At 48.1% G+C, this 72,089-nt stretch overlaps 2 protein-coding genes across 2 annotated transcripts; both read left to right on the plus strand.

Annotated features, from left to right (window-relative positions):
- Nucleotides 1–29,284: 29,284 nt before the first annotated feature.
- On the plus strand, nucleotides 29,285–33,684 carry LOC136609894 (E3 ubiquitin/ISG15 ligase TRIM25-like). The gene is made up of 2 exons (XM_066589184.1): nucleotides 29,285–30,256; nucleotides 33,655–33,684. Exons 1-2 carry the CDS (start codon nucleotides 29,285–29,287, stop codon nucleotides 33,682–33,684), a joined length of 1,002 nt encoding a protein of 333 aa, XP_066445281.1.
- A 22,444-nt stretch (nucleotides 33,685–56,128) lies between these two features.
- On the plus strand, nucleotides 56,129–58,685 carry LOC136611049 (E3 ubiquitin/ISG15 ligase TRIM25-like). Its single transcript, XM_066590300.1, has one exon. It carries the CDS (start codon nucleotides 56,135–56,137, stop codon nucleotides 57,839–57,841), a length of 1,707 nt encoding a protein of 568 aa, XP_066446397.1. The 5' UTR covers nucleotides 56,129–56,134; the 3' UTR covers nucleotides 57,842–58,685.
- Nucleotides 58,686–72,089: the final 13,404 nt, after the last annotated feature.

A 72,089-nucleotide genomic window follows, 5' to 3' on the forward strand; every position in this document is an offset into this window, starting at 1 on the left:
CAGCTCTTACCTCAGTACCCACAGCTCTTACCTCCGTACCCACAGCTCTTACCTCAGTACCCACAGCTCTTACCTCCGTACCCACAGCTCTTACCTCAGTACCCACACCGCTCCATTACCTCAGTACCCACAGCTCTTACCTCAGTACCCACACCGCTCCATTACCTCAGTACCCACAGCTCTTACCTCAGTACCCACAGCTCTTACCTCAGTACCCACACCGCTCCATTACCTCGATCCCAAAAATGTAACCACACATCCAGGTAGTGAGGCGCCCCAAGGATGTCTAAGACCACCTAACTAGTTACACTGAGGAAACACCAACCTCCCGGTAACCATTATTACCCATCTCTGTTCCTCCGGTTACCTCACAGCTGACAGCCTGCATACAGTGGTCAGTTATCTCGCAGCTGTCAGATACCAAGCAGTGGTTACCTCAGAGCTGACAGATACCAAGCAGTGGTTACCTCAGAGCTGACAGTGGACAGTTACCTCAGAACAGTCTCCTGCAGCGCTCAGTTACCTCAGAGCTCAGTTACCTCAGCGCAGCGCTCAGCCACCTCAGCGCTCAGTTACCCCAGAGCTCAGTCACCTCAGAGCTCAGCCACCTCAGCGCTCAGTTACCCCAGAGCTCAGTCACCTCAGAGCTCAGCCACCTCAGTGCAGCGCTCAGTCACCTCAGAGCTCAGCCACCTCAGCGCAGCGCTCAGTTACCTCAGAGCTCAGCCACCTCAGCGCAGCGCTCAGTTACCTCAGAGCTCAGTCACCTCAGAGCTCAGTCACCCCAGAGCTCAGTCACCCCAGAGCTCAGTCACCCCAGAGCTCAGTCACCTCAGAGCTCAGTCACCCCAGAGCTCAGTCACCTCAGAGCTCAGTCACCCCAGAGCTCAGTCACCCCAGAGCTCAGTCACCCCAGAGCTCAGTCACCTCAGAGCTCAGTTACCCCAGAGCTCAGTTACCTCAGCGCAGCGCTCAGTTACCTCAGAGCTTAGTTACCTCAGAGCTTAGTTACCTCAGCGCTCAGTCACCTCAGAGCTCAGTCACCCCAGAGCTCAGTTAGCTCAGCTCAGGTAGACACCATTAATAAAACACAATTGTTAAGCAGACATACCTCCCCCTACTCCCCTGACTCGCCCTTTCTTTACAGCCTAGTAAGGGTTAACACTAACACATTTAATACTGACCAATCTACCTTAGGGGGCGCTCACACGACGGCCCCGATGCCCAGCACCCTGTGAGACAAAGCCAGGAGCAGAAAGTACAATGGAAAGATTTGCATGTCTTCCCTATAATGGACCCGCTCCTGGCTCCGGCCCGCCAAAAGACCGAACACAAAAACCGCCGTGCGAAATCACTCCCAACTGCTACACAAGCTAAATCCTTCCATACACAGGTGCCAGTAACCAGGGCTACCACCTGGTTACCGGGGGTCTCACCACTTGTAGAGCTTCACCTGTACCCTGCCATTACAGCAGCACAGGACTTGGCAGAGGGGCCGTCGCCATCTTGTAGAGCTTCACCCGTACCCTGCACGCACAGCAGTACAGGACTTGGTGTTGTCATCTGGTGGCACTGTTCCTGCTGGTGTTGGCATCTGCTGGGCACTGTTCCTGCTGGTGTTGGCATCTGCTGGGCACTGTTCCCGCTGCCAGGTTTCAGCCGCCTCCGAACGGATGAAGGTAAAGGCAGCCTCTGCGTTCGCTTCGCTGGTGGTATTCTACTGACAAGTCCTCCTCAGATACAAGTGTTCACACAATGTCCTCTGCAGCTCCTCCTGGCCGGCACTGCTGACAAGTCCTAAGCTGCAGCACAGGGGATTTCAGACATCACCTCAGCTATTCCTCACTGTCCACTTAATCCTCGCTGACGGTCAGCCGCTGCAGAAGGTCCTCCATCTTCACAGAGGATCTGAAGCTGTGACAGGAATTGTGAGGGGAGCTGACAGGAACAGGGAGCCGACACCTGCATGTTGCTTCGTTTCCAGATGATGATGGCCCACATCTCTGCACCTCCATATCTCACTGCTGCTCCTCTCAGCTTGTTCCTCTGGGCCAATCACCAGCCACTGTCAGGCCACCAGATTCTGCCTGACAACCAGAGGCATTTCCCGCCATTTTTCTACAGCCAATCAGCTGCTGCTGCCAACCAGTCCATCACCGGGCAGAACTCACTCTCTGCCATCTCATCTGACCCAGTAATGACCTTTGTAACATATCATGGTTAACCAGAAAACCTCCTTCATAGAAGGTGACATATCATCCATCCATCATGTACATAAAGCTCCCAGATCCCATGAGGCTCCATAGAGGGTGACATCATCCATCCATCAAGTACATAAAGCTCCCAGATCCCATGAGGCTCCATAGAAGGTGACATATCATCCATCTATCATGTACATAAAGCTCCCAGATCCCATGAGGCTCCATAGAGGGTGACATATCATCCATCCATCATGTACATAAAGCTCCCAGATCCCATGAGGCTCCATACAGGGTGACATATCATCCATCCATCATGTACATAAAGCTCCCAGATCCCATGAGGCTTTCCCTCCTAACTGTCCCTCAAGCCTTACAAGGGTGACACCGTTGTGCAGACTCTCCTCCAGCTCCGTATGGGGCCACAGCTCCTCATTGAGGCAGGACTCCATCCAGCTGCAGGGAAACCAAGAGTCACCATGATTACACAAGAGAACAGAGGAGACTCCAACCATCAGCCGTAGTCGCATCTTCCTCACCGCTTCGTCTCCTCCAGATGACACAGTGTCTGCCATCTTGAGGATCTGTGGCTTTGATATCCCACCGGTGGAGACTTCTTAAGGCTCATCTTTCGACAAAGTGGGGTCTTCTAGGAGGGGACCTCCAAAAGAAGTAAGTGCTTGTATAGAAAATTGAAAATATCTACATATATATATTTTACACCTCATCCCTATAAGGAGCGCGGGGCTACTAGTTTTTTTTTTTTTTTCTGTCCCAGCAGTACTAGTAACCCCCAATAGTTGCCCCAGTGGTAATAGTGACATCAGCCGCCACCCTCCCCTCCCCTTGACACTGCCGCCAGTAGTGATAGTAACACCCCTCCCCCGCACGACAAGTACACTGACAGCAGCCTACTTCACAGCGCAACAAGTACAATGACAGCACCCCCCGTCCCTCCCCACCCCCTGACAATTACGCTAGCACCCCCCACCTAGCCCCTCCCGGATAAGTACACTGACAGCCCCCCACCCTCTGACAAATACACTAACAGCTCCCTCCCTGACAAGTACATTAACAGCTCCCCTACCCTCTGACAAGTACACTAATAGCCCCCCTGACAAGTACATTAACAGCTCCCCTCCCTGACAAGTACACTGACAGCACCCCCCACGGTGCGACAAGTACACTAGCAGCACTCGCATCCACCCCCCACAAGTACAGTAACAGCAGCCCCAATCCACAAGTACTCTGACCAGACAGCACCCCCAACTCACCCGACAAGTTCACTACCAGCACCCCTTCCCTCCCCCCCGTCACGACAGGTACACTTACAGACCCCCCCCCCCCCCCCGACAAGTACATCGACAGAACTTCCCCCCCATGACAAGTACACTGTCAGCACACCTTCCCCCCTCTCTCCAAGTAACAGTTACCATCTGCTGCTTGATAGTCCCCGCGGGAAAGCACAATCATGGCCTGACAGCAGCTACTATGCATTTGCAAACTGTACCGGGCTCCTCCACAGGCTTAGGGACGACGAGAGCATCAACATGGGGGGGGGGGGGGGGGCACTCCTGTAGGTAAGTATATAACCTCTGTATGGCTCATATTCAATGCACAAAGTATATTACAGAGTGCATTGTAAGGCCCATACAGAAGTGCATACACGCACTTGTCACGACGGGAATGGTTGGTAGAGCTCGAATCTTTAGGGACGAGCGGGGAGATACTCGGCTAAGGCACTACTCGCTCGAGTACTGTGCCTTAGCGAGTATACTCGCTCATCTCTATTAATAATCAATGTTAAATTTGTACGTCTCCTAAATGGTTGAAAAACCCTACAATTTTCCCAATGTGCATCCAGAATAAAGTAAACAGATGAAAATATATATCTTATCAAAACTTTGTACACTATGTTTGCACTGTAGAGGTGCACTACAGAGAACGGCCTGTAGGGGGCAACAGACAGGCATTCTGGTGCCTGAGAAAAGGGAAAACGCCCATGGGTGTGGTCAGGAAGTTGGATATAAGGGTACATTCCTGCTACACCCAGAGAGATGTTGGCTGAGAGAGAGCCAGAAAGGACCAGGGCAGCAGAGCTGAGGTGCTGCAGGCTGGTGGCCTAGCAAAGGCCAGAGGTGGATAGGGGTGACCTGACCACCCTAACCTCAACACCAGGTGGGGTGTGTATATGGACTCTGTTTACATTGTTTGTACTGTAAATAAAGGCTGGCAGTATCCAGATAAAGAAATGCACCGCTCCTGAGCTGTCTCTTTGCGTGTGGCTGTCACTCAGGCTAGAAAGGTGGGTGGTCCGCAGGCAAGTGTACCCCAACGTGCCACACATGGTGGAGGATGCGCTGGCACTTGGATGACGTTCACCGTGTGGGGAAAATAATGCATTACTTTGATCGGACTTTTACGGACGCGGCGATACCAAATATGTATTTTTATTTTATGATTTAGATTTTTTAATTATAGATATGGCAAAGGGGGGGGGGGGAATTTAAACTGTTTTATAACGTTTTTTGTAGAATTAATAACTTTATTGCTCTTATTTTCACTTTTCCTGGGGGACGACAACATGCGATGCTCTGATGGCCCCTGCAATATGATGTAATGATAGGCAGTCTGCTTAGGCAGCCCTGCATGGCTCTCCCGATCTCACTGCGTGGAGGGGGGTATGGGGATTTAAATGCCGCTGGCAGAATTGACAGAGCCATTTAAAGGGTTGATAGCCGCAATCTCCTGCGCTGTATGAAGAGAGGTTGCCCTGCGACCTCTCTTCATACATACCTCGACGCTCCAGGACGTACCCTCATGTCCTTGGTCGTTAAGGGGTTAAACATACATAACTCCCTGACATAAGTACAGGGGGCGGCAGACTGCTGCAACACCTCCATTTCTGCGCATCTACACACAGCTGGGTGCTCACCAGGAGGATCTAGATGGTGCAGAAGCAATTATAAGCACTCTCACCCCCGCAGCATACTATCATACATTACAAATAAAGCGGCCTGTTTAGGACTGTAAGGGCTGGAAGAGCAGGGGGGGGATACACGGCCAAGAAACCACTTCTGGCTATACAAAAGGGCCGGATTCAGAGCATACCCAGTTCTATTCAAAGGCAGCAATCTCTCTCACTCATTTCTATTGCATACTGGCTTAACTCTGCTGACCTCAAACAAGTTGACAGCAGCACCACCTAGTGGCTGAAAACGATACACAAAGCAATTGACTGCAATAATTCTTTTTTAGAGCAGTAGTTCTCAATGTGGGCGTTATTTCCGCCTCAGGGGCATTTTTACTTCTCAAGGGTGTGGCAGGGGGGCGTTGGAGCATAAAGGGGGCGGTAGGAGGCCTTCTGTGTTTGCTTTGTTGATTTTTTTTCATCTAGTAACTACATTTTTCTAAAAATTAGTAGTGATACCTCAGTTTTCGGCGATAATCTATACGAAAACAATCAGTGAAATCCGAAACTGATGAAAACCGAGGCAATTATTTCCATATGAATCGCTTATAGTTGTGTGCAGCCTGCGCGCCTCTATCATATAATGTATGACTTCTATAACTCCATTGCAGATCAATCACACTTCATAACACTGGATAACCTACAGCACAACCTAACCCACTGTATTCCATAATGCCGCCGATTGGCTGGAACCGCTTAAAACTTTCACTTGTGTGGGTCTCTGGGAGTTGTAGTGTTAGTAGACGCTGAGTATCTTTTCAGACCACTGATATAAACTACAACTCCCAGAGACCCACACAATTAAAAATTCCAGCCAATCAGCGGCATAATGGAATACAGCAGGTTAGGTAGTTCTTTAGGTTATCCAGTGTGATTGATCTGTAGCGGAGTCATGGAGTTATAAACGTCATCCATCATTATATGATAGAGCGACATAAGCAGTGCATTATTGAAGCATACTTTATAGAAATGGCTGAGAAGAAGAAAAGCCATCAATATGGATATCGCAGATTTATAGCCCATTTTAAATCTGGTATTCCTGGCATAATAACAGTCCGCTGTGTGATCCATCGGCAGCACCTTATTGCTAAACATGTATGTGAGAGATTGCATGATTCTCTGCGCTATGTAGTTAATGCTGTTAACAACATTAGCGCACTCTTTTGAATAAACGTCTTTTCCGCTCTGTCAAGACCACGATGAAGAATCAAATGTCTACTCCTACACACCGAAGTGAGGCGGCTGTCAAGAGGGAAGTGCTTACCACGCTTCTACGAACTGCATTACCTTGTGTGAGGGATTAGCGTTAGGCACTCCCGTTCAACAATGCTGTAATTTTTCTCGGGTGGCGTGAGCTTCCTGCTCAGATAAATTACGGGATGTTCCTCTCCCTCTACTTCTTGGGACAGAACTGCTCCCAGTCCCACGTCGGACGCGTCTGTTTGAACAACGAATTTTCTTTTAAAATTAGGTGTGACCAACACTGGACGTCTACAGAGGGCCCGTTTTAGCTCTTGGAACACTTTTTCTGCGTCAGGGGTCCACTTAACCATGACTGACTTACTGTTCTTGCTCAAGTCTGTTAGGGGCGCTGCTATGCTAGCAAAGTTTTGCACGAACCGCCTATAGTACCCCACAATGCCTAAAAAGGCTCTCACCTGCTTTTTAGTTGTGGGTTGTGGCCAGTCCTGAACGGCTTCAACTTTATTGACCTGGGGTTTTATAATACCCCTGCCTATTATATACCCCAGGTATCGTGCTTCTTCGAGACCCAAGGCGCACTTCTTTGGGTTTGCTGTGAGCCCTGCTTTTCTAAGGGAGTTCAGTACTGCCTGTACCTTGGGTAGATGGCTGTCCCAGTCTTCGCTAAAGATGATGATATCTTCTAAATATGCTGACGCATATTGACGATGGGGTTTGAGTATGATATCCATCAATCTTTGGCATACGCAGTCTTTTCTTTCGCCCTCTCTGTAAGGGGAACTTGCCAGTAGCCTTTAGTAAGGTCGAGAGTGGAAAAGTATCTGGCATGACCCAGTCTCTCAATTAACTCGTCCACTCTCGGCATTGGGTATGCGTCAAATTTTGACGCATCATTTAGCTTCCGGAAGTCATTACAGAAGCGCAGAGAGCCATCAGGTTTTGGTATCAGCGCGATAGGGCTGAACCATTCACTTTTCGACTCCTCAATTACTCCGAGGTCTAGCATTTTCTTGACCTCCTCTGAGATGGCTCGTCTGCGGGCTTCTGGAACCCTGTACGGTTTCAACTGCACCTTTACCCCGGCTCAGTTATGATGTCGTGTTTTATGACACCAGTACGCCCTGGTATATCGGAGAACACATCTGAAGTAAGTCGTATAAATTCCCTAGACTCTTGCTGTTGGGATTTGGACAGGGACCCTGATACACATACCTCTGGGATCCCACCATGGGGGGTTCTCACTGCAGTCAGGGCTTCTCTGTCCTTCCATGGCTTAATTAGGTTTACATGGTACAACTGTCCTGGCTTCCGCCTACCCAGCTGGTACACCTTATAGTTTACCTCTCCGACTTTCTCGATTAGTTCATAGGGCCCTTGCCATTTTGCTAGGAATTTACTTTCTAGGGTGGGCACTAACACTAGTACCCGATCCCCAGGGTTGAAGCGTCTCACCTTGGCGGACCTGTTATATACCCGGCTTTGGGCTTCTTGGGCCTGCTGTAAATGTTCCCTAACAATGGGCATGACTGCCGCAATTCGATCTTGCATGAGGGAGATGTGTTCAATAACACTCCTGTAGGGGGTGGACTCGTGCTCCCAGGTCTCCTTGGCTATATCAAGGAGCCCCCGTGGATGTCTACCATAAACTAATTTAAAGGGAGAGAGCCCAGTGGAGGATTGTGGGACTTCACGGATTGAGAACATTAAATATGGCAGCAGACAGTCCCAATCCTTCCCATCCTTATTGACTACCCTTTTTAGCATGCTTTTTAGGGTCTTATTGAATCTCTCAACAAGACCATCCATCTGTGGGTGGTACACAGACGTCCGTAAGTGCTTAATATTCAGCAGCTTACACAATTCCTTCATGACCTTTGACATAAAGGGGGTTCCTTGGTCCGTCAGGATCTCTTTTGGTATGCCCATGCGGGAGAACATATGAAGTAGTTCCTTTGCAATACCCTTTGATGAAGTATTGTGCAAAGGAATGGCTTCGGGGTAACGGGTGGCGTAGTCTACAACCACTAATATGTGTTGGTGACCCCGGGCAGACTTTACCAAGGGTCCGACTAGGTCCATAGCGATCCGCTCAAACGGCACCTCTATAATGGGCAAGGGCACTAAGGGACTCCGGTAATGGGGCATAGGAGCTGTTATTTGGCACTCTGGGCATGACTCGCAGTAACGTTTTACATCACCATGTACCCCGGGCCAGAAAAACCGCTGAAGAACGCGTTCCCTAGTTTTTTCGCTCCCGAGATGACCTCCTAGCACATGCTTGTGCGCCAGGTCTAAGACCATCCCACGATAAGGCTGAGGTACCACCAGCTGTTCCACAACCTCCCCACGGACCTTGTCAACCTGATACAACAATTCTTGGTTGACTGCCAGGTGTGGGAACACTACATCAGCCCCTGGGAATTGAGGCTCCCCATTTATCACTTTAACATTTTCCCTGGCTTTTACTAAGGTGGGGTCTTGGGGGTTCCGAAATTCACACGTGCGACCTCTAAGTCAGGCATGGCAACCACTTCGTCCTGCACCTCAGTCTCACCTGCCAGTACCGTTAAGGGAAAGTTATCCCCATTCTCTTGGGTCACCCCTACTGCCGGAACCGTACCCTCAGGGTCAAACGGTTCGGGGCACACATCGTACATATTGGCATCATCATGAACCTTATTTGCAGACGACCCTCGGTTTCGCCACAAGTCCCAAAATAGGGGAAAGTCTCTCCCGAGGATCACGGTGTGCATTAAGGACTTTACGACGCCCACCTCATGAGTGGCAAGTCCACACGGAGTCTCAAGTCTCACCGGGGCAATAGGATACTCCTTGGTGTCCCCATGCACACACACACACACAATGCCCATGCGACGGCCGGTGACGGTTGTGGGGTCAACCAAGCTGGAGTGCACCAGCGTAACCAAACTCCCCGAGTCCAGTAGAGCTGTCACCGCAAAGTCGTTCACCTTTATGTGGCATAAGGGCCGATCAGTCTCTGACACCGGTTCAGCAGAGCATACTGGCCGAGCGAACATCAACCTCCGCCGGGCAGAGTCACAGTCCATGGGCTCCACAGTGAGGGGACAGTTGGCAACAAGATGCCCAGGCTCATGACAGCGCCAACACCATATGGGGGCCCGGTCTCCTTGGGGTTCTACCCGGGACCAGACTGACCATTTGGGGCTCCTTCTCTGTCCCAAACGATCCCCCTCTGAGCCGCCTCCCTTTGGGACACTTTTGACACCCCTTACATACGGAACAGTCTTACCAGGGGTTCCGGTCGTCTTGCTGTTCCCGGGGTTGGAGCGTCCAGGAGGCACGCCTTGCAATAAGTCCTCCGTGGCTTTATACCTCTCGACGAGGCTCACAAGTTGTTCCACGTCCTGGGGACCCCCTTGTCCCATCCTGCGCTGGATTGCAGGGGGCAACGAGCGGATAAACTTGTCCAGAACCACTTTCTGTATGATCTCTGCCGGGGATGGCTCCTCCGGCTGCAGCCACTTTCTCACCAGGTGGAACAGGTCGTACATCTGGGAGCGAGCTGGCAGGTCGTCCGCGAAAGTCCAGGCGTGTACACATCGGGCCCGCACATGGGTGTCCACGCCCAAGCGCGCCAAGATCTCACCTTTGAGCTTATTATAGTCCTTGGCATCCTGCTCACTGAGGTCAAAATAGGCCTTTTGTGGTTCTCCCGTCAGGAAAGGCGCTACTACCTCAGCCCATTGAGGCGCCGTTAATTTCTCACTTTCTGCCACTCTTTCAAAGACCGCGAGATAGGCCTCAATGTCATCGGTGGCCGTCATCTTTTGTAGGGCCATCTGTACCGCGGTACGGGTGGTGAGGAGCGAACCAGACGACCTTTGCACACTTTGCACCACCGCCAGGACTTGTTCTTGCAGCTGTTGGTTAACCCGCTGTTGCTCCTGCAAGGCTAAATGATTGGCTTCTGCCAGGAGAGCATTAGTCTCAGCCTGAGCTATCATGGCCTCCTCATGGACCTTTTGCTGGGTCGCCGTCATCAGCGTCAACTGTTTCATCAGGTCCTCCATCTTGGCCGTATCGGGTTGCTGCGCCGTTGCAGCTTTCACCCAGGACATGGGGTTACAGCACTCTCCCGTCAATCCCTTGGGCGGTTGCCCTTAGCAACAGTTCTCCAGCTGCTGTAGCAGTATGTCCATTAATAGGTGTGTGTCTCTTTAAGACCGCTGCCCGCATCCAAACAACATGTGTGAGGAATAAGCGTTAGGATCGGTAGCAACCTGGGCATAAACAGTCAGAGACAGTGACACACGAGATACAGTCTGTAGTCCAGGCTTTGCTTTGGTTTATTTCAGTACAAGCAAAGCAAAAACACAGGCCTTAACATCAGGCCAACATAAAATAACTCCTGCTCGTCTGAGCACTGACTAGACATAGATTAACCCTGTCTACTCACTTGCAAACCAAATGCTTAATGCGTACAACCAGCCAGGCTCTCAGACCTGTAGAGGTCTCAGCTCTCCCCTCTAGGGCATGTAGGCCCAGGCTTTATAAGGCCTGGTACCAGCCTCACCTGGTACGTGGGAGTGGCCATCCCACCCTTCGCTTTGACCACTCCAGGAAAAGCCGGCCCGGATTATGTGGCTTGGAGCCACTTACATACTACAACATGGCAGTAACTTAATGTTACTGACACCTGACTGCCGGCTTCCTCCACCGAGCCCAGGCTGCTCGGGGGCACGTATCTGCCCAAGTGCTCCATAAAGCAGCATAGGAGAGCATCCTAGGCGAAATGTATCGGCCCTCCAGCACTTTGCCAGTCACTGTCTCACACTAGAGAAACATGGCGTGGATATCATTTTATTTCAAGAAACGCATTAAAAACAACACTACACCCCTATTAACAAAAATAAAGTCTTCACTAAATGATTCAACGCTTCTACGCCATTAAAAAGGCATTTCCTTATCTTCCCGTACAATGACCCACCTCATTCATATGCACAGAGGGGCAGTTATAACCCAACAACTAGCACCTCTTTCATACAGAACAGCCCAGATTGTGGTAGCTACTGGACAAGGCGGGAAGCATCACTTTATTGTACCACCACAATGCACCGCGGGAGACAAAGAAGTCACTCATCAATTTTTGTATCTACCAGACTGTCCAAAACCACTGTTGGAACAGGATATGTTGACAAAACTACAGGCCCAAGTATCCTTTCAACCGGACGGACAGATGACTTTACAACTTGGAGAAGATGTTCCAATTCCTGCCCGCATCTTCTCACTCACAGTTCCTGTCATTCATGAGCCAGATTACTCAGGACCCACCCTGGACCAAGTAATGAAAATACCAGGAGTATGAGCGGAAGATAATCCACCAGGACTCGCTCAGAATATACCCCCAGTCGCAGTTCAGCTGAAACCAGGGGCACAATTGGTGTCCATGAAGCAATAGCGTACGCCATCTGCTGCCTGCCATAGCATTGCACTGCATCTGGAGAAGTTTGCAAAGTATGTGCAGCATCCGAGGAGCAGGCCCTCAGCCGAGGAAACAGCGGGGTAGAGTCTTAACCTTGTCAAGGGGCAAGGCTACCATCTCCTCCTTAAAAGTAATTCGGAACCTGAGCTAGTAACCATGGTTGCCTGTAATCTAACTTGTCACTTGTGATGCCAACGTTCCTTCCTTTTCGGTGGAGCCCTATAATGTCAATTCCGGGAAATAAAGTAGTCCACGCACAAGGTACACTTTTCTGAACAGGAACCAGTAACATTCAGTTCTGCTCGTTGTCTTAAGTCTGTTTAGACAAACAGCAATACAACAGACTTAACTAGTAAATAGAGATGAGCAAATATACTCGCTGAGGCACATTACTCGAGCGAGTAGTGCCTTAGCCGAGTATCTCCCCGCTCGTCTCAAAAGATTCGGGGGCCGGCACCGGTGACAGGTGAGTTGCGGCGGGGAGCGGGGGGGGGGAGAGAGGGAGAGAGAGATCTCCCCTCCGTTTCACCCTGCTCTCCCCCCCCTGCTCCCCGCCCCCCGCCGGCCTCCGAATCTTTAGAGACGAGCGGGGAAATACTCGGCTAAGGCACTACTCGCTCGAGTAATGTGCCTTAGCGAGTATACTCACTCATCTCTACTAGTAAACACACTGTGAGAACAGTGCTGGATCAGGGAGGACCCTCGGGCATTACTCAACCACAGTCCCAATGATCTGTCAGTTCTGTCTCTCCCGGCAACTCTCTCTCTGTCTCCTGCCAGTCACTAACATTTCTCTCGCTTGCTAACGGTTCCTCTCTCCCGGACCGCCTCTCGGACTCTTCCATTTTCTAATCATCCGGTTCTCTTACTTAGGCAGACTGAGTCCTACATCGACTCGCTCTCTTTTTCTCTCCGGCCTGGACAACAGCAACAGCTGCAGCAGACCGACAGGCTGACCATGACTGCCGAAACAGAAAGCTAGACAGGGGCAGCCTTACCACGCATCACATGACTATACTTTTATACCACACCAGACAAAATGATACACTTTCCAGACATTAACCCTTTCATGCCTGCAGCCATCCAATACACATAAACCTGATGCATTCTACAAACAAGACAGTGCACGAGACAAACATAGAACATTCTAGAGGGGACCTCATTAACTCTGGGCCACTACATATGTTATCCTGAGGAGATGTCAATCACCCTGAAACACCTGCCTCTTGCCTGTACAGAAGCCTGTAACAACAGAGTGCCATCCAGTTTAAGATCTCAGAGCGGTAAATCAAGCTGTGGTTACTTTGCATCAGACAGTGCCCAAGCCATACACTTTGCTTAAACTGATACAGGGAGCAGCAACTCACTATACTGTGCTGGATTGGAAAGACGCTTTCTTCACCTTCAGGGTAATAGAGGACAGTGAGCTCATCTTTGCCTTCCAATGGAAAGACTCAAGAACTGGAGAAAAGTACCAGCTTACTTGGACCTGTTTGTGCCAAGGGTTCAAGAACTCATCCACGCTCTTCGGAGAAGCACTTGCTACTGACCTAGGGAAACTCTCTATCCCTTCCCAGCCAGGCAATGTATTGCTATAGTATGTGGATGACCTCCTCATAACAGAATCTACCTCTGAGTGATATCTGCAGAACACTGAGACAGTACTTCGTCATCTCTATGAAGCCAGATAAAAAGTGTCAAGGAAGAAGGCACAGATCTGCCAAACTGTCAAGTACCTGGGATTTCACATCTCACAAGGGAAGAGACAACTGGGAGTTGAAAGAAAACAGGCCATCTGCAATATCCCTGTACCAGCCACCTGAAGAGAAGTCAGAGAAATCCTTGGAGTTGCCAGATTCGGCAGAATATGGATACCTGGTTTTGCTGAAATGGCCAAACCCCTTTTTTGACGTGACAAAGGCAGGTAAAGATTCCCCCTTCTGCTGGGAGCAGGAACACACAAGGGCCTATGACAACATCAAGCAAGCTCTACTAAAAGCACCCATACTGGCCTTGCCTAATCTGGAGAAACCATTTATTGTGTATGTTCATGAGAAGAAGGGACTGACAATCAGTGTTCTCACCCAGATGATGCGATCATGGCATCAACTTGTTGCCTATCTCTCCAAACAACTTGACAATGTGGCCAAGGGATGGCCTCCCAACCTTGGTTATGGAGGCTGACAAACTAACCCTGGGTCAAGATCTTACGGTACGGGTACCACATTCTGTCCTAACTCTGATGGATGCCAAAGATCACCACTGGCTGACAAAATCCATTTTGTTACTAATGGTACTATTGGCAGAACTGTCGGATCAGCCAATAGTACCATTAGTAACAAAATGAATTTAAAGAACAAAAAAAACTGTATAAATTGTATGGCTATGAATGCAAGAAGTCTGATCGGTAAAGGGGGTGGGCTTAAAGCGAGAATGACGGATGAAAACTATGATATAGTCGGAATAACGGAAACATGGCTTGATGATAAGTGCAATTGGGCGGTGAATTTATAAGGTTACAACCTCTTCAGAAGAGACTGTGGAAACCAGAAAGGGGGAGGGGTATGTCTGTATGTTAAATCGTACTTAATGCCGAGGCTACAGGAGGATATGAGGGAAGGAGGTGAACACGTGGAATCTCTATGGGTAGAAATACAGGGAGAAAAAAAGAACAAAATCCTGGTAGGGGTTTTCTAAAGGCCACCAAAAGCAACAGAAGAAACTGAAACCTTACTACTAAGACAGATAGAAGAGGTGTCAAACCGTGACAAAGTAATTATCATGGGGGACATTAATTATCCGGATATAATATGGGAAAACGAAACCTGCAAATCTCAGAGAGGTGATAAATTATTGAGAACAATTAAAGATAACTACCTTACCCAACTTGTGCAGGAGCCAACTAGAAGGAAAGAAAAATGTCTGATCATTTCAGCGGGTCAAGAAGTGAAGCATGCCCCTGTTAGTGAAATGAATATGATTCCATGTTCTATGATTAGAACATTCCAAGGACCTAGATTGAATGTCTCAGGTCTTTGCGCCCTGTTCTCCTGTCTCTCTCTAAACAATTATTGTATCTTTGTATTCTGGGAAGTTAATCATGTAGGATTCTACTGCGTCTGCACTGCTTTTCCTTCAGCTGTGTGATGTAATGTTAAGGCCCATTTATGCACACAGATATCTTTCAAAAGATTGAAAGATCAGGTATCGTTTTGCACAAAGTACTAATAGGCACTAATTACTATTTCTACTTTATTAGCTTCATTTGCATGCAAATGAGCTTCTTGGAGCTGTTACAGAACTCGGCAGGAGGTCTGAGCTCTGTAATTAGCTCTATTGTTCAGCCATGGGCTCCCTGTGGCAAATTCAGCACCATGGGCAGCAGACACAGGTTGCGGTCCTACTTATCCGCTTTTCTGCTGGTGGGGCTGACAGCTGTAAAAATGTTATCAACTGTAATCAGCTCTTCCTGGGCAGAGCACAGCAAGTGGTCCTGCATATTAGCTGTTCTGCTGAATGACATTTTTAGGCAGAACTGAAAACCGTTGTTCGGTCAAACAGTGAAAGATGGGCACATTTAAACACAACAAATATCACTCAAAAGACAGCTTTAGAGTGAATTTTGAGCAATAATCGTTATGTCTAAATGGGCCTTTAGTCTCCTGAGCTCAGCTTATCTCTAATAAATGAATTTGGACCCCAACAGCATATTGTATAACAAATATTGGTTTGCATTAACACCCTTCTCATTCTGGAACTGTTAGAAGATGTGTGGGCCTCTACTCAAGTGGCAGTCATTCACTGTAAAGAAAATCAGAAGGGAGACTCATTGCACAGGGAAACAGAAAAGCAGATGCTGCTGGCAAGCGAGCTGTCACTCTTGGTATCTACGGGAAGATTAACGGTGTTCCTGCTACGTTCTACATGGCGCCCCTCTGCAATCCCAGGAGCTTCAAGTTGTATCATCATTTTCCATAAACCATTCTTGTATGACGCGGCATTATCTAACAATGGTCATATCAGACCCCACATATAAGCCAGCCAGTATCTTCAAAACCACACTGTTATGACTGCTGCCGGTTTCTCCAAGTCAATCCATCTTACAGCATCCTTAGATTCTCGCAGAAGGGAGTATTTTGGTTGCAATTTATCTAGTTTTCGGCAATACTTCCAGTATCTACCTTTTCACTTTCTGAGGATGGAACAATTCTGGATTGTTAACGGGCTGCAGCAGCCTGTGACGTCCTGTAAATAGTCTAGTACAGCTTGTAATCATTACATCAGCGAGAGGACTCGGACCGGTCCGCGGGGGAGGGGCATGAGCTGGTTTATTACTTGTAAGCATGAGGAACACAAATATAAAAGAAACCTTTAAGTCAGACAACCCCTTTAATCTGCGTTACAAATTGCCTTTGGAGCCTCCATCAAAGATTCCATCAATTCTACTGTAAACAATGCAGCGTTATTACCACTGGTAACATGAAGAGTAATGGCTACTATGTCCATCATGTGACCCATCGGGCCGCCTGTCATGGTTGGTTTTCTGTTCCTATGATGGCACAGAGGAGGATAAATGTTTAGCTCAGATGTAAACCTGGCCTTGTGCTGTGCTGATAATGTATTCATATATTTAGGTTCCTGGTTTCACCCAAGAACATCAACCCCCCCCCCCCCCACCGGCTGGCAGGATGCCGATTGTCTAACTGGCAGACACAAATGGGATATGCAAAATCTCTGGGCTGTAAATGGGGCCAGAATCGTGCGGCAGCATCTTATTACATGCCGATGTGTCCCGCATCACATGTCCACCAATGTGAAGATAAAATGCTGATGACTTATTTTCACTCTCGTTTCTTTGCCACATTTTCTTCTTAAAGGGGTTGTCCGGCCGCCCAAAGTGATGTTATTTTCATTAATGCCCTGTAGAGTAAATATTTCAGATGGTGACGCCGAGGTAGTTCCCATGATGCACTGCTCCCTCTCCTCCTCAGTGTGTGCACTCCCGATTATGCCCGTCACATGAATGGAAGACCGGCGTCATTATGAGAGACGCACACTGTGATGGGGAGAGCGATATCGGGCTGTGAGGGATGGCCTGATATAGCTGTCTCCCTCCGTGCGAGTCCCCACTGCTTGCAATGGAGCCGGCAGCGCACCAGCCTCATTCAAAGCAATGGGAGAGCATTGCTATCTCCTGCTAGAGCTGTGACAGCTGTAGCAGGAGATTCCTTCACCTCCCCGGTATGTCCCCTCATCAGTGGACACTGTGACAATGATGTGATAACAGTGTCCCAGTGTCCAGTGATGAGGGGACATGCCGGGGAGATGAAGGAATCTCCTGCTACAGCTGTCACAGCTCTAGCAGGAGATAGTGATGCTCTCCCATTAAAAGTTATGATAAAAGATTGCTATCTTCTGCTAGAGCTGTGACAGCTGTAGAAGGAGATTCCTTCATCTCGCCGGCATGTCCCCTGATCACTGGACAGCAGTGTCGCATCATTGTTACACCATTGTTACAGTGTCCAGTAATGGAAGATGAAGGAATCTTCTGCTACAGCTGTCAGAGCAGTAGCAGGAGATTGCAATCCTCTCCCATTGAAAGTAATTAAATGTGAAAGTAACACCACATGCTCTCACACAGTGCCCCCCCACAGTTCCCCCATACAGTGCACCCACAGTGCCACCACATAGTGCGCACACACAGTGCCTCCATATAACATAGTGCCACCCATGGTGCCCCCACATAGGGCCCACACATAACATAGTGCTCCCACACTGTCCTCACATAGTGCTCCCACATAGTGCCCCCAAATAATACACCTACATAGTGCCCACACATAGTGTTCCCACAGTGCCCCCGCATAACATAGTGCCCCTACACAGTGCCCCCCCATGGGGATCTACATAGTGCCCCACATGATAATCCCACAGTGCCCCCCAAGAGACCCCACATAACACAGTGCCCCCACATGGTGCTCCCACAGTCCCCCACATAGTGCTCCTACATAGTGCTCTCACATAGTGCCCCCTCATGGTACTCCCACAATGCCCTCCCCCAGTGACTCTACATGACATTGTGCTCCCACATAACAACTTGCCCCCACATGGTACTCCCACAGTGCCCCCACATAACATAGTGCTCCCACATAACACAGTTCCTCCACATGGTGCTCCCACATTCCCTAACATAGTGCTCCCACATACTGCCCCCTCCAGTGACCCCACATAACATAGTGATCCCACATAACACAACGCCCCCACATAATATAGTGTCCCCACATGGTGCTCCCACAGTGCCGCCATATAACATAGTGCCCAACACAGTGCCCACATAGTGCTCACACACACTGCTGCCACAAAACATGGTGCTCCCACTTGCTGCCCCCACAGTGCGCCCCCACATAACATAGTGCCGCCACAGTGCCTCCTGAGTGCGAGCACATAGTGCCCACACAGACTGCCCCCACATATTGCTCCCACATGGTACTCCCACAGTGACCCCACATAATATAGTACACCCACATAACACAGTGCCCCAACATAACATAATGCCCACACATGGTGCTTCCACAGTGCTCCCATATAACATAGTGCCCCACATAGCACGGTGCTCTGACATAGTGCCCCGACAGTGTGCCCCCAGATAACATAGTGCTCCCACGTAACATAGTGCCTCCACAATAGTAGCCACAGCAGTAATCGTGCCCCCACAATAGTAGCCCCAGCAGCATCAGTGCCCCAACAATTACAGCTGCACCAGCAATAGTGCCCCCACAATAGTAGCCACAACAGCAATAATGCCCCCACAATAGTAGCCCCAGCAGTAATAGTGCCCCCACAATAGTAGCCACAGAAGCATCAGTGCCCCCACAATTATAGCCACAGCATTAATAGTACCTCCACAATAGTAGCCACAGCATTAATAGTACTCCCACAATAGTAGCCTCAGCATCATCAGTGCCCCAACAATTATAACCACAGCAGTAATAGTGCACCCACAATAGTAGCCAGAGCAGTAATAGTACCCTCACAATAGTAGCCCCAGCAACATCAGTGCCCCAACAATTATAGCTACAGCAGTAATAGTGCCCCCACAATAGTAGCCACAGCAGTAATAGTGTCCCCACAACTATAGTCACAGCAAAAATAGTGACCCCCAGTAATTGCCCAAGCAGTGGTAGAAACCCTCAATAATTGTCCCAGCAGTAATAAATATTGGGAGTCACTATTATTGCTGGGGCAATTATTGGGAATCACTTTCACTGTTGGGGCAGTTACCCTCTACAATTGCCGCAGTAGAAATAGTGCCCCCATTAGCTATGATACAGACGAGAAAGATGTTTGGCGAATTCTCTTGAAGAAGATGGACACTGAAGTTCCAGTTTGGTCGGGTTCAGGTCGGACTCTGTGCAGCCGGTTCAATCGTGGAACATCCATATCCTCAAAGCAACATAAAACAACGTTGGATTTGTGACAAGATTTTCCTCAGTGGTCCTCGTACAATCTCTGGAGCAAAGAAATGCCCCAGCTTGGCAAGGGTGACACCATTGTGCAGACTCTCCTCCAGCTCCGTATGGGGCCACAGCTCCTCATTGAGGCAGGACTCCATCCAGCTGCAGGGAAACCAAGAGTCACCATGATTACACAAGAGAACAGAGGAGACTCCAACCATCAGCCGTAGTCGCATCTTTCTCACCACTTCGTCTCCTCCAGATGACACAGTGTCTGCCATCTTGAGGATCTGTGGCTTTGATATCCCACCGGTGGAGACTTCTTAAGGCTCATTTTTCGACAAAGTGGGGTCTCCTAGGAGGGGACCTCCAAAAGAAGTAAGTGCTTGTATAGAAAATTGAAAATATCTACATATATATATTTTACACTTCATCCCTATAAGGAGCGCGGGACTACTAGTTTTTTGGAGGGGTTTTCTGTCCCAGTAGTACTAGTAACCCCCAATAGTTGCCCCAGTGGTAATAGTGACATCAGCCGCCACCCTCCCCTCCCCTTGACACTGCCCCCAGTCGTGATAATGACACCCCTTTCCCTGCACGACAAGTACAATGACAGCACCCCCATCCCTCCTCACCCCCTGACAATTACGGTAGCACCCTCCACCTAGCCCCTCCAGGATAAGTACACTGACAGCACCCCCAACCCCCCCAGCGCCACAAGTGCCATGACAGCCCCCCCCGACAAGTACACTAATAGCCCCCCTGACAAGTACACTAACAGCTCCCCCCCTGACAAGTACACTGACAGCACCCCCCACGGTGCGACAAGTACACTAGCAACACTCCCATCCACCTCCCCACAAGTACAGTAACAGCAGCCCCCATCCACAAGTACTCTGACCTGACAGCACCCCTCACCCCCACAAGTAGACTGACCGCACCCCCAACTCACCCGACAAGTTCACCAACAGCACCCCTTACCTCCCCCCCCTGGCACGACAAGTACACCGACAGCACTCCCCCCCTTCGACAAGTACACTGTCAGCACACCTTCCCCCTCCCTCCCAGTAACAGTTACCATCTGCTGCTTAATAGTCCCCGCTAGACGCTTCTGATCCTCACCGCGGCTGTCCAGGAAAGAAGCACGATCACGGCCTGACAGCAGCTACTGTGCATTTGCAAACTGTACCAGGCTCGTCCACAGGCTTACAATCTCTACTGCACATGCCCGATGAGGGGAGGAGCCGGCTGCAGGAATTTGTTGGATCTAGGGACGGTGAGATCATCAACATGGGGGGGGGGGCGCTGCTGTAGGTAAGTATATAACTTCTGTATGGCTCATATTGAATGTACAAAGTATGATTCAAAGTGCATTGTAAGTGTAAGCCGTGTACCGGGGTGGGCTCCCCAGGATACAGCGAAGTCACAAACAAGAAAAACGTCTCTGACACCAGTTCAGGTGCAAACCGAATTTTAATAAAGCCCTGTGGCCCAAGTGACCACAAACAATAGGTAACCCGACAAAACTCACATACACTCAGCCAGATGGCGGAGGCCCTTGTGCTGTACAGCGCTGTACTCCCCAAAGGGCGCTACTATAATAGACTATGCTTTTACCTAGCGGGCAGGCCTAAATAAACCGGCCCCTTGTTACCTATTAATACCGCTACTAAGGAACAAAGGAAAGGGAGAGCGATCTGAGTACCGGCGGTGCAGCACAACAGCTTACAGACTTACCCACACTGACTCTATCCCCCCAGCCCAATACAATAAGGGACATGTATAAAGAACAGCGGCCATATAGCCTGGTGAAGGTTCTCCAGAAGCTTCTTACTGACGGCTGGATGTGGCCTGCCAGCCACTATGCCGATCCCACTGAAGTGTGGCCTGCCAGCTACTATACCGATCCCGCTGAAGTGGGGCCTGCCAGCTACTATACCGATCCCGCTGAAGTGTGGCCTGACACGGTCCATAACCCTACCTAATCTAACTACAGGCCAAGACACAGTCCCAAGTAACTTGGCGCCAAAATATGGTGTCTTGCGTGCCTGTAGACCGGCCTGCTGTATGATCAGCCAAAAAGTCTAGACGGATGAGGGGCTCCTCCAGAGCAGCGTGCGGTACAGCAGAGAGCCATTACTCACTTCCTCAGCGGCATCCAGTATTGGACACACAATAGCCAGTCTCGCTCCGGTTGTTCAGCAACATCCCCGGCAGCAAGTCTTCTCCCATCCGGCGGGCATCTGGTCAAAATCTGAACCCGCTGCAGCTCCGGTCCCTTCAGGATACGACCTCCTTCCCTCTTCCGTAGCGCCACTCAGATCGCTCTTTCGACCAACTGTCCCCTCACAGTGTACGCACGCTTTTTAATTTTTTCTCTTCCCGTGCGCACGCTGTAACCAGGCAACGGGTGCTCCAATCACAGGCTACCATGGTCCTGTCACCTCACAGCTTGACCAAAATCTTTTCTGCAGAACAGCGACCTCTTGTGGACAAATAATAAACACACAGTAGTGGACTATTTACAGTAACAAGAACAATGTACACATATCGGAGGCTGTCTCACCCTCTCACATAAGGCCCATACGGACAACCCCTTTAATTCATGAACCTCTCAGATGTCTGATTTCTTCATGAATTTGGATCTTGGTGAATCTCTTCTCTTATCTCTGCTGTAAACTCTTTATTTTCAATAAATTTCTATTGAATTTCTTTTTAAAAAAGAGGAATAACAGAGGAATTTACTGCAAGTAACAACCCAACGCTTTATATGTGACCACAATGTAGGCCCTAAATATACAGCAGAAAGGATCTACCTCGTTTTCCCGAAAATAAGGCCTACCCTGAAAATAAGCCCTACCCAGGCCTAGGACATGGAGCAGTAGGACTTGCCTGCACAGAGCTCCCGCTGGACCCCGGCTAAAAAGACACTCACATCGCATCCACGGACGCAGCAAAGATCCCATGGGCCGTATAAAGAAGCAGGGAGACCGGGGGACTCCCGAAAATGAAGACACAGGACCGCTGGACGCATATTTGGCTCACCTGCCGAGACGGCCGGGATGGAGGAATCCAAGATGGCACTGCCGCCCATAGAAGGGGGAGGAGCCACACCACTGCTCGCAGCCGGATCCACACAGACCGCTCCCAGGTACTCACCAGCGGCGCTGAGCAGTCACAAAAGCCCCCCAGACACTAAAGTGCAGAAGACTGCTTCCCCACAGCCCCAGAGGGAGCCCAGACCGGCCAAGAGCCTCCCGCGGCAGGCTCCGCCCACTATGTCCGGCGCCATCCCAAAGAAGGGATCAGCAGCCCGGGCCCATAGAGGTGTTCCCCCAGACCCTCCAGCATGCAGAGACCCCGGAAAGGGGGAGAAAAGAAGCTCTTCTGCAGCACCCCGGTCCCAGGGAATGCAAACACTGACCAGAGATACACAGAGCAGAGTGAGTAGGAGCCCAGGCTCCCAGAGGGGGGAGGGGAGAACCAGCGCACCCCTGACCATATCAGCTCAAGGGGAAAAAGCCCGCAGCCAGACTTCAATAAGAGCAAGCCCTGCAACCCCCCCCCCCCCCCGCCCCCCCAGAACGCGGCGTCCCAGACGAGCAGCCCTATGGAGACCCCGGAAGCTCCCCCCCTTTAGCCTTCGCATCACCAGTAAATGGAACCAGGCATCGGGTACACCCTAAACCCACCCTGCAGACAGACACGGATGACGACGACGCTGCCAGCGACAATGAATGGGACTGGAAAGCCCACCTAAAAAGCATCCCCACAAGAAATGAAGTGGATGCCCTACTGAAAATGGCGACTAGCTCACAAATGCAAGCCATTAAAGCTCTGCAAGCCGACATAAAACATATTGGCCACAGAGTTACCGAATCAGAGGAGGCGCAAATCCAACTGCAGTCACAACTCACCGAACACCACAGAATCTTGCAAGACCTCTCCTCGCAAATCACCAACATCCTAACCCACCTCGACGATATGGAGAACCGCACCATAAGAAATAACATCTGTATTAGAGGCTTAAGAGAGGAGGTAGAACCAGCTCAACTGGAGAACTGGGCATTAAAGAGCATCGGCGACATCCTGAACAGACCCGAAGATAACCCAATGGAGATCGACAGGATTCACAGAGCCTTGGGGCCTAAAAGCACTGACCCAGCAAGACCCCGAGATGTCATCTGCAGAATCCACTTCTACAGAGACAAAGAAGAGCTCCTCAGAAGAATCCGGGAAACAGGTCCCCTAACTTACAAGGACATTAACCTGTTAGTGTTGCCAGACCTATCAAGGAGAACCCTCCAGCTCCGTAGAGCCCTGGAGCCCATCCTGACGGCGTTAAAAGAAAGAAACATCCCTTACCGCTGGGGATTTCCCTTCCAGCTGCACGCCAGAATAGATGGGCGTTCAGCCACATTCAGGGGCCTAGGCGACCTTCCGAGATTCCTGGCCAAACTCGAACTTCCGATGATTGCTATCCCCGAATGGCCTAAAGTTGACGCGCCAGACCCGCTACCTCCGAGAGAAGAGTGGCATCTAGTTAGCTCAAACCGGAAGCGCTAGCTTGAAGAAGCAAGACACCCCCTTTCTTGCCCCCTTACTCCTGCTGCCTGCGCTTGTAGGCTATAGTCGGAGAACATCTTGTTAAAGTCCGTGGATGTCCTGAAACACACCCCCATGTGGGTTCAACGTTGGACGCCGGGGTGTGGGGGGAACCGAAGCTTGGTGTCCGGGCTTAACTTCCCCCACTCTAGGCCAGCAGCACGAGTTGCTGCAACTTAGTTAAAAACTCTTTCCGCAGCCCTACCAGCTGCGTGCAACCATTGCCTGGGGGCGGGGTCTTCCCTGGCCTAAGACCTCGTCTCAATATGTTTACTGTTCAATTTGTTTCCTCCCTCCCTCCTTTTCCCTCCCTTCCCTGGCTTCTCCCCTCTCTTAAACATTCACTCCCAAAGGTCCTGCACCAAACAACCACGAGGCTACCACCTCACCATTACAGGCGATGTCCCCAAGGAGGTAAGCAATGGCAACCGTGACAATAAGCTCATAGAATGCGAGGGGCCTTAACAGCCCCGGAAAAAGGAATCAGATTTTATATAGCCTCCACAAAAAAAAATCATGATTGCCTTCTTCCAAGAAACCCATTACACTACTTCAAGCATACCTGCATGCCAGAATAGATACTACCCGTATTGGTTTCATGCTCCCCACCCAAACCGCAAAGCTGGAGGAGTCTCCATAGCCTTCCACAGATCTCTTAAACCACAGATTTTAGCGGCAGAAAAAGAGGAGGAGGGGAGATATCTATTCCTGAAACTTAAGCTGTTAAATGAAACATATACCCTGGTTAACTTTTATTTCCCTAACCAGGGCCAGGTCCTATTTGGCTCCAGAGCTCTCCGGAAACTATCAGAGTTCGCTGGCAACACGGCCATCATCGTCGTCGGCAACTTCAACATGGTTATGGACCCATACCTGGACGCTTCCTTGGGGCGCTCCTCGATCTCGTTCTCGGCCATACGCAAACTCAAGAAATTACTGGTGAGTCTACACTTGGTCGACCTGTGGAGATCACTCCATCCGGCCGTCAAGGACTATAGCTGCCACTCAAGACCACACAATGCGTACAGCAGAATCGACTATATTTTCATCTCCCACAAGTTGTTAGATGAGGACCCAAAATGTAGTATGGGGAACTTCCTATGGTCCGACCATGCTCCAGTACTAGGAGAGCTCAACCCGATCAAGCAGGACTATAGAGGATTTAACTGGAAATTAAACGACAATTTACTTAAAGACCCCACCTGCATGGCTGAGATAACTAAGACGATAACCACCTTCCTGGAGGCCCACACAGCCGACACAACCCCAGCGCCACTAAAATGGGAGGCATTAAAATGCACCCTGAGAGGAGTGTTCATCTCACATGGCTCCAGACTTAAAAAGGAATGTACACGTAGGCTTAAACAGCTGTTCCAGGATCTGGAGTCACGTGAGACAGCCAACAAGGCTCAGAGATCAGAGGCCCTACTAATGGAAATCACCAACATTAGACACGAGATTCTGGCCATACTTGACCAGAAAACCCTGAATATAAGGGATAGATTCTGAGCGGGGTACTACGAGTACGGCAATAAGAGCGGAAGGTGGCTGGCTAGGGCACTACGCCCCCAAACCTCACAAACGAACATCATGTCCATCTGCGACCAATCTGGGGCTGAGGTTCACGCTCCAAGCGAGATCCTAGAAGCCTTTAGGGCTTACTATTCCAAACTCTATAATATACCCTGCCGGGAGAAGCCAGAAGAACCTATCCAGAGTGAGCTCACAGCCCAGTACCTGCAACAATATATACACAACACCATCTCGGGAGCTGACTCTGAAGCCCTAGAGAGCAATTTATCGCCCTCGGAATTCTCCCAGGTTTTGCGGGACCTGAAACTGGGGAAAAGTCCCGGCCCAGATGGGTTCACACCAAGGTTCTATAAATTGCTCGGTGATCAGTTATCGGAGCCTATGCTGGCCGCCTTTAACGCCGTCACTAAGGGATGCCCATTTCCTCCCCAGGCACTGCAGGCCAACATAGCGGTGATCCTGAAGCCCGGAGGGGACCCTCTCTCATGCAAAAGCTATAGACCTATCTCCCTCATCAATAGCGACCTGAAAATATTCTCAAAAATGCTGGCCAACAGACTAAACCCCCTTATCCCATCTCTTATCCACATCGACCAAGTTGGGTTTGTCCCGGGGAGGGAGGCCAGAGAAAATACGATCAAAACAATATCACTGATCAACAAAGCTCGTAGCACACACACTCCCCTATGCCTTCTCGCAGTCGACGCCGAGAAGGCCTTCGACAGGGTGAGATGGTCTTTCCTAGAGCACGTGATGAGGAAGGTAGGTCTAGGCTCGAGAGCCCTTTCTTGGATCACGGCCCTGTATAGCAACCCCTCTGTGCATATTAGAGTGAATGGCCTCCTATCAGAGCCCTTCCAGATACGGAATGGGACTAAACAGGGCTGCCCGCTCTCCTCGCTATTATATATCCTAGCGATGGAACCGCTGGCAGCAGCCCTGAGGGGAAACCCCGACATCCGGGGTTGCCGGGCAGAGGAGGAGAACAAAAAAATTCTATCTTTGCAGACGACCTACTGCTCTATGTCACGAACCCCAACACGTCCCTCCCGGCAATCTTAGAGGGATTAACTAGCTATGGGAGACTCAACAATTTCAAGATAAACCCCCAAAAATCCGAAATACTCAACGTTTCTATACCAACAACGGAGGCCAACTTGTTAAGCAAGACCCTCCCCTTTATATGGAGAAAGGACTCCTTAAAATATTTAGGTATAAATATCCCAGCAAACCCGGGCGACACCTTCGACCTTAACTTCAAACCCCTACTCTCCATATTCGAATCAGAATTGACAGGATGGTCCAACCTCCAACTTTCATGGTTCGGTCGGATCAACTCCCTTAAAATGAATATCCTGCCCAGAATCCTCTACGTCTTTCAGACTGTACCACTAGATATCCCTAAGAGTTTCTTCACCCTTCTACAGAAGGCGCTGATGAGATTCGTATGGAGAAACTCCTCACCGAGAATTAGCTACAGGACCCTTACCCGACCGAGGTCAGCGGGTGGGGTAGACCTGCCAGACCTTGAACTCTACCACAAGGCAGCAATAGGGAAATGCATCTTAGACCTATACCACTACCCGGACAAGAAAACATGGGTGACATTAGAAACCCACCAGAATAACCTAAACCTGGGGGGCGCATTTTGGGTCCCGGTAAGAGTGGACTGGAGAGGGCAGGTGGCCTTCCCCCTCGCCTTAACCCTTCTGGGAGCTTGGAGCCGAGTAGTCAAGAGTAGAAAGCTAATAAATGTATCGGGCCCATTAACACCTCTCTCCGGAAACCCCCAACTCCCAGCCACTCTAACAGCAACAGAATTATCTATCCTACTAGACATATCAAAGCCACAAGCCCGGGAGGTCTGGGGACCAAGCGGTATGCGCCCACTATGCGAATTAGTAGGAGCCCGCAGAGCAAAACCGGGCGCCTGGATGCAATACTTACAGGTGAGGGACTACCTAAGAGCGTTTGGCGACCCCGGACCACTGAGCTCAGAGCTTACCCCATTCGAGAGGCTCTGCGTCAGTCCTGACTCCCCCCTCATGCAATATCTCTGCTGTACGGATTGCTGGTCAAAGCGAGGTTGGGAACGTCACGTTTGCCATGGGAGACGAGATGGGAGGAAGCGCTGGGCAGGCAGATTCCCGGAGAGCTCTGGAGCAAATCATACCAGCTAACCCACAAATTGTCCATTTCAACAAGAGCCCAGGAACTCAACTACAAAATCGTCACATAGTGGTACAGAACTCCGGACAGACTCCACAGAATCTTTCCGGAAGTCTCAAATGAATGCTGGAGATGCGGCTCTGAGGTAGGAGACATGCTACACATCTGGTGGTCATGCCCGCTAATTGCGCCCCTTTGGGGAGACATCGCCAAGGTCTATGAAAAGACCTGTAGGTCCTCGGTGTCCCTGAACCCCGAAATTGCCCTCCTTTCTATGCTCCCAGGCCCTATTTCTAGGACCAAAAAAAGCCTACTAAGTTATTTTATCATGGCCATGCGCCACATCATCTCCTAACATTGAAGGCGAGGGGGAGGGATTCCGAGGACTACATGGGTGGAAGCAGTTGAAAACATCAAGTATATGGAGGACCTTCGGAATAGCGAGGCCACACCAAACCCTTCAATAGCTGACACACGGGACGTCTGGACGCCCTGGATAGATTTTAAAGGCTCCCCATTCTTTCCCAAATGGCTGGTTGACGGGTCCCTATAGATAACAATGAAAAACTCGCCTGTGTACTGACACGGCCTCTTCCCCAGCTGGCCCCACAATATCCCCCATCCCATTAACAACAGCTGCCTCACGAGATGAGGAGATAGCCAAATCCCCCCACCCCCTTTCCTTGCCCTTCTTCCCCTACTCTCCCCCCCCCCTCCTTCTTCTACCCCTAATGTTCCTTTTGTTGTACCCTGTTTTTCCTACTGTTCTAGATAGAAAATAGGTCTGCAATGCACAGTATTCAGTCTTTCGGGGAGAATGGAAACTCTACAGCTGTGAATTTTGTGGCGCGGGTGTATCCCCCTGGGGAGGGCCTTACCCGCATCTGCCCACAGGATTAGAAAATGCTCCCCCGCATGTTCAAATAACTACACCCTTTTAATTCAATGTTTTGTTGCTGACTTGAAAATTCAATAAACATATTTTGAAAGAAAATAAGCCCTACCCAGATTTTTTGGGATGACTTAAAATATATACTGAAAATAAGCCCCAGCTGCATTACATTAAAAAAAGGGAATACTTACCTAGCAAGATCGATCCAGGTCCTCCTGCTGCCGCCTATAGCTCAGCTGTGCGTTCTACAGTTCTCGTTCACACACAGAAGATCATTTCTTGGTTATGGGATACATAAATCCCACCTCCAGGAAGCGATGGCTCCTATTGGTTCTCGAGCACTGCTCAGCCAATCCATGCAGCGCTTGATGAACTAATGCAATGGCTGTGATTGGTTCATCGACTGCTGTTCAGCCAATAAACGCAGCGCTCGATGAACCAATCATAGCCATCGTGTTGTGGCGGGGGGATTTATGAATTGGCCAATCAATGCCACGGCTCAGCGTGTTGTAGGTCCAGAGAGCAGCGGGAAAGACCTGGACTGAGCCTGGTAGGTAAGTATAATTAGACATCCCCCGAAAATAAGAGCCAGTGCCTGTTTTGTGACAAAAGTTAATATAATACAGGGTCTTATTTTCAGGAAAACATAGTATCATTATGACAACTGTCCATTAACGGGTTAATAGTGACTGATCTTGTGCTGTGCAGCCCCACCCTGTAGTCAACAGAAGAAAACCCGCCCATGGGTCTATGACGGTCAGGAAGTAGTAGTTTCATTTCTCTCTTCCTCCGTCAGCCATGGCGTCTGCTGCTGTGAGAGACGAGCTGCTCTGCTCCATCTGTCTGAGCACTTATACAGATCCTGTAATGCTGAGATGTGGACACACCTTCTGCCGGGTCTGTATTCATCGTGCGCTGGATACACAGGACGAGGCTGGAGTTTATTCCTGTCCTGAATGCAGAGAGGAGTCTCAGGAGCGGCCGGAACTGATAAGATGCTTAGCTCTGTGTAACATCATGGAGAACTTCCTGATTACTCCTCCGACACAGACGGAAGCCGAGATCTTCTGCACTTACTGTGTGGACTCTCCTGTACCGGCTGCTAAATTCTGTCTGATGTGTGAAGCTTCTCTGTGCAAGAAACACCTGAGAGTTCATAGTAAGTCAGCAGAACACGTCTTATGTGAGCCCAGAGCCAGCCTGGGGAGCAGGAAATGTTCTGTCCATAAGAAGATCCTGGAATATTACTGCACTGAGGACGCCGCTTGTATCTGTGTGACCTGCAGTCTGGCCAGAGAACATCTGGAAATACAGAAGGACGAGCTGTCCAGGAAGATGAGACACATGGAGGAGCTGTGTAACATGACTGATCCACTGACTGTCTTACAGGAACCAGACACCGGGGACTTGTATGATCCTGAGGACACGGTGGGACATGATGGAGGTGATGGGGACACGGGGGGACATGATGGAGGTGATGGGGACATGCGGGGACATGATGGAGGTGATGGGGACACGCGGGGACATGGTGAACCGCTTCATGATGTAGATGGTCGGGATGTGGCGGTGATCTCAGACACATTACACACATTATGTGACATAGTAACAGATATAAGGAGGGGGATCTATGTGGAGGGTCCTGCAGACATATTACTGGATGTAAACACTGCTGGTGATAATATCCATATATCAGATGACCTGAAAACGGCAACCTGCACAGTACAGAACCAGAACCATCCAGAAACAGAAGAGAGATTCCAGTATCATCAGGTGATGAGCAGGAGGGGATTCTCCTCAGGACGACATTACTGGGATGTGGAGTGCAGTAGATCAGGGGGGTGGATGGTGGGGATGTGTTACCCCAGTATAGACAGGAGGGGGCAGCAGTCATACATTGGCTATAATAACAAGTCCTGGTGTTTGTGGAGGTCTTATAGTCAGTATTCAGTGATACATGACAGGAAAGAGATCCTGTTACCTCACATTATATCCAGTAATAGATTCAGGATCTGCCTGGATTATGGGGTCGGGCGGCTGTCCTTTTATGCGCTGTGTGACCCCATCAGACACTTACACACCTTCACTGCCTCCTTCACCGAGCCGCTTCATGCTCTATTATGTCTATTTAATGATTCAATAACAATATTGGGAGAAGCAACAACTGGGAGAAACCATAATAGAAACTGACCAGAGACAGGACTGAAAGACAACCTGATTGGTAGATCAGACAGCCAATGGGATGAATGAGGTGGGGCTGCAGGGGATTATAACCAAAGCCAGGCCCACTTGACCATTTTCCCGGAGTAGGGGACTGCGTATCCCTGCGTATTGTCATGTTCTTACACGGTTATGCCTGCACATGTACACGTATTTTACTCACGCTGTCCTGCGCCGGCTGGCTGGTTTCTTCTTTTTTTCACTTTCCTTCTCCTGTCTCCTGGCAACATAAAACCGCCATACATATGTGATGTAATTGTGTAAGCGCTGTGTTGTGAACGCACCCATAGAGAACAATAGGGCTGTTATGTGCAGTATATGCGGTAAAATAGAACATGCTGCGCTCTTTATTACGCACATAACATACGCAATAACATATAGTCAAGCGTGAGCGGAACAGTGAAAGCAATGTCCTTTCATTGACAGCTTTTGCGCGTATTATATGCGTGCGCTGTTAGCGCGATGGAATGCTACAGCTATATTCTTGTGCTCCGAATCCAACGGGGTTCAGTTCGAGCTGCTTGAAGGATCATAGACTCGGTCACACAGCATTCTGTGTAATCAGCTGATTCTCCCTTTATTAGAAAAAAATAGAAATATTTATACGTTTTTTTAGACTCAGACATTGAAAACGAGCCGAACAACAGCCCTTATTTATAGAGAGCGAAGGGCAGGATGGCGCAGGAGAGACCATTGGGACTTCTCTCACAGTACATTGTGGGTGTTATACTCAATGCACATATGTTGGTGCCCGGCCTATCTGACCGCTGTCCTTATGACTAGATCACATGTGGGGGATCCGCTGTGATTGTATTCTGGGTGTGATCCCTGTGTCTCCTTATGGATAATCCTCCGTGTGTCATTGCTGTTTATCCCAATGATGTCTGATCTACTACATCACATGAACCAGCACTCCCATTTTACCAGGATTGTCCCCCAAAAAAGAGCGCTAAGTGGGTGAAGTCCATGAATATCTGCATAAAGGTGGCATCCTGATATGTTTGTGGGGTTCCTGGGTAGATCAGGTCGGGTTCAAGACTGGGTTCACACGGGACTGAAATCTCGCGGAATGACCGCACGGAAATACTGCGAGATTTCTGCGAGAGAAATGCAGCTTCAAAACTCATGGCCTTTCGTTGCGGGTTTAGGAGCGGCTTCACCGCCTGCATTCCGCTGCGGCCATCTCTCCCCATAGAGAGGAGAGAATCCACTGCGGAAGCGGGGAAATAATTGATATGCCACGTCTTTGAGTTCCGTGTGGCTTGTCAATCTCAGTGCGGCTCGGTCGCAGCGTATGGATGAGATTTTTCTAAATCTCCTGCACTTTGCTGGCTCCATAAACTACAGTATTGGGCTCAAAGGTGAGAGAACGGGGAGTCCAGGGAGCGGTGTACAATACTCACCGGGTGCCCCGCTCCAGCGCTGCATCCCCGCGCACACATAGTGTGACTCTACAGCCGACTCTGTGCTCACGCTCTCCCAGACAGAGCGGGCTGAAAACAGTTACGGCTGACACCCACTCGCTTTTTTTCCCTTTTAGCGCTGCATTTTTTTCAATGGGACTTTCTAATGTTAAAATCGCATCACACAAAAATGACAGAAGCAAAAACTTGCGATTTTAACATTAGAAAGTCCCATTGAAAAAAACGCAAAAACCCACTAGTTGTAGAAGCCCTGAGGGCGCGATCACATGACAGATTTTAAGTTCAGTATTTTGTGAGCCAAAACCAGCAGCGGGTCCAAAATCTGGAAGGACGGTACCTCTCCCCATTATACTGGCTCTCCACTCCTGGTTTTGGCTCACAAAAAGCTGAACATAAAAACTGTCATGTGATCGCGCCTTACTGTGTGCGCACCGACTTCACGGAGACACAGCGCCGGAACGAGGCGCCCGTTGAGTGTCAAACACAGCTTCCCGGACTCCCCGTTCTCTCACCTTTGAACCCCGTAATGTAGTTTATAAGGCTGACAGGTGGTGACCGGTTCCCTTTAACCCGACTGCAGTTTGAGGTATGCTGCCACGTGCAGAGTGGCCTCACTAGTAATAGTGTCTCCTATACCAGCCTCAGCAATAATAGTAGCATTCTCTGAGCAGTATAAATAATGTATTAAAGTCATTCTACCGGCCGGTACGATTATGCCAATACCAAATTGAAATAGTTCTTTTCTTTTTCGCAACTTTACACAGTTTAAAAAAAAAAAAAAAAAAAAAAGAAAAGTAATAAAGCTTTAAATCGCCTCCTTTTGCCATATCTATAATAAAAAAATGTAAATCATAAAAGAAAAATACATATTTGGTATCGCCGTGTCTGTAAAAGTCCGATCTATCAAAGTAGTGCATTATTTACCCCGCTAGGTGAACGTAGTCTGAAAAAAAAAAATAAAGAACGCCAGAAATGCACTTTTTCAGTCACCCTGTCTCCCAGAAAAAATGCAATAAAAGTAATCAAAAAGTCGTATGTATTCTGAATTAGTACTAATGAAAACTACAGAACATCCCGCAAAAAATGAGCCCTCGCTCAACTACGTTGATGAAAAAATAAAAAAGTTATTGCGCGCAGAAGATGCAGCAGAAAATTAAATGTCTTTGAAAAGCAATACAAGTACTACAGCAAAAAAACTGTTTGGTATCGCAGTAATCGTACTGACTAGAGATGAGCGAACGTACTCGTTAAGGGCGATTTCGTACTCGAGCATCGCTTTTTTTGAGTACCTGGCTACTTGGGTGAAAAGATTCGTGGAGCGTCGGGGGGGCGGCGTGGTGGAGCGGGGGGTAGTAGTGGGGAACAGGGGGGAGCTCTCTCTCCCCCCCCCCCCCCCCCCCGCAACCCCCCGCTCACCCCCGGCGCCCCCAAATCTTTTCACCCAAAGTAGGCAGGTACTCGAAAATAGCGATGCTCGAGTACAAAATCACCCTTAACAAGTACGTTATCAGGTCATTTTTGTTGCAGTTTGTGCCCCGTAGAAACAAGACGCACTAAAAGATGGCGGAATGTCATTTTTTTTTTCATTTTACTCCACATAGAATTTTGTAAATGTTTTTCAGCACGTTATATGGTACTTTAAATAAATAAAGGAGTTATGATTTTTTAAACGGAGGGACAGCCAAGCACCAGCTCCCCCTGCCACAGAGACCTTCGGCTGTCTTCTGACAAGCCGATGGTCTCTATGGCAACCTGTGAGCAAAGCAGTGCAGGACTTTGAAAATAGAAGCAGGAGATTGCCGGCAGATCAGCAATATCTTCCTGCTTCTGTTTTTCGAAGTCCTGCACTGCTCTGTGTGGGTCTGTGCAGGCAAAGCACACTGCCATAGCTTATGGCAATGTGCTCTGCAGCTCCTATAGTGATACATAGGCCGGACATCTTCTGGGCTATATCGCTATGGGCAGTGGAGCTCGTCCCGGAAAATTTCCGGGTGTGCCACTCAAGGGGTTAATGGTGACTAGACGTCACCAGAGAGTGGGACAAATGCTTGTCCCACTGGGGTCCTGGTGGAAGTCAGGACACAGGGTCCCAAAGTGGGACTGTCCCGCCTAAATCAGGATATATGGTCACCTTACCTTATGGTATGTTAAAAGCTTTTAGAAAGCTCAGTCACACGTTAACCTTTACTATTATCTAAGTATTTTCGATATTAGGGCAATAAATATATTACTAATCAGAATGTCAGTGAATAGAACCCATTCTGTGAATTACCCGTAATCTGGTGTCTGATAATCCAGAGATTCTGATAATCCGGCCCTTGTTTCCAGCACAGAACCAGAAGACGGAGCATTATGTGACAGCAGCAGATTATGTATGAGCATTTCATCTTCCTTCAGCTTCTCTGCCAGAAAGTTTTATAAAGTTTTCTGCCAGTTCAGTAACTCAGAACATCTGATAATCCGGCATCAGAGCCTGTTAATGTCGGACTAAGAAAATGTAATTCTATATATTACTTTAATCTTCAGCAGTTTGGGTTTTAGGTTAATTTCCACTTGTTTCTTGCTTACTATTGTTATAATGACCCAAGCACATGAAATGCGCCTTATTTTCCCCCCACTTTGCATTATTTTGGGGTCACCAGATCTGTGTAGGTAACTGCTGGGCATTGTAAGGGTTAATAAAGATGTATCTGCATATAACTGATGGGCGCCGGTGTCTTTACTTCAGTTTTTACCTCACTGTCACATTTAGTATTTCCTTCTTCCCCCGCTCTGACTTTATATGGTGGTCCGGTGACCCCCCAGCCTTGCTGAGGCATCTTGGGTTCATTGATGGATGTTCATGCAGTTCTCACCTCAGGAATGGCGCCCCACTGAGCATGTTTTGGTAAACACATAGGGGGGTATTTACAGAAGCTTTTACACCACAATTATGGCATAAGGCCTCCTTCACACAGGCGGGTTTGCATCGCGACATCCGGAGTGGGATTCCAGCCCATAGCATGCTATGGCAATCCGCGATTTCCTGCCCATGAGCGGAAATCGATTTTCTACTCAGGGGTGAAAAAAATTGCAGCATGCTGCGATATTGTGCGGGATACGCATGTTTGGCTTCCGTTGAAGGCAATGCAAGCGGTCTGTCCCGCGGCACTTCGCAGTGAGCCCTGCAGAAGTATCGAGGGATACGCTTCACTGCAGAGCTCTGGCGGCTTCTGCTCATGTATCATCCGCAGCGCTGTACAGAAGCCACCGGACAAGAAAGCAGGGGTCACCAGCCGGGTGCCGGTCGAACTCCGCTGGTGAAAATCTGTGTGAAGGTGGCCTAAATAAATGTACATTTTTGTGCAAGTCACAGAAATTTGTGACTTTTTAGCTTTTTTTTGTCACAAAAGGCCTCATCATCATGTAGTCTATTATATAGTTGTAATGATGGATGATGAGGATGTAGTTTATAATATAGTAGTAATGATGGATGATGAGGATGTAGTTTATAATATAGTAGTAATGGTCTTGTGTGGCGCAGAGGGTTAAGGAAGCAGAATGCAGTCCTAAGCTCTCGCTCACGATCTGAAGGTTGAGGGTTCAACATTGATCCGGCTACCCGCATGGTTCAGGCAGCCAGCACAAGGTTGGCTCAGCCTTCTATCCTTCCGAGGTCAGTAAAATGAGCACCCAGCTTACCTGAAAGTCCAGCGTCCGCGGAGCAGGCCCAGAGCCGAGGAGAGAGCGGGGTAGACTGATGCCTTTTCACAGAGCTCTACCATCTCCTCCCTTGGGGGTGGCACGGCACCCGAACAAATTACTGCTGGAGGAGTTTCACAGGGTAAGCCAGTCCGCGGTTTACCTTAAGTCCTTTTTGTCACTTGTGACGCCAGCGTTCCGTCCTCTGTGGTGAATCCAGTAGATGAAAGTAACGTAGTCCACACACAGAGAAAATGTTATGAGCAAAACCCGGAATGGTTGGTAGAGCTCGTTTACTTGTAATAACGATTAACAGTCCATCAACTTTACATCAGCCAGCATATCACCGATGCATACAGATTAGTGGTGTCAGGGAGGATTCACAGGAGGTCAGACGGGTCCACAGTCTCAGTTATCTGTGGGGTTCTGCTCCCGGCCACTCTCTCTCGGTCAACACTCACGTTTAGGGATAGCACTCAGCGCTGCAGGGCGATTCCTCTTTCTTTCTTACAGTCCTCCATATTAATAGCAGGGAGGCCCGGGTGAATAGGGACAGGGCACACATCAGCCCATCGCTCAGCCTTTTCTATCCTAGGGCTCCTTGTAGGACAAAGCACAAGTTCTCCCACTCACTAGAAGTCTCTCAGCTCTCCAGATTTCTGCTAGACTGCACACTGACTTAGATCTTGCAAGACTCAGGGCTGACACCCACTGGCGATATTTTGTTTCTTGTGCTGTGAGAGCACGTGAAAACTCTCGCCTCACAACGCAAGAATGATGCCAAAATAAGACATATCGCCAGTCTTTTCAATGGGGCCAGCCGCAGCAGCGCTAGCCCCATTGCAGAGATGCAGCATGCTATCCCAGTGCTTTCAATGGGATCGGCGCTGCTGCTGGTCCCATTGAAAGCAGTGGTTTGTAGCAAACCCTGCAGTATGATTTTCAAGGAAGGGCTTGAAATATAAGCCCTTCCCTGAAAAGCATCAATAAGTGGTAAAAAATTATTAAAAAAATTACTCACCTCTCCGCCGCTCAGACGCGTCCTCCTGCTGGCTCACCAACACTGCTGTCCAGCACTTTCAGCAGGCGGGGATTTAAAAATCCCCACCTCCTGAAAGTGCTGTGCTGATTGGCTGAGCGCTCAGCCAATAGCAGCTAGTGCTTAGCTATTTGCTGAGTGCTCAGCAAATTACAGATAGTCACAGAGGTGAGGGAAAAAACAAAGACAATAATGTGGAGGAGCAGATTGTTCTTGGAAGGCTAATATGCAGTCACCCACTCAACCCAGCCCAGATTGGGGAGGAGTGACTGCATATACTGCTCCCCCACATTATTGTCTGGCTGACTGCATATCTCCAGGGCTTACGGCCATTGCGCCTGCCCTACGGCGATTGTACCGGTGGCGATTGTGCCTGCCTTATGGCGATCGTGCCTATGGCGACCGTGTCTGCTTTGCAGACCTTCAGGTAGTGTATTTTTGGCTTTTTCTGTGAATAAAGCAAATTACAGATAGTGCTTAGCTATTCATTCAGGAATAGCTAAGATAGTGCTATTCATGAATGAATAGCTAAGCACTATCTGTAATTGGCTGAGCGCTCAGCCAATAGCTAAGCACTAGCTCAGTGTCGGTGAGCCAGCAGGAGGACGCGTCTTAGCGGCGGAGAGGTGAGTAATTTTTTAAATTATTTTTTTACCACTTATTGATGCTTTTCAGGGAAGGGCTTATATTTCAAGCCCTTCCCCGAAAAGCATGCTGCAGGGTTTGCTACAAGCCACTGCTTTCAATGGGACTGGCAGTAGCGCCGATCCCATTGAAAGCAATGAGATAGCATGCTGCACTTCTGCCACAGCTGTCACAGCTGTGGCAGAAGTCCACGGCATTCTCCATATCTTTTCAATTGGGCTAGCGCTGCTGCCTTGGCCCCATTGAAAAGACTTGCAATATCCCGGTGTGATCCCGTTTTTTTTTCTCGCTCTGCACTGCAAGAATTTTCACTTACTCTCGCAGCGCAGTGGAGAGAAAAACGCAAGTGGGTGTTCGCCCTTAGGCTCAGGCTAAGGCTGACTTGCACAGCATCCTTGCAAAAACACATATACATAGCATGATCACTTGACATACAACAACCCATTCAGTGCTGCAGAGGTGCAATACACATCAAATTAACACACACAGAAGACACTAACAAGGCAAATGCACAAGACAAACGCATTCATACTTATGGAGGGGCCCCGCTGCAGAATAAGTTAGTGCTAAACAAATAACAAGTCTCTTCCCCTAGTAATTAGATGGATAATGAGGAAGTAGTATGCAATATAGTAGTAATGATGAGGATGTAGTATATAATATAGTAGTAATGATGGATGATGAGGATGTAGTATATAATATAGTAGTAATAATGGATGATGAGGATGTAGTATGCAATATAGTAGTAATGGTGAGGATGTAGTATATAATATAGTAGTAATGATGGATGATGAGGATGTAGTATATAATATAGTAGTAATGATGAGGATGTAGTATGCAATATAGTAGTAATGGTGACTATTGAGGACATAACATTTAATATAGCAGTGAGGATGAGGAGGGGAGCTGAAAGTACTCTGTTTGGGGAGTTCTCCATCATTTTGGCAGCTCTAGGGCTCTACAAGTGGGCAATGGGGCCTAAAAACCTTCAGGCAAAATTTCTGTTCTGAAAGCCACCGGCTGCTGCTTTTGGTTTGGGCCCCGTTGTGCATACAGATATAGGATTAGGGCCACGATGGGCATGTTTCTGAACAAACAGGGGTATCCTTTTTGGGGTACAAATCTTCTTTTTCATGTTTACTATAGAGAAAAAAACAGTCTTCAAAATGACATATTTGCAAAAATCTGACATTTTATTTTTTCTCTTCTAAATTGCATTGACTCCTGAAAAGAAACTGTGGGGTCAAAATCCTCCTGACCCCCTCAGTGAATACATTAAAGGGGTTCTGTCACTAAAAAAGAAAAATGCTCTACTTATCTATTCCTCCCCCATCAGTCTACTTACAAGATCTTCACCTCCCTTATCTTCTCCTGTCTCCTGCATTCCAGGGGGGTCACTTCACCTCCAGCTGCCTGATTCTGCTCCTTCCTGTGAGGTTATGTACATTAGGTTGGCAGTCTGCCAATGTACCTTATGTCATAGCTCACAGGTCAGCAGGAGGACTGCCTATCTTCTTCAGAGATTGCTCATGTGAGCTGTCTCTGAAATAGATTACAATTCCTTCCCAGGCAGTGAAGCTACAGCACAGGGATGTGACCTTCACTGACCCAGCAGGAAGGAGTTTGTGATAAAGCAGCCTTCATAACAAGCTGGGTCCAGCCTGCAGTGAGCTGACCTGGGGCACTGGAGAAGCTCAACCAGGAGAAGATGTGATAAGGAGACAGACAGGGAAGGAATAGGTAAGTTTAGATTTTTTTTTTAATGACAAAACCCCTTTAAGGAACCCATAGGTGTGGTCAGGAAGTTGGATATAAGGGTACATTCCTGCTACACCCAGAGAGATGTTGGCTGAGAGAGCCAGAGGGGACCAGTGCAGCAGAGCTGAGGTGCTGCAGGCTGGTGGCCTAGCAAAGGCCAGAGGTGGATAGGGGTGACCTGACCACCCTAATCTCAATATCGTGTGGCTGTGTCTCAGGCTAGAAAGGGGGGCGGTCTGCAGGCAAGTGTACCCCAACATGGAGGATGCGCTGGCACAAGTCGGAGTGACAGCCACACGCAAAGAGACAGCTCAGGAGCCGTGCATTTCTTTATCTGGCTCTTGCCACCCTTTATTTACAGTACAAACAATGTAAACAGAGTCCATATACACACCCCACCTGGTGTTGAGGTTAGGGTGGTATATACAGTCTATTCCCCTTTCCATGTATACACGTGTATATGGGTATTTTATGCAACGTATACATCTGGTAATAATGGTTTGATTAGTAATCGTTTGATAAGTATAAAATCACTGAGGTAACCTCTTCAGTGCCGCCCAGCCTATAAGGAATTGATAGATTTCCCTATATGAATTAGGGCGCATTCAGGTATTCATATATATGGGAATATACGGCGTCCCTCTCTGCGGGGGGAGGAGGCTGGAAGAGCCGGAAGCAGGAACTGAGCTCCCGCCCCCTCTCCGCCCCTCGCCACTATTTGCAGAGAGAGCTGACAGCGGGAAGAATTACAGAGCAGCTTGTCACACCGCCGGGGAAACCATCGCGGCTACCGGCTGCAAAGTGAGTATTGCTGTCTGTTTTTACCTAACTCACTCTATAAGCTGAGGGGGGGGGGGGGGGGGTTCAGCATAAAAACATGTGCTGAAAAAGTCGGCTTATACTCGAGTATATACGGTATATCCATCCAGTTCAGCCTATTCAAATACACCTCTACCCCACCCCCTACCCTCAATGAGGGAGAAACCAATTTTTTCTAATATAAGGAGAAAAATTCTTTCCTGACTGTAATTTGGCATTCGGAATAATCCCCGATCACCGACCCTTCTGAAGTAATCAGTGATATAACATGTAATAATGTAACACTCAGTAAAGGCATCCAGGCCCCTCTTATACTTTTTTTTATCTCATTCGCCATTACCACGCCCTCAGGCAGAGTGTTCCATAGTCTCACTGCTCTTACAGTAAGGCCGCCTGCACACGAGCGTTCCGGATTCTGCTAGCGATATGACAGCGCTAAAAACCCCACTAGTGGTAGAAGCCCTAAGGGCGCGATCACATGACGGTTTTTATGTTCAGTTTTTTGTGAGCCAAAACCAGCAGCGGGTCCAAAATCTGGAAGGACGGCACCTCTCCCCATTATACTGGCTCTCCACTCCGGGTTTTGGCTCACAAAAAGCTGAACATAAACTGTCATGTGATCGCGCCTTACTGTGTGCGCACGGACTTCACGGAGACACAGCGCCGGAACGAGGCGCCCGGTGAGTGTCAAACACAACTTCCCGGACTCCCCGTTCTCTCACCTTCGAGCCCCGTAATGTAGTTTATAAGGCTGACAGGTGGTGACCGGTTCCCTTTAACCCGACTGTGGGGGAAGATCAAGAAAGCCAGAATATTACCGCAGATCCATCCCGTTTAGAACGCTGCCGGCCCGTCATACCAGGAGACTTAGTGTAACTGTACTTCTCAGTGATCGGTGAGGATCTCAGCAGTTGTACTTCCAGCCATCCAAACTTTTGACATGTCCTTATGTAAGGTGACCAGATTTTTCCAGGGTCAAAGCGGGACAGGGGTGTGGTCAGGGGCGGGGCTTATCACAACGTATGATTTTACCTCCATCGTTATAAAATGTACAGGGCCGGTTCAAAAAAAGAGACAGGGAGCAAAGTCCGCAGCATTTCTGCCTCCAGAAAACAGAGTCTGTACCATTTGTGTGGATTTTGACAGGAAATCAGCTGCGTATCCGTAGCTGATGTCACACTATTTGGCGCTCCCCCTCACTTCCTCCGAAGGCTTCCCACTGTCAGCGCTCCCCGGCTTCCGGTTCCCAGCGGACCTGTGGTGCCACACCTGACCAGGCCGCCGGGAACTGGAAGCTAGGGAGGGCTGACAGTGGGAAGCCTATGTAGGAGGTGAGGGGGAGTGCCGCTGCGTATCTCCAGCTGATTTCTGGTCAAAATCTGTACCAATGGTACAGACTCTGGCCTCGGTCAGGCAGGCTTTTTTTGCGCAATTTGAGAATCGCATAAAGGAGGCGCATCTGCAAATCTCGTGACCGGGGCCGACAATTCGCTGAAAAATCTGCACCTAGCAGCGTTTTCAGCAAACGGGCCCAATCAAAGGAGCGCTGTCCGCTGTTCGCCCATTGAATTCAATGGAGATGGCAATACAGCGGCTCCATTGAAAGCAATGGGCTGCCGGCGAGTGCGGGATGAATTTTCGGGAAGGGCTTAAAAATATAAGCCCTTCCCTGAAAAACAAACCTGAAATGTATAAAAATAAAAAAAAAGTATACTCCCCTTTTTTCTGCAGGCGGAGTTCAGCCGCGGCCGGCCGGCAGCTCTTGTGAACTGCTCTGTGTAGTATTCAGCAGGCGGGGATTTCAATAAATATATTATTAATCAGAATGTCAGTGAATAGAACCCATTCTGTGAATTACCCGTAATCTGGTGTCTGATAATCCAGAGATTCTGATAATCCGGCCCTTGTTTCCAGCACAGAACCGGAAGACGGAGCATTATGTGACAGCAGCAGATTATGTATGAGCATTTCATCTTCCTTCAGCTTCTCTGCCAGAAAGTTTTATAAAGTTTTTTGCCAGTTCAGTAACTCAGAACATCTGATAATCCGGCATCAGAGCCTGTTAATGTCGGACTAAGGAAATGTAATTCTATGTATTACTTTAATCTTCAGCAGTTTGGGTTTTAGGTTAATTTCCGCTTGTTCCTTGCTTACTATTGTTATAATGACCCAATCACATGAAATGCGCCTTATTTTTTCCCCACTTTGCATTATTTTGGGGTCTCCAGATCTGTGTAGGTAACTACTCCCACACTGTCCTCACATAGTGCTCCCACATAGTGCCCCCAAATAATACACCTACATAGTGCCCACACATAGTGCTCCCACAGTGCCCCCGCATAACATAGTGCCCCTACACAGTGCCCCCCCATGGGGCATCTACATAGTGCCCCCACATGATACTCCCACAGTGCCCCCCACTGACCCCACATAACACAGTGCCCCCACATAGTGCTCCTACATAGTGCTCTCACATAGTGCCCCCTCATGGTACTCCCACAATGCCCTCCCCCAGTGACTCCCCATAACATTGTGCTCCCACATAACAACGTGCCCCCACATGGTACTGTGAGGGGTTAATTCTAGCCTTTCTCCTAGAACAAATTAAATAGAAGAGAATAAGCTTAATTTGTAATTGCAGCTGGTACTTTAATCGGACTTTCTCTATGTATATGACCCTGAGTTTGTTCCCGTGTATCTTATCAGTTCTTTCCCATGTCTTCCTGACGAGAAACTTATTTCTGAGAAGCTTATCCAAGGACATATTATGTTTTGTTGCAGTTGTCACCGAGCGTTGATGTATTGTTCTTGTTGGAAATGTCTTTGAAAGAAGTATTACTAATTACAAAATCCAGCTGTCCAGCGCCCTTGGACACACACAGTAACTAAATCCTACGCAAGCAACCTTCTTCTATAAGATTCTCCACTCTGCAAATAATAAAACACGTCGCTATTGACAATCCCATGTTGCATGTGGCCGTCCATTCGCGTCGTCTGAGTACTCATATCTAAGACTAATTTGGAGGCAGACAGCATCAGCTGAACGGTCCGCCTGGACCCCCCTAACAGTACTCCCACAGTGCCCCCTCAGTTCCCCCACATAACATAGTGCTCCCACATAACACAGTTCCTCCACATGGTGCTCCCACATTCCCTAACATAGTGCTCCCACATAGTGCACCTACATAGTGCTCCCACAGTGCCCCCAACTGACCCCACATAACACAGTGCCCCCACATAGTGCTCCTACATAGTGCTCTCACATAGTGCCCCCTCATGGTACTCCCACAATGCCCTCCCCCAGTGACTCCCCATAACATTGTGCTCCCACATAACAACATGCCCCCACATGGTACTCCCACAGTGCCCCCTCAGTTCCCCCACATAACATAGTGCTCCCACATAACACAGTTCCTCTACATGGTGCTCCCACATTCCCTAACATTGTGCTCCCACATAGTGCACCTACATAGTGCTTCCACATACTGCCCCCTCCAGTGACCCCACATAACATAGTGATCCCACATAACACAGTGCCCCCACATAATATAGTGTCCCCACATGGTGCTCCCACAGTGCCGCCATATAACATAGTGCCCCCACATGGTGCTCTAACAGTGCCCACATAGTGCTCACACACACTGCCCCACATAACATGGTGCTCCCATTTGCTGCCCCCACAGTGCGACCACACATAACATAGTGCGCCCCCATATAACATAGTGCCGCCACAGTGCCTCCTGAGTGCACGCACATAGTGACCACACAGACTGCTCCCACATGGTACTCCCACAGTGCCGCCATATAACATAGTGCCCAACACAGTGCCCCCACATGGTGCTCCCACAGTGCCGCCATATAACATAGTGCCCAACACAGTGCCCCCACATGGTGCTCTCACAGTGCCGCCATATAACATAGTGCCCCCACATGGTGCTCCCACAGTGCCGCCATATAACATAGTGCCCCCATATGGTGCTCTAACAGTGCCCACATAGTGCTCCCACACACTGCCCCCACATAGTGCTCACACACACTGCCCCACATAACATGGTGCTCCCACTTGCTGCCCCCACAGTGCGACCACACATAACATAGTGCGCCCCCATATAACATAGTGCCGCCACAGTGCCTCCTGAGTGCGCGCACATAGTGCCCACACAGACTGCTCCCACATGGCACTCCCACAGTGACAGCACATAACATAGTACACCCACATAACACAGTGCCTCCACATAACATAATGCCCACACATGGTGCTACCACAGTGTTCCCATATAACATAGTGCCCCACATAGCACGGTGCTCTGACATAGTGCCCCCACAGTGTGCCCCCACATAACATAGTGCTCCCACGTAACATAGTGCCCCCACAATAGTAGCCACAGCAGTAATCGTGCCCCCACAATAGTAGCCCCAGCAGCATCAGTGCCCCAACAATTATAGCCACAGCAGCATCAGTGCTCCAACAATAATAGCTGCACCAGCAATAGTAGCCACAACAGTAATAGTGCCCCCACAATAGTTGCCCCAGCAGCATCAGTGCCCCAACAATTATAGCCGCACCAGCAATAGTGCCCCCACAATAGTAGCCCCAGCAGTAATAGTGCCCCCCACAATAGTAGCCTCAGCAGTATCAGTGCCCCAACAATTATAGCTACAGCAGTGATAGTGCCCCCCACAATTATAGTCACAGCAGAAATAGTGACCCCCAGTAATTGCCCCAGCAGTGGTAGGAACCCTCAATAATTGCCCCAGCAGTGATAAATATTGGGAATCACTATCACTGCTGGGGCAGTTACCCTCTACAATTGCCGCAGCAGAAATAGTGCCCCCATTAGCTACAGATACAGACGAGAAAGATGTTTGGCGAATTCTCTTAAAGAAGATGGACACTGAAGTTCCAGTTTGGTCGGGTTCAGGTCGGACTCTGTGCAGCCGGTTCAATCGTGGAACATCCATATCCTCAAACCAACATAAAACAACGTTGGATTTGTGACAAGATTTTCCTCAGTGGTCCTCGTACAATCTCTGGAGCAAAGAAATGCCCCAGCTTGGTAAGGGTGACACCATTGTGCAGACTCTCCTCCAGCTCCGTACGGGGCCACAGCTCCTCATTGAGGCAGGACTCCATCCAGCTGCAGGGAAACCAAGAGTCACCATGATTACACAAGAGAACAGAGGAGACTCCAACCATCATCCGTAGTCGCATCTTCCTCACCGCTTCGTCTCCTCCAGATGACACAGTGTCTGCCATCTTGAGGATCTGTGGCTCTGATATCCCACCGGTGGAGACTTCTTAAGGCTCATCTTTCGACAAAGTGGGGTCTCCTAGGAGGGGACCTCCAAAAGAAGTAAGTGCTTATATAGAAAATTGAAAATATCTACATATATATATTTTACACTTCATCCCTATAAGGAGCGCGGGACTACTAGTTTTTTGGAGGGGTTTTCTGTCCCAGCAGTACTAGTAACGCCCAATAGTTTCCCCAGTGGTAATAGTGACACCAGCCGCCACCCTCCCCTCCCCTTGACACTGCCCCCAGTCGTGATAATGACACCCCTTTCCCTGCACGACAAGTACAATGACAGCACCCCCATCCCTCCCCACCCCCTGACAATTACGGTAGCACCCTCAACCTAGCCCTTCCAGGATAAGTACACTGACAGCACCCCCAACCCCCCCAGCGCCACAAGTGCCATGACAGCCCCCCCCCCCCCCGACAAGTACACTAACAGCCCCCCCCCCCCGACAAGTACACTAACAGCCCCCCCTCTGACAAGTACACTAGCATCTCCCCCCCTGACAAGTACACTGACAGCACCCCACACGGTGCAAAAAGTACACTAGCAACACTCCCATCAACCTCCCCACAAGTACAGTAACAGCAGCCCCCCCCCACAAGTACTCTGACCTGACAGCACCCCTTCCCCCCCACAAGTAGACTGACAGCACCCCCAACTCACCCGACAAGTTCACCAACAGCACCCCTTACCTCCCTCCCCCCCCCCCCTGGCACGACAAGTACACTGACAGACTCCCCCCCCCCCCCCCGACAAGTACATTGACAGTACCCTCCCCCATGGTGCGATAAGTACACTGACAGCACCCCAGCCGCCCGCCGGTGCGACAAGTACAACGACAGCACTCTCCCCCCCCCCCCCCCCCCCTCCGGCAAATACACTGTCAGCACACCTTCCCCCCTCCCTCCGAGTATCAGTTACCATCTGCTGCTTGATAGTCCCCGCTGGACGCTTCTGATCCTCACTGCGGCTGTCCAGGAAAGAAGCATGATCACGGCCTGACAGCAGCTACTGTGCATTCGCAAACCGTACCAGGCTTGTCCACAGGCTTACAATCTCTACTGCACATGCCCGACGAGTGGAGGAGCCGGCTGCAGGAATTAGTCAGATCTAGGGATGGTGAGATCATCAACATGGGGGGGGGGGCACTCCTGTAGGTAAGTATATAACTTTTGTATGGCTCATATTCAATGCACAAAGTATGATTCAAAGTGCATTGTACGGCCCATACGGACAACCCCTTTAATTCATGAACCTCTCAGATGTCTGATTTCTTCATGAATTTGGATCTTGGTGAATCTCTTCTCTTATCTCTGCTGTAAACTCTTTATTTTCAGTAGATTTCTATTAAATTTCTTTTTAAAAGAGAGGAATAACAGAGGAATTTACTGCAAGTAACAACCCAACGCTTTATATGTGACCACAATGTAGGCCCAAATATACAGCAGAAAGAATCTACCCCGTTTTCCCCAAAATAAGGCCTACTCTGAAAATAAGCCCTACCTAGGCCTAGGACATGGAGCAGTAGGACTTGCCTGCACAGAGCTCCCGCTGGACCCCGGCTAAAAAGACACTCACATCGCATCCACAGACGCAGCAAAGATCCCATGGGCCGTATAAAGAAGCAGGGAGACCGGGGGACTCCCGAAAACGAAGACACGGGACCGCTGGACGCATATTTGGCTCACCTGGCGAGACGGCCGCCCTGCACGGAGGAATCCAAGATGGCGCCGCCGCCCAGAGAAGGGGGGGGAGCCACACCACCGCTCGCAGCCGGATCCACACAGACCGCTCCCAGGTACTCACCAGCGGCGCTGAGCAGTCACATAAGCCCCCCAGACACCAAAGTGCAGAAGACTGCTTCCCCACAGCCCCAGAGGCAGCCCAGACAGGCCAAAAGCCTTCCGTGGCAGGCTCCGCCCACTATGTCCGGCGCCATCCCAAAGAAGGGGTCAGCATGATTCCCCAGATCCTCCAGCACGCAGAGACCCCGGAAAGGGGGAGAAAAGAAGCTCTTCCGCAGCACCCCGGTCCCAGGGAATGCAAAAGCTGACCAGAGACACACAGAGCAGAGTGAGTAGGAGCCCAGGCTCCCATAGGGGGGAGGGGAGAACCAGCGCACCCCTGACCATATCAGCTCAAGGGGAAAAACCCTGCAGCCAGACCTCAATAAGAGCAAGCCCTGCAACCCCCCCCCCCCCCCCCCCAGAACGCGGCGTCCCCGAGATGTCATCTGCAGAATCCACTTCTACAGAGAAAAAGAAGAGCTCCTCAGAAGAATCCGGGAAACAGGTCCCCTAACTTACAAGGACATTAACCTGCTAGTGTTGCCGGACCTGTCAAGGAGAACCCTCCAGCTCCGTAGAGCCCTGGAGCCCATCCTGACGGCGTTAAAAGAAAGAAACATCCCTTACCGCTGGGGATTTCCCTTCCAGCTGCACGCCGGAATAGATGGGCGTTCAGCCACATTCAGGGGCCTAGGCGACCTTCCGAGATTCCTGGCCAAACTCGAACTTCCGATGATTGCTATCCCCGAATGGCCTAAAGTTGACGCGCCAGACCCGCTACCTCCGAGAGAAGAGTGGCATCTGGTTAGCCCAAACGGGAAGCGCTAGCTTGAAGAAGCAAGACACCCCCTTTCTTGCCCCCTTACTCCTGCTGCCTGCGCTTGTAGGCTATAGTAAAAGAACACCTTGTTAAAGTCTGTGGATGTCCTGAAACACACCCCCATGTGGGTTCAACGTTGGACGCCGGGGTGTGGGGGGAACCGAAGCTTGGTGTCTGGGCTTAACTTCCCCCACTCTAGGCCAGCAGCACGAGTTGCTGCAACTTAGTTAAAATCTCTTTCCGCAGCCCTACCAGCTGCGTGCAACCATTGCCTGGGGGCGGGGTCTTCCCTGGCCTAAGACCTCGTCTCAATATGTTTACTGTTCAATTTGTTTCCTCCCTCCCTCCTTTTCCCTCCCTTCCCTGGCTTCTCCCCTCTCTTAAACATTCACTCCCAAAGGTCCTGCACTAAACAACCACGAGGCTACCACTTCACCATTACAGGTGATGTCCCCAAGGAGGTAAGCAATGGCAACCATGACAATAAGCTCATATAATGCGAGGGGCCTTAACAGCCCCGGAAAAAGGAATCAGATTTTATATAGCCTCCACAAAAAGAAAATCATGATTGCCTTCTTCCAAGAAACCCATTACACTACCTCAAGCATACCTGCATGCCAGAATAGATACTACCCGTATTGGTTTCATGCTCCCCACCCCAACCGCAAAGCTGGAGGAGTCTCCATAGCCTTCCACAAATCTCTTAAACCAGAGGTCCCCAACTCCGGTCCTCAGAGACCACCAACAGGTCATGTTTTCAGGATTTCCTCAGTGCTGCACAGGTGATGTAATTATTGTCGGTGCCTCAGACATTGTCACAGGTGGTCTTACCATAGGATATCCTGAAAACATGACCTGTTGGTGGTCCCTGAGGACTGGAGTTGGGGACCTCTGTCTTAAACCACAGATTTTAGCGGCAGAAAAAGAGGAGGAGGGGAGATATCTATTCCTGAAACTTAAGCTGTTAAATTAAACATATACCCTGGCTAACTTTTATTTCCCTAATCAGGGCCAGGTCCTATTTGGCTCCAAAGCTCTCCGGAAACTATCAGAGTTCGCTGGCAACACGACCATCATCGTCGTCGGCGACTTCAACATGGTTATGGACCACTGGCGTACATATAGGAGTCGCTGGGGTCGCGATCGCGACCCGGCCCTCAAGCCAGGAGGGCCCAGAGGGCGCCCTTTCCACTCGCTGACTGACTGCAGAGTTACTTTCACTTGGCGCTCTGCGGCTTCTCCTGCACGCTGGCGCCTCCTCACGGACCTCCACTCAGTCTCCTCCCCTGTCTTGTTCTCCTCCACGATCACCAGAGGGGAGGAGTCTAGGCGGAGGTCCGGGAGGAAGTGTCTGCGTGCAGGAGAAGCTCCCCGCGGTGCACAGAAGGCCTAGTGATAGGCAGACCGAGGGCTCTACATCGTGCAGCCCTCCCCCGACTCCTACAGTCATCCTCAGCCAGCAGGGGAATGGAGGTGGAGCGGCCGACACACAGCGGGAGCAGCCTGACAGAAAGTGTAAGTACTGACTGCACATGTCTGTCTCAGTGGGGGAGGGGGGTCAGAGCAGCAGGCAGTGTGGGAGGGGGAAGGGAATTCAGGTAGGGGCATCCTGTGTCAGAAGGGGCAGAGACAGCCATGAAGGGGCATGGGATGTACCATGCTAGGGCATCCTGTGTGATGGGAGAGCCATAAGCCCGTTCTCCCACTGGCGCTGATTACTGCGGCTCTTTGAACGCCGCGGTAATCGCAGTAAAACACTCCCATTGTTTTCCATGCAGCCTTGCAGACATTTGCTCGATTTCAAGCGCTGTTTGCTCTATTTTGCCAGTTTTAGCGCCCCTCATCAGTGATGTTGTGCGCTAAACCAGTATGGACCAAAAACGAAAGTAAAATCCAGCAAAACACCGCAATCAAAATGTCATAGTTTTGCCGAGCGCCTGTGTGAGAGCGGCCTGAAGCCACGGGCACACACACCATCAGTAAAACGCTGCATTTCAAAAGACGTGATTTTGAGTGGTGTTTAACCCCTTCCCTCCCTATGACGTAAGGGTACGTCATGGGAGCGAGGTACTTCCTGCAAAATGACGTACCCTTACGTAATAGGGATAGCGCGAGATCATGACTGATCTCACACTATCCCACAGCGGGAGGCGGCTGTCAGTCATAGCCGGCCTCCTGCTGCAGCAGCAGGGGGTGCATCGGAGATGCGCTCCCCGCTATTAACACCTTCCCTGCCGCGATCTATGTAGATCGCGGCATGGGAAGGGTTCACAGAGGGAGCGCGCTGCCTCTGTGAAGTTGCCGGGCTCTCGCGATATAATTGCAGAGAGCCTGGCTGGTTGCCATGGCAACAGGACGCCAGGGCTTATGATCGCTCTATAAGCGATAAGGCATGGCAGGACAGAAGTTCTGCCATACCTTATCACAGCGATCATCAGTGCTGTGCTGTAAGTTCCTCGGAGGGACACAAGTTGTGTAAAAAAAAGAAAATATAAATGTGAAAAAAAGAAAAATGTTAAAAAGCACCTTTTGTTTTACGCTTTTTCTCATATTGGCATAAAAAAGGTAAAAAAATAAAATGGCACATATTTGGTATCGACGCGTCCGTAACGACTTGTACAATCAGTTAAACATGCTTTTAAAAAAACGCTAAAAAACAGAGGCAAAATGCTAATTTTTAGCATTTTGCCTCCCAAAAAATAGCAATAAACTTGATCAAAAAACCGTATATTCCCCAAAATGGTACCAATAGAAACCACAGCTCGTCTCGCAAAAAATAAGCCCTGATAGAGCTCTGTACATAAAAAAATAACAAAGTTACAGGACTTTGAATGCAGCGATTTAGAAAAAAAAGGGTTTTCATTGTAGAAAAGTGGAAAAACCTAAAAAAAATATAAGAATTTTGATATCGTTGTAATCGTACCGTCGTGAGAAAAAATGGATTGTCTCATTTATGCTGCATGATTAACGCTGTAAAAAAATAATCTATCGCAGAACTGATGCGTTTTTTCTCCCTGTTATAAAAAAAAAAATAATAAAAGTTTTACAACATAGTCTATGTACCCAAAAATGGCACCATCAAAAACTACAGCTCGCCGCGCAAAAAACAAGCCCTTATACGGCCGCGTCGACGGAAAAGTAAAAAAGTTATGGCTTTTAAAAAATGGAGATGAAAATCCGCCAAAAATCGTTGCGTCCTTAAGCCCAAAATATGCCACGTCAGTAAGGGGTTAAGAACACATTGTACAGCTCTACACTGCGATTTATACGCACCCCATCATTATAATGGGCGATGAGGTGTGTTAAAAAGTGCTTCAACACATGAAAATAGAGCAGGCAGCTCTCGAAAGTCGCGGTGTTAGAAACGCCTCATCCGAACGTTAGTCTGCCAAGTTCCATTGACATCAATAGAGACATTGTACAGCGGTTACTGTAGTGTTTGAAACGCCGCGGTAAACACTAAAAAAGCGTTGAGTGTGAGAGTGGCCACAAGTACATAAAATGGCGCAGATTGTCCGCAGCGGACAATTCACACCAAGTTCCGCATCAAAACCACATCAGAAAAAAATGTCACAATCCTCGCCATTGGTGAAGGCTTTGGCGCAGGTTTTTATGTGTGTCCGCAGCAGGTTTCACCCTTCCAATTTTCTTTTGTGGTTTTGATGCAAAATTTTGTGCGGTTTGTCCGACTGAAACAAGAGCTGTTTTCCACTATTTGGGCACAGACCCCAAGACCAGTCTCACTCGAAAAACTGCAATATTGCTGCAATTTTGCGATCACCCTTGTAAATCTAGCCTAAGGCCATGGGGAGGGGGGCCCAAGCTAAACTTCTGCACCCGGGCCCATGAGCCTCTAGTTACGCCCCTGTTATGGACCCATACCTGGACGCTTCCTCGGGGCGCTCCTCGATCTCGTTCTCGGCCATACGCAAACTCATGAAATTACTGGTGAGTCTACACTTGGTCGACATGTGGAGATCACTCCATCCGGCCGTCAAGGACTATAGCTGCCACTCAAGACCACACAATACGTACAGCAGAATCGACTATATTTTCGTCTCCCACAAGTTGTTAGATGAGGACCCTAAATGTAGTATGGGGAACTTCCTATGGTCCGACCATGCCCCAGTACTAGGAGAGCTCAACCCGATAAAGCAGGACTATAGAGGATTTAACTGGAAATTAAACGACAATTTACTTAAAGACCCCACCTGCATGGCTGAGATAACTAAGACGATAACCACCTTCCTGGAGGCCCACACAGCCGACACAACCCCAGCGCCACTCAAATGGGAGGCATTAAAATGCACCCTGAGAGGAGTGTTCATCTCACATGTCTCCAGACTTAAAAAGGAACGTACACGTAGGCTTAAACAGCTGTTCCAGGATCTGGAGTCACGTGAGACAGCCAACAAGGCTCAGAGATCACAGGCCCTACTAATAGAAATCACCAACATTAGACACGAGATTCTGGCCATACTTGACCAGAAAACCCTGAATATAAGGGATAGATTCTGAGCGGGGTACTACGAGTACGGCAATAAGAGCGGAAGGTGGCTGGCTAGGGCACTACGCCCCCAAACCTCACAAACGAACATCATGTCCATCTGTGACCAATCTGGGGCTGAGGTTCACGCTCTGAGCGAGATCCTAGAAGCCTTTAGGGCTTACTATTCCAAACTCTATAATATACCCTGCCGGGAGAAGCCAGAAGAACCTATCCAGAGTGAGCTCACAGCCCAGTACCTGCAACAATATATACACAACACCATCTCGGGAGCTGACTCTGAAGCCCTAGAGAGCGATTTATCGCCCTCGGAATTCTCCCAGGTTTTGCGGGACCTGAAACTGGGGAAAAGTCCCGGCCCAGATGGGTTCACACCAAGGTTCTATAAATTGCTCGGTGATCAGTTATCGGAGCCTATGCCGCCTTTAACGCCGTCACTAAGGGATGCCCATTTCCTCCCCAGGCACTGCAGGCCAACATAGCGGTGATCCTGAAGCCCGGAGGGGACCCTCTCTCATGCAAAAGCTATAGACCTATCTCCCTCATCAATAGCGACCTGAAAATATTCTCAAAAATGCTGGCCAACAGACTAAACCCCCTTATCCCATCTCTTATCCACATCGACCAAGTTGGGTTTGTCCCGGGGAGGGAGGCCAGAGAAAATACGATCAAAACAATATCACTGATCAACAAAGCTCGTAGCACACACACTCCCCTATGCCTTCTCGCAGTCGACGCCGAGAAGGCCTTCGACAGGGTGAGATGGTCTTTCCTAGAGCAGGTGATGAGAGAGGTAGGTCTAGGCTCGAGAGCCCTTTCTTGGATAGCAACCCCTCTGTGCGTATTAGAGTGAATGGCCTCCTATCAGAGCCCTTCCAGATACGGAATGGGACTAGACAGGGCTGCCCGCTCTCCTTGCTATTATATATCCTAGCGATGGAACCGCTGGCAGCAGCCCTGAGGGGAAACCCCGACATCCGGGGGTTGCCGGGCAGAGGAGGAGAACAAAAAAATTCTATCTTTGCAGACGACCTACTGCTCTATGTCACGAACCCCAACACATCCCTCCCGGCAATCTTAGAGGGATTAACTAGCTATGGGAGACTCAACAATTTCAAGATAAACCCCCAAAAATCCGAAATACTCAACGTTTCTATACCAACAACGGAGGCCAACTTGTTAAGCAAGACCCTCCCCTTTATATGGAGAAAGGACTCCTTAAAATTGTTAGGTATAAATATCCCAGCAAACCCGGGCGACACCTTCGACCTTAACTTCAGACCCCTACTCTCCATATTCGAATCAGAATTGACAGGATGGTCCAACCTCCAACTTTCATGGTTCGGTCGGATCAACTCCCTTAAAATGAATATCCTGCCCAGAATCCTCTATGTCTTTCAGACTGTACCACTAGATATCCCTAAGAGTTTCTTCTGGAGTTGGACTGGAGAGGGCAGGGGGCCTTCCCCCTCGCCTTAACCCTTCTGGGAGCTTGGAGCCGAGTAGTCAAGAGTAGAAAGCTAATAAATGTACCGGGCCCATTAACACCTCTCTCCGGAAACCCCCAACTCCCAGCCACTCTAACAGCAACAGAATTATCTATCCTACCAGACATATCAAAGCCACGAGCCCGGGTGGTCTGAGGACCAAGCGGTATGCGCCCACTATGCGAATTAGTAGGAGCCCGCAGAGCAAAACCGGGCGCCTGGATGCAATACTTCCAGGTGAGGGACTACCTAAGAGCGTTTGGCGACCCCGGACCACTGAGCTCAGAGCTTACCCCATTCGAGAGGCTCTGCGTCAGTCCTGACTCGCCCCTCATGCAATATCTCTGCTGTACGGATTGCTGGTCGAAGCGAGGTTGGGAACGTCACGTTTGCCATGGGAGACGAGATGGGAGGAAGCGCTGGGCAGGCAGATTCCCGGAGAGCTCTGGAGCAAATCATACCAGCTAACCCACAAATTGTCCATTTCAACAAGAGCCCAGGAACTCAACTACAAAATCATCACACAGTGGTACAGAACTCCGGACAGACTCCACAGAATCTTTCCGGAAGTCCCAAATGAATGCTGGAGATGAGGCTCTGAGGTAGGAGACATGCTACACATCAGGGGGTCATGCCCGCTAATTGCGCCCCTTTGAGGAGACATCGCCAAGGTCTATGAAAAGACCTGTAGGTCCTCGGTGTCCCTGAACCCCGAAATTGCCCTCCTTTCTAAGCTCCCAGGCCCTATTTCTAGGACCAAAAAAAGCCTACTAAGTTATTTTATCATGGCCATGCGCCACATCATCTCCTAACATTGAAGGCGAGGGGGAGGGATTCCGAGGACTACATGGGTGGAAGCAGTTGAAAACATCAAGTATATGGAGGATTTTCGGAATAGCGAGGCCACACCAAACCCTTCAATAGCTGACACACGGGACGTCTGGACGCCCTGGATAGATTTTAAAGGCTCCCCATTCTTTCCCAAATGGCTGGTTGACGGGTCCCTATAGATAACAATGAAAAACCCGCCTATGTACTGACACGGCCTCTTCCCCAGCTGGCCCCACAATATCCCCTATCCCATTAACAACAGCTGCCTCACGAGATGAGGAGATATACAAATCCCCCCACCCCCTTTCCTTGCCCTTCTTCGCCTACTCTCCCCCCCCCCCCCACTCCTTCTTCTACCCCTAAAGTTCCTTTTGTTGTATCCTGTTTTTCCTACTGTTCTAGATAGAAAATAGGTCTGCAATGCACAGTATTCAGTCTTTCGGGGAGAATGGAAACTCTACAGCTGTGAATTTTGTGGCGCGGGTGCATCCCCCTGGGGAGGGCCTTACCCGCATCTGCCCACAGCATTAGAAAATGCTCCCCCGCATGTTCAAATAACTACACACTTTTAATTCAATGTTGTGTTGCTGACTTGAAAATTCAATAAACATATTTTGAAAGAAAATAAGCCCTACCCAGATTTTTTGGGAAGACTTGAAATATAAGCCCTATCCTGAAAATAAGCCCCAGCTGCATTACATTAAAAAAAATGGAATACTTACCTAGCAGGATCGATCCAGGTCCTCCTGCTGCCGCCTATAGCTCAGCTGTGCGTTCTGCAGTTCTCGTTCACACACAGAAGATAATTTCTTGGTTATGGGATACATAAATCCCACCTCCAGGAAGCGATGGCTCCTATTGGTTCTCGAGCACTGCTCAGCCAATCCATGCAGCGCTCGATGAACTAATGCGATGGCTGTGATTGGTTCATCGACTGCTGTTCAGCCAATAAACGCAGCGCTCGATAAACCAATCATAGCCATCGTGTTGTGGAGGGGGGATTTATGAATTGGCCAATCAATGCCACGGCTCAGCATGTTGTAGGTCCAGAGAGCAGCGGGAAAGACCTGGACTGAGCCTGGTAGGTAAGTATAATTAGACACCCCCCGAAAATAAGACCCAGTGCCTGTTTTGTGACAAAAGTTAATATAATACAGGGTCTTATTTTCAGGGAAACATGGCATCATTATGACAACTGTCCATTAACGGGTTAATAGTGACTGATCTTGTGCCGTGCAGCCCCGCCCTGTAGTCAACAGAAAAAAACCCGCCCATGGGTCTATGACGGTCAGGAAGTAGTAGTTTCATTTCTCTCTTCCTTTGTCAGCCATGGCGTCTGCTGCTGTGAGAGACGAGCTGCTCTGCTCCATCTGTCTGAGCACTTATACAGATCCTGTAATGCTGAGATGTGGACACAACTTCTGCCGGGTCTGTATTCATCGTGTGCTGGATACACAGGACGAGGCTGGAGTTTATTCCTGTCCTGAATGCACAGAGGAGTCTCAGGAGCGGCCGGCACTGATGAGATGCTTAGCTCTGCGTAACATCATAGAGAATTTCCTGATTACTCCTCCGACACAAACGGAAGCCGAGATCTTCTGCACTTACTGTGTGGACTCTCCTGTAGCGGCCGCTAAATCCTGTCTGCTGTGTGAAGCTTCTCTGTGCGAGAAACACCTGAAAGTTCACAGCAAGTCAGCAGAACACGTCTTATGTGAGCCCAGCGCCAACCTGGAGGACAGGAAATGTTCTGTCCATAAGAAGATCCTGGAATATTACTGCACTGAGGATGCCATCTGTATCTGTGTGACCTGCAGTCTGGCCGGAGAACATCGGGGTCATCGGGTGGAGATGCTGGATGAGGCCTCTGAGAAGAAGAAGAGACTGAGAAATGTTCTCCAGAAACTGATCACAAGGAGAGAGGAGACTGAGGAAAGAGTCCGGAGTCTGGAGGAACGCAGGAGGAAAGCTCAAGAAAAAGCAGCTGGAGAAGCGAAGACAGTCACTGCCCTGTGTAGAGACATCAGGAGACGGCTGGATGATCTGGAGAAGAGGGTCCTGAGCGAGATCTCCAGGCAGGAGAAGGAAGAGTCACTCTCACTGTCTGCTCTGATGAAGAAGCTGGAAATACAGAAGGACGAGCTGTCCAGGAAGATGAGACACATGGAGGAGCTGTGTAACATGACTGATCCACTGACTGTCTTACAGGAACCAGACACCGGGGACTTGTATGATCCTGAGGACACAGGGGGACACGATGGAGGTGATGGGGACACGGTGGGACATGATGGAGGTGATGGGGACACGGTGGGACATGATGGAGGTGATGGGGACACGCGGGGACATGATGGAGGTGATGGGGACACGCGGGGACATGGTGAACCGCTTCATGATGTAGATGGTCCAGATGTGGCTGTGATCTCAGACACATTACACACATTATGTGACATAGTAACAGATATTAGGAGGGGGATCTATGTGGAGGATCCTGCAGACATATTACTGGATGTAAACACAGCTGCTAATGATATCCATATATCAGATGACCTGAAAACTGCAACCAGCATACAACAGAACCAGAACCGTCCAGAAACATTACAGAGATTCCAGTATGATCAGGTGATGAGCAGGAGGGGATTCTCCTCAGGACGATATTACTGGGATGTGGAGGGCAGTAGATCAGGGGGGTGGATGGTGGGGATGTGTTACCCCAGTATAGACAGGAGGGGGCAGCAGTCATACATTGGCTATAATAACAAGTCCTGGTGTTTGTGGAGGTCTTATAGTGAGTATTCAGTGAGACATGACAGTGAAGAGATCCTGTTACCTCACATTATATCCAGTAATAGATTCAGGATCTGCCTGGATTATGGGGCCGGGCGGCTGTCCTTTTATGAGCTGTGTGACCCCATCAGACACTTACACACCTTCACTGCCTCCTTCACCGAGCCGCTTCATGCTGTATTATGGGTATTTAATGGTTCAATAACAATATTGGGAGAAGCAACAACTGGGAGAAACCATAATAGAAACTGACCAGAGACAGAACTGAAAAACAAACTGATTGGTAGATCAGACAGCCAATGGGATGAATAAGGTGGGGCTGCAGGGGATTATAACCAAAGCCAGGCCCACTTGACCATTTTCCCGGAGTAGGGGACTGCGTATCCCTGCATATTGTCATGTTCTTACACGGTTATGCCTGCACATGTACACGTATTTTACTCACGCTGTCCTGCGCCGGCTGGCTGGTTTCTTCTTTTTTTCCCTTTCCTTCTCCTGTCTCCTGGCAACATAAAACCGCCATACATATGTAATGTAATTGTGTAAGCGCTGTGTTGTGAACGCACCCATAGAGAACAATAGGGCTGTTATGTGCATTATATGCGGTAAAATAGAACATGCTGCGCTCTTTATTACGCACATAACATACGCAATAAAATATAGGCAAGCGTGAGCGGAACAGTGAGAGCAATGTCCTTTCATTGACACCTTTTGCGCGTATTATATGCGTGCGCTGTTAGTGTGATGGAATGCTACAGCTATATTCTTGTGCTCCGAATCCAACGGGGTTCAGTTCGAGCTGCTTGAAGGATCATAGACTCGGTCACACAGCATTCTGCGTAATCAGCTGATTGTTCCTTTATTAGAAAAAAATAGAAATATTTATACGTTTTTTTAGACTCAGACATTGAAAACGAGCCGAACAACAGCCCTTATTTATAGAGAGCGAAGGGCAGGATGGCGCAGGAGAGACCATTGGGACTTCTCTCACAGTACATTGCGTGTGTTATACCCAATGCACATATGTTGGTGCCCGGCCTATCTGACCGCTGTCCTTATGACTAGATCACATGTGGGGGATCCGCTGTGATTGTATTCTGGCTGTGATCCCTGTGTCTCCTTATGGATAATCCTCCGTGTGTCATTGCTGTTTATCCCAATGATGTCTGATCTACTACATCACATGAACCAGCACTCCCATTTTACCAGGATTGTCCCCCAAAAGAGAGCGCTAAGTGGGTGAAGTCCATGAAAATCTGCATAAAGGTGGCATCCTGATATGTTTGTGGGGTTCCCGGGTAGATCAGGTCGGCTTCAAGACTGGGTTCACACGGGACTGAAATCTCGCGGAATGACCCCACGGAAATACCGCGAGATTTGTGCGAGAGAAATGCAGCTGCAAAACCCATGGCCTTTCGTCGCGGGTTTAGGAGCGGCTTCACCGCCTGCATTCCGCTGCGGCCATCTCTCCCCATAGAGAGGAGAGGATCCACTGCGGAAGCGGGGAAATAATTGATATGCCACGTCTTTGAGTTCCGTGTGGCTTGTCAATCTCAGTGCGGCTCGGTCGCAGCGTATGGATGAGATTTTTGTAAATCTCCTGCACTTTGCTGGCTAATCCCAGGATTAAAGTCGCAGGCGGAATTTCTCTGCAGAAAGTCTGCACGGAACGTTTGCGGCAATTCCGCCCCGTGTGAACGCAGCCTAAGTGTTGTGAATGACGCTTCATTAGGGTTAAATACAAATAACGCTCCACATACACGGAGATCGCTGTGCGCAGCTCGTCCGTGGAGCCGTCCTACGGATGAGCGTGTGTAGAGCGCCGGACACTTCCTGTGTAGCACCCGGCCCTGGGATCTTGTCTTATGGACACATCAGATGTATTTGTTATGGTGACATTCTACCCAAAGGGGAACGCTGAAGTCACGCGGATGATTTACCGCAGTCTTACTGCTTATCACATGTAACGTCTTGTGACTGTGGACCCCGATCCCTACTGAATTACATCATCCCAGATGTTCGCAGCCGCCTTTATAGGGACCCGTCACCAGCTGTCAGCTCCATAAACTACATTATTGGGCTCAAAGGTGAGAGAACGGGGAGTCCGGGGAGCGGTGTACAATACTCACCGGGTGCCCCGCTCCAGCGCTGTGTCCCCGCACACATAGTGTGACTCTACAGCCGACTCCGTGCTCACGCTCTCCCAGAGGGATGAATGGAAGAACATGCGCAGAGCGGGCTGAGAAGAGTTACGGCTGACACCCACTGGCTCTTTCTTTTTAACGCTGTGTTATCGCTACGTTTTTTTTCAATGGGACAGAAGCACAAACTTGTGATTTTAACATTAGAAAGTCCCATTGAAAAAAATGCAGCGATATCGCAGCGCTAAATACCCCACTAGTGGTAGAAGTCCTAAAGGCGCGATCACATGACAGTTTTTATGTTCAGTTTTTTGTGAGCCTAAACCAGCAGCGGGTCCAAAATCTGGAAGGACGGCACCTCTCCCCATTATACTGGCTCTCCACTCCGGGTTTTGGCTCCCAAAAAGCTGAACATAAGAACTGTCATGTGATCGCGCCTTACTGTGTGCGCACGGACTTCACGGAGACACAGCGCCGGAACGAGGCGCCCGGTGAGTGTCAAACACAACTTCCCGGACTGCCCGTTCTCTCACCTTCGAGCCCCGCAATGTAGTTTATAAGGCTGACAGGTGGTGACCGGTTCCCTTTAACCCGACTGTGGGGGTAGATTAAGAAAGCCAGAATATTACCACAGATCCATCCCGTTTAGAACGCTGCCGGCCCGTCATACCAGGAGATTAGTGTAACTGTACTTTCTAGCGATCGGTGGGATCTCAGCAGTTGTACCTCCAGCAATCCAAACTTTTGACATGTCCTTATGTAAGGTGACCAGATTTTTCCAGGGTCAAAGCGGGACAGGGGTGTGGCCAGGGGCGGGGCTTATCACAACGTATGATTTTACCTCCATCGTTATAAAATGTACAGGGCCGGTTCAAAAAATGTAGAGATGGAGCAAAGTCCGCAGCATTTCTGCCTCCAAAAACAGTCAAAATCTGTATCATTTGTGAGGATTTTGACTGGAAATCAGCTGGAGATACGCAGCGGCGCTCCCCCTCACCTCCTATGTAGGCTTCCCAACGATCCTCTCAGCGCTGCTGCTAGTGGGCGGAAGTGTGTGTGCAGCAGCGCCTCCTGCCCTCTGCTCTAGCGGAACCAAAGAGGAGAGTTTAGGGGAGGAGGATCCCAGATGGACACACTGCTATCGGTATGTGCATCAGGCTGCGGCGCTGCAGAGTGATTACCGGGCAGGCAGCTGCGGCACCTCGCCCGGTAATCACTTTAACCCCTTGAGTGGCGGATTTCTACCCCCCTGTCAGACCCACCAGGGCAGGTTTTTTAAATGGTCTAATCATTTAATTTCAACCAATTTTGCAGTCGCGTTCCAAGAGCCATAACTTTTTCATTTCCCCATTGACACGGCCGTATGAGGGCTTGTTTTTTGCGGGACAAGTTGTACTTTTTGTTGGCATCATTTTCGGGTATAAATAATGTATTGCATAACTTTTGTAAAAAATTTGTAGGAAGATTGGGGGAAAAAAGAAATTCTGCTATTTGTTTTTTTGGATTTCATTTATACGGCGTTCAGTGTGCGGAATAAACAGTGTGATAACGTTATTCTCTGAGTCACATGATCCCGGCGATACCGAGTTTATACAGGTGTTTTATGTTTTGCTATTTTTATACATTTAAAACATTTTTTTTTCTTAAAGGTTTGCTTTTGTGTCGCCGCATTCCCAGAGCCGTAGTAATGTTATTTCCCATTGCCAGCGCTCTAGAAGGCCGTGTTTATTGCAGGATGAACTCCAGTCTTCATTTATCTAATTTTTAGGAACATGTAACATTTTGATCGCTTTTTATTCCATTTTTTCTAGGGGCAAGATTAACAAAATCTGTAATTCTGGCATGTTTTTCATCTTTATTTTTCCCTGCATTCTCTGAGCAGTATAAATAATGTATTAAAGTCATTCTACAGGCCGGTACGATTATGCCAATACCAAATTGAAATTGTTGGGGGGTTTTTTCGCAACTTTTTCACAGTTAAAAAAAAAAAGAAGAAAAGTCATAAAAGTTTAAATTGCCCCCTTTTACCATAGTAAAAAAATGTAAATCATAAAAGAAAAATACATATTTGGTATCGCCGCGTCCATAAAAGTCCGATTTATCAAATTAGTGCATTATTTATCCCGCACGGTGAACGTAATCCGAAAAAAAAAAAATACAGAACGCCACAAATGCACTTTTTCAGTCACCCTGTCTCCCAGAAAAAATGCAATAAAAAGTGATCAAAAAGTTGTATGTATTCTGCATTAGAACTATCGGAAACAACAGAACATTCTGCAAAAAATGAGCCCTTGCTCAACTACGTCGATGGAAAACATAAAAAAGTTATTGCGCGCAGAAGATGCAGAAAAAATTATTTTAAAAAATTCAATGTCTTTGAAAAACAATACAAGTAGTACAGCAAAAAAAACCTCTACAGGTTTGGTATCGCAGTAATCGTACCGACCCTTAGAATAAAGGTATCAGGTCATCTTTGTTGCAGTTTGTGTACCGTAGAAACAAAACGCACTGAAAGATGGCGGAATGTCATTTTTTTTCATTTTACTCCACTTAGAATTTTGTAAAAGTTTTTCAGCACATTATATGGTAATTTAAATAAATAAAGGAGTTATGATTTTTTAGTGTGCTCTGCAGCTCCCATAGTGAAACATAGCCCGGAAATCTTCCGGTCTATATCGCTATGGGCAGTGGATGGTGACTAGACGTCACCAGAGAGCCGGACAAATGTCCCGAAAGTGGGACAACTGCCTGTCCCACTGAGGTCCCGGTGGAAGTCCGGACACAGGGTCCCAAAGCGGGACTGTCCCGCGTAAATCAGGATATATGGTCACCTTACCTTATGGTATGTTAAAAGCTTTTAGAAAGCTCAGTCACACGTTAACCTTTACTATTATCTAAGTATTTTCGATATTAGGGCAATAAATATATTACTAATCAGAATGTCAGTGAATAGAACCCATTCTGTGAATTACCCGTAATCTGGTGTCTGATAATCCAGAGATTCTGATAATCCGGCCCTTGTTTCCAGCACAGAACCAGAAGACGGAGCATTATGTGACAGCAGCAGATTATGTATGAGCATTTCATCTTCCTTCAGCTTCTCTGCCAGAAAGTTTTATAAAGTTTTCTGCCAGTTCAGTAACTCAGAACATCTGATAATCCGGCATCAGAGCCTGTTAATGTCGGACTAAGGAAATGTAATTCTATATATTACTTTAATCTTCAGCAGTTTGGGTTTTAGGTTAATTTCCGCTTGTTTCTTGCTTACTATTGTTATAATGACCCAATCACATGAAATGCGCCTTATTTTTTCCCCAGTCTGCATTATTTTGGGGTCACCAGATCTGTGTAGGTAACTGCTGGGCATTGTAAGGGTTAATAAAGATGTATCTGCATATAACTGATGGGCGCCGGTGTCTTTACTTTAGTTTTTACCTCACTGTCACATTTAGTATTTCCTTCTTCCCCCGCTCTGACTTTATATGGTGGTCCGGTGACCCCCCAGCCTTGCTGAGGCATCTTGAGTTCATTGATGGATGTTCATGCAGTTCTCACCTCAGGAATGGCGCCCCACTGAGCATGTTTTGGTAAACACATAGGGGGGTATTTACAGAAGCTTTTACACCAGAATTATGGCATAAGGCCTCCTTCACACAGGCGGGTTTGCATCGCGACATCCGGAGTGGGATTCCAGCCCATAGCATGCTATGGCAATCCGCGATTTCCTGCCCATGAGTGGAAATCGATTTTCTACTCACGGGTGAAAAAAATTGTAGCATGCTGCGATTTTGTGCGGGATACACACGTTTGGCTTCCGTTTAAGGAAATACAAGCGGTCTGTCCCGCGGCACTTCGCAGTGAGCCCTGCAGAAGTATCGAGGGATACGCGTCACTGCAGAGCTCTAGCGGCTTCTGCCCATGTATGACGGAGTGCCACCCGGCACATCCGCAGCGCTGTAAAGAAGCCACCGGACAAGAACGCAGGGGTCACCAGCCGGGTGCCAGGTCGAACTCCGCTGGGGAAAATCCGTGTGAAGGTGGCCTAAATAAATGTAAATTTTTGTGCAAGTCACAAAAAGACTTGCACAGCATCCTTGCAAAAACACATATACATAGCATGATCACATGACATACAACAAGATACATTTTTCAGACATAACACAGACATTAAGGGCTCATGTCCACGGGGAAAAGAAGAATTAAAATCCGCAGCGGATTTTAACTCTTCTCCCGCGCGCGGATCCGCACCCCATAGGGATGCATTGACCACCCGCGGGTAGATAAATACCCGCGGATCGTCAATAAAAGTGATTTAAAAAAAAATGGAGCATGAAAAAATCTGGACCATGCTCCATTTTCATGCGGGTCTCCCGCGGGGACGGCTCCCGCGGGCTTCTATTGAAGCCTATGGAAGCCGTCCGGATCCGCGGGACACAAAAATCACATTTTACTTACCCGCTCCGGTTCTTCTCTTCGGCGCCGCGCCATCCTCTCTCAGCCGCGGCCGGATCATTTTGCTTCGGCCCGGCGCATGCGCGGGGCACGTCACCGACGTCATCGTGGACATCCGCCGAGCCGAAGAATGAAGATCCGGCCGCGACGAGAGAAGATGACGCCGCCGCGAAGAGAAGAAACGGAGCGGATGGGAGGTGAGTTTATTGTCATTTATTCTTATTTTCAGCGCTCATGTCCGCGGGGCAGGAGGGACCCGCTGCAGATTCTACATGTAGAATCCGTAGCGGGCCCGATTTTCCCCGTGGACATGAGCCCTTACTCATTCAGTGTTGCAGATGTGCAATACACATCAAATTAACACACATAGAAGACACTAACAAGGCAAAAGCATTCATACTTATGGAGGGGCCCCGCTAGCTCTGGGCCCCTACAATAGCGCTACAGAATAAGTTAGTGCTATACAAATAACAAGTCTCTTCCCCTAGTAATGATTGATAATGAGGAAGTAGTATGCAATCTAGTACTAATGATGAGGATGTAGTATATAATATAGTACTAATGATGAGGATGTAGTATATAATATAGTAGTAATGATGGATGATGATGATGTAGTATATAATATAGTAGTAATGATGGATGATGAGGATGTAGTATATAATATAGTAGTAATGATGGATGATGGGGATGTAGTATATAATATAGTAGTAATGATGAGGATGTAGTATATAATATAGTACTAATGATGAGGATGTAGTATATAATATAGTACTAATGATGGATGATGATGATGTAGTATATAATATAGTAGTAATGATGGATGATGAGGATGTAGTATATAATATAGTAGTAATGATGGATGATGAGGATGTAGTATATAATATAGTAGTAATGATGGATGATGAGGATGTAGTATATAATATAGTAGTAATGATGAGGATGTAGTATATAATATAGTACTAATGATGAGGATGTAGTATATAATATAGTACTAATGATGGATGATGATGATGTAGTATATAATATAGTAGTAATGATGGATGATGAGGATGTAGTATATAATATAGTAGTAATGATGGATGATGAGGATGTAGTATATAATATAGTAGTAATGATGGATGATGAGGAAGTAGTATGCAATATAGTACTAATGATGAGGATGTAGTATATAATATAGTAGTAATGATGGATGATGAGGATGTAGTATATAATATAGTAGTAATGATGGATGATGAGGAAGTAGTATGCAATATAGTACTAATGATGAGGATGTAGTATATAATATAGTAGTAATGATGGATGATGAGGATGTAGTATATAATATAGTAGTAATGATGGATGATGAGGATGTAGTATATAATATAGTAGTAATAATGGATGATGAGGATGTAGTATATAATATAGTAGTAATAATGGATGATGAGGATGTAGTATATAATATAGTAGTAATGATGGATGATGAGGATGTAGTATATAATATAGTAGTAATGATGGATGATGAGGATATAGTATATAATATAGTAGTAATAATGGATGATGAGGATATAGTATATAATATAGTAGTAATGATGGATGATGAGGATATAGTATATAATATAGTAGTAATAATGGATGATGAGGATGTAGTATATAATATAGTAGTAATGATGGATGATGAGGATATAGTATATAATATAGTAGTAATAATGGATGATGAGGATGTAGTATATAATATAGTAGTAATGATGGATGATGAGGATATAGTATATAATATAGTAGTAATGATGGATGATGAGGATGTAGTATATAATATAGTAGTAATGATGGATGATGAGGATGTAGTATATAATATAGTAGTAATGATGGATGATGAGGATGTAGTATATAATATAATAGTAATAATGGATGTTGAGGATGTAGTATATAATATAGTAGTAATAATGGATGATGAGGATGTAGTATATAATATAGTAGTAATGATGGATGATGAGGATGTAGTATATAATATAGTAGTAATAATGGATGTTGAGGATGTAGTATATAATATAGTAGTAATGATGGATGATGTGGATGTAGTATATAATATAGTAGTAATGATGGATGATGAGGATATAGTATATAATATAGTAGTAATAATGGATGATGAGGATATAGTATATAATATAGTAGTAATGATGGATGATGAGGATATAGTATATAATATAGTAGTAATAATGGATGATGAGGATGTAGTATATAATATAGTAGTAATGATGGATGATGAGGATATAGTATATAATATAGTAGTAATAATGGATGATGAGGATATAGTATATAATATAGTAGTAATGATGGATGATGAGGATGTAGTATATAATATAGTAGTAATGATGGATGATGAGGATGTAGTATATAATATAGTAGTAATGATGGATGATGAGGATGTAGTATATAATATAGTAGTAATGATGGATGATGAGGATGTAGTATATAATATAATAGTAATAATGGATGTTGAGGATGTAGTATATAATATAGTAGTAATAATGGATGATGAGGATGTAGTATATAATATAATAGTAATAATGGATGTTGAGGATGTAGTATATAATATAGTAGTTATGATGGATGATGAGGATGTAGTATATAATATAGTAGTAATGATGGATGATGAGGATATAGTATATAATATAGTAGTAATAATGGATGATGTGGATGTAGTATATAATATAGTAGTAATGATGGATGATGAGGATGTAGTATATAATATAGTACTAATGGTGACTGTTGAGGACATAACATTTAACCCCTTCCAATCCACTGTCTGATGTCTGAAGACATTCTGATTGAAGGCTCTACAGCTCCAATGTCGGTAGACGTCCGGCAGGGTTTTCTTACTGTATATTACTGGCTGCTCTGTTGTCGGGGGCCTCTCTGGCATGTCAAAAACCGCAGTATTGTCTCTAGCCAGCAGATGGTGCTATTGTATAATGGCAGAAAGAGAAAAAACCCTAGAAAACCCGGAACCCAAAATTGGATTGCGAAGGGTTAATATAGCAGTGAGGATGAGGAGGGGCGCTGAAAGTACTCTGTTTGGGGAGTTCTCCATCATTTTGGCCGCTCAAGGGCTCTACAAGTGGGCAATGGGGCCTAAAACCTCCAGGCAACATTTCTGTTCTGAAAGCCACTGGCTGCTCCTTTTGGTTTGGGCCCCGTTGTGCATACAGATATAGGATTAGGGCCACAGCGGGTATGTTTCTGCACTCAGGATAAACAGGGGGATCCATTTTGGGGTACAAATCTTCTTTTTCATGTTCACTATAGAGAAAAAACACTCTTTAAAATGACATATTTGCAAAAATATGACATTTTATTTTTTCTACATGTTATTGTTTCTTACAGCTGACACCCACGGGCAATAGCATATCATATCTTGAGTTTACTCTCAGCCACAATTACGTTTTGTTTGACACCAGGTACTTCTACCAGCTCAGGGGTACAGCGATGGGGAGGCCCTGTGCCCCATCAGATGCCAACCTGTACCTGGGCTGGTGGGAGGAAAGGTTTGTCTACAGTAACACCATGTGGTCTGACAACATTATCTTATGGCTTCCATATATCGACGACATCTTCTTTTTCTGGAAAGGCACATCATCCTCCTTTAAGAACTTCGTGGACTCATTGAATCAAAATACTCTTAATCTCCATCTAACGTATGAGATTAATTCCACGGCCTTACCCTGCCTGGATCTACTGATCAAGAAAGACGAGGATGGTATGATCTCTTCGACTTTATATAACAACAGCCACCAACAGTCTGCTCGGTGGGAAGAGCCGTCACCCCTTCCCACTCAAGAAGGGAATCCCAAAAGGGCAACTTTTATGTCTGAGACGCAATTGCTCTGATGACTCTTCCTTCATGATGGAAAGTGAGAAACTCTCCACACGTTTCCAGGATGGACAGTCCCCGAAGAGGCTGTTCATAGAGCATTTAGACATGCTGTTCACAAAACCGTACTCCCCTCCTGACACCACGGGAACGCCCGACTGACCAATACACTCGAGTTACAGGGACTTACGATAAAGCCTCAAAGGAAGTACGCAATATCCGGAATCATTATAGGGATATCCTAAAAAGCGACGCTGACCTTGGAGAGTCTACATCACCTACGCCTCTGATCACATTTCGTCGCGGCCATAACCTTAAAGATCACCTGCTTAAGAGTCATCTTCACTCCGATGATGCATAAAAGACGTGGCTCAGGTCTAATAAACCCTCCGGTACCTTTCCCTGTCACGGGGGTCTAGCATGCCCGCTTATTTTAAAGGGCTATTCGTTCACATGCGCCTCTACCAGCAAAACATATCTATGCCGTGACTTCATTAACTGCAGGACGTCGTATACATGGCCACCTGCCCTGCCCTAAAAATGACATAGGGACAATATACAGCAATTTGGCCGCCGGATCCTAGGCCATGTTGGCAACATCCAACGTCATGAATCCCCACCACTAGCCGACCACGTCTGGGCAATGCATAATGGAGACGCTCATTCTATCAAATTTCAAGGAATTGAATTATCTAAAACCGTATGGCGGCAGAGGTGATCCTGACGAGCGCTTACTCCAGAAAGAGGATTTACCGCATCAATACTCTCAATCCAGTCGGGCTAAATGGAAATTTATGTTTTAATTGTTTGACTTTATTTCCTGGGAGATTCCACATGTTTGGGACAAACACATTTCCCTCCCTGATATACCGTTCCTGGCCAAACTGCCATTTACTCTATCATGAGTCTTATCTTGTGTACAATAACATGTATCTTCAGTCTTTAAACGACTTGCAGCCATTAACTCTTTGCAATCCAATTTTGGATTCAGGGTTTCCTAGGGGGCTTTCTCTTTCCGCCATTATACAACGGCACCATCTGCTGTCTAGAGCCAGTACTGCGGTATGGGACATGCTGGAGCAGTCCCCCGACAACAGAGCGGCTAGTAATATACAGTAACAATACCCTGCCGGACGTCTTCCAACATCGGAGCTGTACAGCCTTCAATCAGAATGTCTTCAGACATCAGACAGTGGATTGGAAAGGGTTAATACTTACCCGTTTGCGTCCAGACTGTATGTCTGCTTCATTAAAAAACCTCTTAAGGATTTTAGAGCCTAATTCTATATTTGTTTGATTCTAAACTTCCTTCCTAGACTTCTCTCTATCACGTTGTCGGCTTGTCTGATCTTATATTCATTGTTAAGTCATGTATGTTAAGCAGTAGTTCTGCTATTAGGAGGTCCGTCGGCAGCGATACATCCTCATCACTACTTAAGTTCAGCATCGTTTAATCCAATCGGAATGGGCTCCTATAATGACATCGCAGATTTTATGAATGAATGGCGCCGTCTCCATACCGCTACGTCATTCCGCAAGGCCGAACGTGACGGACATCACATGATAGACGTAATGACATCATCACGCTGCGCACGCATGCGCACTCCGCCCATAACATCCCGGTGCATGGGGAACATACTATGGCCGCTTGAGAGCGATCGTAGCTAGCGGCAAGCAATCAGATGTGAGACGGAGGTTACCTACAATGTCCCAAATATACTTATCTGTTTTCTGTGTATCTCATGGGACTGGTGGCTTTCCCAAGAGGCAATTTTAGGGTAAGGTATCCGGCCCCTCCCCTTATTCATTAAGAGTTTGTAATCCATTGGAGGATCTATAGGTCTCCTCCCCAAGAGGAGGGCTTAGGCCGGGTATATCAGGCATTGAGGCTGAGACAACAATCATAGCCTGGGGTTCACCATCAGGGCCACAGGCCCGATCTCTCTATCCAGTGGCGTAACTAAAGGCTCAGGGGCCCTGATGCAAAAGGTGAGCTGGGGCCCCCCTCTATCTGTACCCGTACCCGTACCCATACCTAAACCACGCTGCACAGAGGCATAACTTAAAGCTTCTGGGCCCCAATGCAAAACCTGTAACAGGGCCCCCAACTATAATGCTTTATTCATAGTAATGGGATCCCTATATGTAGAAGAGAGGCCTTATGGGCCCCCTAAGGCTCCTGGGCCCGGGTGCAACCACATCCCCTGCACCCACTATAGTTACGCCCATGTCTATTTCTACATGTTTGTTATTTGATGGTGCTCTGGCTAGTTACCATCAGGGTTATACATACAGGGCAATCAGGCCAGCGTGTAAAAGACTTTGTGCTAGTCTATCTTGGAAGGGGAGAATATAGTGTCTAAGACTAATATAGCAGACACCTCCTTAATAAGCTATCCGCTGATGTGCATGCATATCAGGCATCTTGATGTGCTTTACCTTAGCCTGATTCCTCATAGTGGGGTTGAGCCAAAAACCTGGCCTCGTTTCTCCCCCCCCTGATTTCCTTTTTAAATAGAAACTCTTCTATGGCCGCCTGCAGGGACGAGCGCATACTCACCCGTGCCTGGCGGCCCCAGCTCTTTCATGTGCCGGCTGCCGCGCAGCCGGCGCATGCGCAGACCGGAGCCGGCGGCCGGGTAAGTGACGTCGCTGTGGGAGGCTCTGCGTGCCCCGCAGAAAAATAGGACATGCCGCGGTTTGTTTGCCGCGCGAGATTTCGCGCGGCCAAACCGCGGCCGTCTGCATAGGAGTGCGTATTGTAATGCACTCCTACAGCTGGTAGCTGGGCTGAAAGTCAATATCTTCACTAACTCAAAGTATGTTTTCCTCATTCTTCATGTTTATGGGGCCCTGTACCAAGAAAAGTGTCTGATCATTTCAGCGGGTCAAGAAGTGAAGCATGCCCCTGTTAGTGAAATGAATGTGACTCCATGTTCTATGATTAGAACATTCCAAGGACCTAGATTGAATGTCTCAGGTCTTTGTGCCCTGTTCTCCTGTCCCTCTCTAAACAATTATTGTATCTTTGTATTCTGAAAAATTAATCATGTAGGATTCTACTGCGTCTGCGCTGCTTTTCCTTCAGCTGTGTGATTTAATGTTAAGGCCCATTTACACACACAGATATCTTTCAAAAGATTAAAAGATCAACTATCGTTTTGCATAAAGTACTAATAGACACTAATTACTATTAGTACTTTTTTAGCTTCATGCAATAAAGAGCTTCTGGGAGCTGTTACAGAACTTAGCAGGAGGTCTGAGCTCTGTATATAGCTCTATTGTTCAGCCACAGGCTCCCTGTGGGGAATTCAGAACCACGGACAGCAAACACAGCTTGGGGTCCTACTTATCAGCTGTTCTGCTGGTGGGGTTGATGGCTGTAAAAATGTTATCAACTGTAATCAGCTCTCCTTGGGCAGAGCACAGCATGTGGTCCTGCTTATCAGCTGTTTTGCTGAAGGACATTTTTTAAGCAGAACTGAAAATCGTCCTTCAGTCAAACAGTGAAAGATGGGCACATTTAAACACAACAATATCACTGAAAAGACAGTGAATTTTGAGCAATAATCATTATGTCTAAATGGGCCTTTAGTCTCAGCTTACCTCTAATAATTGAATTTGGACCCCAACAGAATATCATATAGCAAATATTGGTTTGCACTAACACCCTTCTCATTCTGGAACTGTTAGAAGATGTGTGGGCCTCTACTCAAGTGGCAGTCATTCACTGTAAAGGAAATCAGAAAAGAGACTCACTCATTGCACAGGGAAACAGAAAAGCAGATGCTGCTGGCAAGCGAGCTGCCGCTCTCCTAAATGCCGAATGTTTTTCTCTCTAACAAAAGTCGATACTGTCTGCTTTGCTATGTATCTAATTCTCATCTATGGGATACTAACTGTAGATGAGATACTGTTGTGGCTTGTCAGTCGCGACAACGACGTGGCATGGTGGCCTCAACACAGATTGTTAAGCAGGTCAAGGGTCAATGCACCATGTGTACAGTCTAGGGTCTGTCTTTGCTGCATGGATGCATGCTGGATTAGTCATGCCTGGGAG

This window comes from Eleutherodactylus coqui, chromosome 2 (genome assembly GCF_035609145.1).
Source record: "Eleutherodactylus coqui strain aEleCoq1 chromosome 2, aEleCoq1.hap1, whole genome shotgun sequence".
Taxonomy (NCBI): domain Eukaryota; kingdom Metazoa; phylum Chordata; class Amphibia; order Anura; family Eleutherodactylidae; genus Eleutherodactylus; species Eleutherodactylus coqui.

Bases quoted from the DNA above. Each gene is read 5' to 3' on its own strand.
- LOC136611049 (XM_066590300.1), top strand. From the start codon at position 56,135: ATGGCGTCTGCTGCTGTGAGAGACGAGCTGCTCTGCTCCATCTGTCTG.
- LOC136609894 (XM_066589184.1), top strand. From the start codon at position 29,285: ATGGCGTCTGCTGCTGTGAGAGACGAGCTGCTCTGCTCCATCTGTCTG. The intron at 30,257-33,654 runs GTGATGAGCAGG...TTTTTGTTGCAG, and splicing joins AGAGATTCCAGTATCATCAG to TTTGTGCCCCGTAGAAACAA.